The sequence below is a fragment of the Arvicola amphibius genome, chromosome 2 (assembly GCF_903992535.2).
Source record: "Arvicola amphibius chromosome 2, mArvAmp1.2, whole genome shotgun sequence".
Lineage (NCBI taxonomy): Eukaryota > Metazoa > Chordata > Mammalia > Rodentia > Cricetidae > Arvicola > Arvicola amphibius.
In genome coordinates this window covers 164,986,783-165,058,871 of record NC_052048.2, presented here as the reverse complement: position 1 = coordinate 165,058,871, position 72,089 = coordinate 164,986,783, and the positions used below count along the sequence as shown (strand labels likewise).

The window sequence follows — 72,089 nt, the reverse complement described above, 5'->3', positions numbered from 1 at the left end:
AGTGTCCAGACTGGAACCCAAACCACAGTCAAAAAAAAAAAAAAAAAAAACATGTTCTACTCATTAGGTCTGCACTGCCACGGTGAAATGCCTGGCACATGGTATGTAAGAGAAGCAAGTGTATTACTTAGCTCATAGTTTTGGAGGTTCAAAGTCCAAATGGTATGGGACAGGCTCTACAGCAGGGCCTTTGCTGAGTCATCTCATGGTTTGGTAAGCAAGTGTGGAAAAAGTGTAGAGAATGAACAAATATTTCTGTGTTGAACTAGGAGCAGATGGTCCAGGAAAGGCCAGGCTTGATCCTTTCATCACAATGGCCTCATAAGAACTCAAGTCATCCGATGAGAATTACATTCTAGGTCCCTAATGACCTAAGGGTTTCCCACTAAGCCCTATAAACTTTGTTAGTGGAAGTTGTTTATGTATGTATATGCATATGTGTATATACAAGTATTTGTGCATGTTCATGAGTATGTGCATGTACATATGGAAGCCAGAGGTCAATTTTAGGTGTCATTCCTCAGGGGACATCAAGCTTGTATTTTTTGTTATTGTTTTCGTTTTGTTTGTTTGTTTTTGGACAGGGTCTCTCACTGGGACCTGGGTTCACTGATTAGGCTAGGGTGACTGGCCAGAAAGATCCGAGTATCTGCCTGTCTCTGCCTCTGAGCACTGGGATTGTGAGTCCATGCCCTCACTCCCAGCTTCTCACATGGGTGCCTCAAACTCGAGTCCTTGTGCTCCCACAGCAACCATGTCATTGAGCTGTCCAAGCCGTGCACACACGACCAAGCCATGTACACACGAAAATGGAAATAGTGAGGGACTGTCACTTTGAAGAGACGAGGTAAGAATTCTGATGGAGAGGTTTTTAACTTTTAGAAAACAGCAAAATAAAAAATGGAAAATAGAAGGGAGAGAGATTTTCTTATGCGTTATCAAGCACTGATGAAGAGGTCGAGCAGGAATCACGTGGTTTCGACTGTCAGCTTTTCCTTGACTACAGGATCATTTGTTCCTTTATCCTCTGAGCCCTTTCCAGGGAACTTGGAAGAAATTAAAATGCAGTCCATGGAAACATAACTGTAGATTCCCATTTAAACTTCTAAGTGTTAAAATAAGTTCATATTTCATGAAATTAAATGGGACTGCTTCCCGATTGAATATAGGGATGCTCCTAGAAATATTCATGCTTGCATATAATATATTATTACGTAATATTTATGTAATATTTATTCCAGGTGGCTGCCTAATGAAGTAGAAACCAGGGGGTTTCTCAACGTCTCTCCTCCATTTGCTTATATGGGGAAAAGGCAATACACAAAACAAAGTGTCTTGTTCAGGTCTGTGGTTGGATTTGTGGGATTACACATATAACCTGATACATAACAGTGCTTTGCATTTAGTTTTAAGTACACGTCACATGCAATCATTAGTGGCAGTGGTCTTGTCAATATCTTTTCGCAATGGCGCCATCTTACCCTGATAGCTCCTCACATCTTGTCTCTAAGCCTCCTCCAGCTAACGGAGGGCATCCAGACAACTCTCCTGTACAGTGTCCAAATGCACAAATAACCTCCCCCATCATCATTCCATTCTCCCCGACTTCTGCCTGTCATTTGCAACACACTCCGCCGAGCTTCTAGTTGCAATGTAAGACAGAAGCACTCGTACGAAAGCTTGAAGTACTCAGAAATACTTCTCTCTTTCAAAGAATATGTGTTAAATATAACTCAAATTTGGAAAAATCTGAAAGTATAGAGAAAGAATGAACTGTTTCTAGGAGCTGCTCAAGAAACAGGACAGACCAGAAAAACTGAATCAGAATTTTTTTTTTAGAAGTTGAAATACTCACACTGGGTCACTTCACAGCATCAGATCTTAGCCAGGAAGTTAACACTTCCGGGGACTCTTCAGTTCTAAAACTTAGAAAATAAAATGGAGTTTTGATGTGCCCTCATATATTTTTTTGTGTGTATGTGTGTGTGTGTTCTTACTCATGTGTGTGCATGGAATGAGGCTCGTGCACATGTGTGTGGAGGCCAATGCTAATGCTGGGTGTATTTGTCAATTCCTCACACCTTCTTCTTTGAGACAAGGTCTCTCACTGAAGCCCCACTATTTGACTGGCTATAAGTCCATATGGCTTCTCTTTGGTAGCTATTTTGCCTATCCAGAAATTCTCCTGTGTGGGCTTTGTGCAGCTTCCCAAGTAGGATCATGAGAAATTGAGCATCTCTGCCCATTTCTGAGGAAGCACAGCTCTAGAGACAGAAAGCAACAGCTTTGGCAATTGGGAATCTCCAAGAGATGTCAGATGGTTGAGCTCCAGAGGCTATGCCAGGGTCCTGCTCTGATGCTCTGAAGGTCCTTCTTACCCGATTAAGGTGACAGGAAAACTCTCCCTCATAGTTGGAGGAGGGGAGGGGAGAGCTACAGGTATAGGCCAGAGTCTGAAGGGCAAACACTGAGGTTTCCAGGTTTCTGTACCCAGGAATAGGGAATTGGACTGGGGACATAAGAATAGCGATAGACACAGATGCTTTTATTAAGAGAAGAAACACTCTAGTGTAGAAGCAGGAGCTGGGGAAGGCTAGAAGTTCTAATGATCACCAGCCACAGCCAGGAGAGTGATAAACCTTTGTGGGTCAAATACATAGCACCTTCATTCTCTCCTGTTAGAATATCACAGAGTTTTGGTTTCTTTCCTTCTGTTTTTTCCCATTCTCTGACACTCCCTTGATGCACAATGGCCAGAGTTGCTCACGTTAATCTTGATATCCCCCCTCCCCCCGCCATGCTCCTGGCCTCCTCTCCTGACACGGAAATGGTGATACACACTGATTTAACAAGGTCTGCAGCCTCTTCATCCACCAGACTCATGGGCATTTATGTGGAGATGAGGAAATACAAAGCCACTTCCCTTTGAAATTCCCCCACAAGCTTGCTTTCTCATCCCTGATGTTGTGGCAGCAGCAGGGAGAAACACTTACCTTTTGCAAGGCCGGAGGCTGATAGTAGACATTGGCAGTCCTGGTAAGAACCCAAAATAACAAATGCAAAATTAAGACCAAACACAAATATATAATAAGAAAATAAAGAGGAAATAGGGACTAGCTGCATCTCCTTCCATCACCTGGGCTCTGTGGAACAGAAAACAACGCACATCCAACCCAAGGTGTCTGGCTTTTCCTCGATGAGAGATCTCACCACCTGATACTTTATTGCAAATCTTTACAAATAAATCGAAAACTATTTCATATATATATACTTCAAACTCTGCAACGGGTTAGAGCTAGACAAGGAACAACGCAGCTGCGCGAGACGCAGCCCGGCAGAGGGAGCTGTGGAGCACCACCGGGCAGGTTCACAAAGCCAAGGCTCCAGAAAACTGCAGCTGTGTGACTCTGAGCAGCGCTGTCACAGCCCACAGTGACAAAGCCCGGAAGGTGACTGGGAGAGAGGCCCTTCCTGAGAGCCAGCAAAGTGGGAGTACAGTGGAAATCAAAGTCACTGTCCCCTGGGTGGAGTAGGAAGAGAGGGCAGGAACCTGTGTGAATCGCTTCAGTTTCTCCTAACTCCTAACTTAAAGTGAAAGAGGAAGAAGAAATTCCCCAGCAGTAACATAACAAGAGGAGGGTACCACTGTTCATCAAGCTGAAAAGAGATAATGTAAGAGGCAATAAACCTCAGGATAAAGCCTTAGAAAACAAACATCACTCCTGTCTGCTGATATGACCTCAGATGGTTTCTCACATTCCCCCAAAGTCAAAGCTCAAGGCCTTAAACACGCGTGCCTGGGTCTCTGTGTCCTAGCTTGTCTGCCTCTGCCTTCTGCCCTCTACTCTTCTTACCTACTCCTCACTAGTCACCTTGGCCTGTGCACTCTGAACTCTCACACTCTGGGTCTTTTGTTTGCTCTGTTTACCATTCACTGCTGCATTGTTTCCCTAGAAGCTGATACGCATTGGTACCATCTTGTCTATGCTGTTACCTGCTCTAAACTGAACAGAATGGACTCTAAAATACACAATGAGTGAGTGGATGGATTCTGTTCTGGCACTGAGTTATAGGTCTAACCTCACCCTTCAGAAACAACGCTTAGTGAATATAGTGGGTCTACAAATGATGAGAATCTCCACTAATATTTCCCAGGGAGGGATGTGGACTAGCAAGGTACCCCAGGAGGGTTTGCTAGAACTTCACGCCAACACATGCAAACCTGGAGAAGCTTGCAAGAGTTGAATGTACAACAAATTCATCACGCTGAAGAGCCCTTTAGATGAGGGCCATGGCAAACACAAAGCGAATTGAAGAACTCAGTCTGGAAGAAGATAATTTCAGGAGAGTGGTTTAAATTTTATTTTTTGTAAAATATTATTTCAAAAAAGAATATGGCATACAATAATAGAATAGCGTTAAGAGGAAAATTACAAAGTCAAAGAAGCAAAGTTTTAAGCTTTTATTGCATAAAAAAAGTGAGAAAAGCAAAAATCAAGAATGTATATAGTACAAAAACTCAGTTCTGATTCACTGGAACAATTTTGGATAATCAGAATGCCCATGGGCTTGGAGATGATCGTAGGTATGGATGATGCATGGATATTGTAACAATTTGAAATCTGATCTCTTTCTGTCTCTGTCTCTGTTGCTCTCCTTTGTCTACCACTGAGCTACATCCTTGGCACTGAGTTTAATTTTATTGAGTCTCTGACATGCTTCTTTTTGAGAGTCAACAAATATTTTGAGAAATTCCCTGCAACCCACTGAAGTGACTGTTGGTTGTCTATTGTTCCTTCCTCTGAGGTCTATGAGCCAGCACTCAATCATTGGTTCCTTGTCTCTATTATCTAACTTTCCTAAACAAGCCCTAGAGTTTTTTTTTATCGCATGTAAGATATAGCTGGATGTAGAATCTAGGTATACATATTTTTATTTGCTTCAGAGAGATCACATTGGTCATTTAAGAGGGTAGTCTTCCAAGTTTGTATTGAGATGGACTTACATTGGACTTCTGATATCAGCTTCTTCTTAGTTGATCCAGAGATTCTGTTAAAATTGTTCAGAAGAGGCCATTCTGGGAAATTACACTTCCTCAAAGCTTTGTTGCAAAGCACATATACACTGAACATTTTTAACACATCGTACAGAGTCAAATTTTCTGTTGTATGAATTTAATTTGGATTTGGTGGTGGTGTGTACGAATCTGCAAACTATGCTGTATCCATATATAACATGAGCATCCTTGACCTCAGCTAACCCTTTCACAGAACCAGGAGGGGAGGATTTTTCCAGAGAAAGACCTGTGGTCATAAATTAATAAAAATGGTTGCAAAGAAAATACTAAAATATGCAGGTTAATATTTTAAAATTAGGCAATGAGCAGCTCTTTGAAGAGCTCTTGGACTACAGTGATGGCTGGCGTATATGCTCCAGTGGTCTTGAAACAGATCAGGGAGATGTGAAAGGAAGATTTGTTTGGGCCAGAGCACAGCAATGTTAAGCAGGTCAAAAGTAGTATTCCATACTCACCTCTGGATACTGCAGCTTGACAGAAGAACTGGCTATGGTCACAACAGGAGCCCAGAGGCTATCTGACATGTGACCAGTATTGGTAGAAGAATGCCCTCTAAGAAACTTGGTCAATGTCATGGGTGGGAAGTTCCAGGACTGACCCTACAGGTATCAGTAACATCTTACTGGTCCCCAGGCCCTAAGAGGAAGATGGTACTGTTTGCCTAGGTAGCTGGGGTTAGTTTTCCTCTTCATGATGCACATGCCCCAACATGTGACCAAACTCAAGATGTTTTCATTGCTCCATTTTATAGATAGACAAGCAAGGCTGAAAAAAAGAATAGGACCTCGTCCAAAATCATTTCCAAAGAAGCAGTCATAATCAAACCCAGGGAGCACAGCCAAATACTCATCTTGATATAATTTGATCAGCATCTAAATTCAGTAAAGATAGCAGAGGAACTGCTCTGCTTTATTCCAACAATTGCTCCAAGAAGTAGAAATAAATTGTGCATGAGATGTTTATATGCTAGCGTGAGTCACAGATGGGCGGTAAGGTATCGCGGGCATTTTGCAACAAATGATTCATGCAAGAATATCCACCATTTGACCTTGAAAAAGTGGAAGCTGCCTATGAACACAAGATTGAGATCATATTTATTTCAGCAAGACCCTTCGAGTCTGTTCAGTTTTATACCCAGAAGTTTGGAGAACCCGACATTTGCTTAGCCTAGCTAGTGCACTCTATTTTGTCATTAATGTTCTCCCCGTTCTAATGAAATTAGTTTTAGGTAAAAGGGCAGTCTGTATTAAATTGAGTGTTTTCACTGCAGTGTTATTTGTCCTCATCAAAACTGTATCCAAACTGGATCCTGGAAACAAGTCCTTGTAGACCATGAAGGTTTAAGAAAGTTAAAAGAATGAGGGTGATTTTTCTCAAGGAATTTTAAATCCTAACCTGATATGTCATCATTTTCAATTAATGTTGAAATCATATACCAACTTCCCTTCATTCCCATTCATGTCTAGAACAGCAAACTGTAGTTATTGGACTCTAATAATCATTGCGTCGAGAATAAGTTACTTTCTATATCTGAATATTTTATACAAACAAGAAGTGCCTTTTGTGCCAGTTTTCAGGAGAGGCTAGCTCATTTTTAAAAAAGTATAATAATACCATATGTTTCGTGAAACCTCAACTAAGGCTGAAAGTTCATTGTGGAAAGCAGTTTGAATGAAGAGATGTTATCTAATTAGGACCATTAGCAAGGAGAGAGTATCAGTGTAAAGATATCTCCCCAAATTTCAGACTTCAATGCCCGTTCTTTCATGAACTCTGGACACCCTCACTTTCCTGGCATGCCTTCCTCAGTATGACATGGCCTTCTGAAGAAACACATTCCAGACATAGCTAACTTTTCTCCCTCAGGCTGGTATCTCCAGCTCTGTGCACTTCATTTCTGAGCTCAGCACTGCAGGTGGAAGTGGCAGAATCACCACGTTTTGTGCCTGATGATTTTGATTCGAGCTAGCGAGATGGATCTGCTGTTAAGAAAGCTGACCATCTGGTGAAGGATCAGTTCCCAGAACCCATAGCAGGCAGCTGGCTCATGCCATGAGTAACTCACCATATCTAGAGGATCTGATGCCTTTTGGCTTCCACAGACACTTGCATACATGTAGTACACATCTCATGCAGGCGCAAATGCATAAACACATAGAATAAATGTTAAAAAACAGATAAATACCAGGTGACAATGGGCTGATAAATATTTTTAAGGCTCTTTTTAAAAGAAATTCCAAATGTGTAGAAAAATTATAAAAAAAAGACTACTAAAATTTTTCATACAATCTCCAGCAAAAATTCTCTCTTCCTTCCTTCCTTCCTTCCTTCCTTCCTTCCTTCCTTCCTTCATTCCTTCCTTCCTTTCTTTGAGACAGGGTTTCACATGTGGCCCTGACTGGCCTGGAACTTTCTATGTACATCAGGCTGGTCCTGAACACAGAGATCTGTGATGATGCAATATTATGAGAATATCTCTTATTCTAAGAAACTGGACCTTTTGCTGGATCTCACAGCCATCGTTAATAATACAACTTGAGGTCTCTTTAAGATGTAACACTGCTATCCTCCTATGCATACAACTGGCATGTTTAATCTGGTTCTAAGAGAACAATGTAGCAACCCACCTCAGTTGCCTTGTATTTCCCATGCCATCAACTTTTATAACTGAAGTTAATTCATAGCAGATATAAACTTAAGTTACATACTCTTCCATGCCCTGACCCAGTATAACACACGTGTATCAGTTGCTAAAAGCAGCAAATGCAAAAGTGGAAAGCAATCTTTTAAAATGAAGGTCCACCATAAATGTTGAACATAACCTTTAGATACTGGTTGATAACTGCTTGTTATCTGGGTCAGTTGGAGGCAGTGACTTAATCTCTTGTAAAACTCGGGTAAACATTTACGTAAAGTACTCCCTTCTTTTTTCATGGGATGCTTTTTATACTGTTCAATAAAGACCTTTGTTAGGAATGGACACACAGAGACACATAGAGACAAACACAGACACAGAGACAGACACAAGGACAACAGACTCACGAGACAGCCTTTTTCAGGCAGGCACGTATTCAGACTCATGTATCAGAAAAAGAACAGACGACACAGGGACATGAAGTAGAGAATTCAAATATGGACTTTCTCTTAATTAAATAATTCCAAGAGAAAGTTCTTTTCCTTAATGTGACATTGACGTATTGTTGGTGACTGAGAGTTAATCCCAATGTGTTTGATCCTTTCACCTCTGTCTCCTGAGTGCTGGAATGAAAAGCATGGCTATAAAGCCTGGTCTTAACTAGATCTTAACATTGCATATTTTTAACATACCATGTTTGCCTTATCTTTCTCTCTTCCTTGAAATTTGCCACATGAAATATGTAGTATATATTTATATGTGTATATATTGCATTTCTCTATTCTGCTTGAGAGAAGTTACAGGCTTTGTGCTCCACTTATTGCTTAAACGTCTTGCTGCTACTTTCCAAGAAAAAGAATATTCTCTAAAATTGATACAATATAATGATCATAATATAAAAAGTCAAAACTGACACAGGATTATCAAACTCATGGGACCTATTTTAAAATACGCCAATCTTCTTCAATGTCTGCTGCAGCACGCGTTTTGCAGGTGTATGATGCCGTGAAGAGTCATGCCGGGATTTAGCTTTCCCATTTCTTTTGTCTCATACTTCTTGAACCTTCCTTAACCTTTACTACATCTATATTTCTTAAGAACATAACCCATTGAATTTTTTCCAGAATGTTTTCCAGGTAAATGTCAGCTTCCACCCCACACTGTGTGTAGTGGCACCACATCGGTCCCTTTACCTTCCGCTCCTCTCAGTAGCTCAGTGATGCTATTTTTGACATCTTCGTTACTTTATCATTTGCACCCCCATTCAACTCTTCACTCTCCTTTAACCATTTAGTTCGGTGACTTGTAGAAATGTATCGAATTCAGACTTCCTGGGCCATTCACACGGACTTTCCTAGACTTTCACTTCTCATTTCAGTTGTCCAAGTTCCCTTTTAGCTTTGCCAAAATGGAGTTTCTGAAATTCAAAGTTTTCGAAGATGCCCCTAACCCTTTAGGGATTCTGAGCTTCAGTTCCCTTCGGTTGTTTACAGCACCACACATGCTACACTCACGCTTCACGACAGCCTGTGCAGCAAGGTCAGTTAAGCGTGGGGATTTGCCATTATTACAATACCTCACACACTAGATATTAGCGTATTAGACACAGCAATGATATGGATAATCAGTTCAGAATTTCTTAAATGTGCTTGAAAAAAAAGCCCTTTATCTTGTCAGTTCACTGCAGGTAACTTAAGAAAAAGGCAATCAGCGAAGCCCCCATTCTGTACAACACGACTTTGCAGGGGCACTGCTGAGGACGTCTTGCTCAGGGTTTCTCTTTTCCACCAGTTGGAAGGCGGCTTCTCTCCCCCACTGCTCCTTCTCTTCTGCCAGTCAAATTACTCCTCCTCCTGCAATGCGCATTCATACTGTCCACACAATGCGTCCATTTGCTCAACTGTGATGCCACCATATCTACTGTACTGCCTCTTTCTGTTCACGGATCCAGTTCCAATGTTGTTTTTTGCTCAATGTCTGCCTCTGTCCCTCCCTCCCTCCCTCCGTCCCTCTCCCTCTCCCTCTCCCTCTCCCCACCCCCTTTCTCTCTCTCTCTCTCTCTCTCTCTCTCTCTCTCTCTCTCTCTCTCTCTCTCTCTCTCTCTCTCTCTCTCTCTCTCTCTCTCTCTCCTTTTTGTCTGAGGCTTCATGTGTTGTCTTAGTCTATTGGGACTACAATAACAAAATGTCATAGACCAGAGGACTTATAAAACGTGGAAATTTGGTTCTTACAGTCCTGGAGTTGAAAAGCTCAAAATCAAGGTGTCAGAAGACTCCAGGGTTGATAAGGGTCCACTTCTTCATTGACAGTCAACTCTCCCACTCAGTGACAAATGACCTTTGACCTTTTAGGCCTCCTTCGTAAGAATATGAAGACTTCACCCCCCCTAACCTCTTACTCCTCTGGAAGAGACAATGTCAGCACAAGAATTGGGGAGGATAATGTTTCATGTTCTGACAATGTTCCATGATGATTTATTGATCGCGTATCTGCTTCTTTCTCCACATGCTAAGTGTCTGGAGCTTATGAACTTGTACATCTTATAAATGGTATCACAGTTCTTAGAACTCTGTGAGCCCTGATGGTTAAGGAAAAGAATAAGCACAGACCTAGTATTTTCTCCCTGCCTTTAGACCGCTGTCAGATGAGACCGTTGACGTTGGATACACCTGGTGGTGACGCCATGTTATTGACTCTGATGGGAATTTTTACTAAAGTCAACATTACAATGACCTGAAAATAGATTGCTTCTCATGTCTCTTTTCACGTACCACTTGGATATTTTGAAATATTTGTTATAAGTGAGAAGAGGGAAAGAACTTGATTTTTCTTTTGAATAATAACCCAAACCAGTAAGCATCATGTGCATTTCCTTCTCAAAAACCTTATAGGATTCACAAATTGAGAGAGTGTGTTTACTGGGTGTGGAGTGAAGCACACCTTTAATCCCAATACTTAGGAGGCAGAGACAGATGGGTCACTATGAATTCAAGGCCAGCCTGATCTAGCAAGTTCCAGAACAACCAGGGCTACACAGAGAAATCCTGTCTTGAAAAACAAACAAACAAACAAACAAACAAACAAAAAACCCCAACATCCCCCCAAAAAAGAACAAAACAAAAATACATGTTCATATCATTGCTTGGCAATGAGGGAACAATTTGAGGCCTATGTAGTGATTTTCTATAATTTGGTAGAATATGTGACTTTGTTGCATTTATCTTTTATAGAAACATTTGTGGCTATAGCCACAAATTTTCTGCTTTCTTGTTCATTCAAAATGCCTTCATTATATGTTTTAAAATTTTCAGATATGTTAGTATTCATGAAATTAAAAAGAGAAAATGACAACATCTGAAAAGCACAATGTGTTTGTTTCCTCTGAAATAAAGTTTCAAATGCGACGGCTAGTCATAAGTGACTTTGCTATGTAAGTGCATGCTGTTGATCAGCAAACCCATATTTTCATCTTTGGATAAATACGCAAAGAACATGGCAGTGAGTAGCGTTGTCACATCTGTCTGTGACTTTCATAAACAGCCCTTATCACATAAGGGTCTTAGCCTTCTGCAGTTGAAGTTGTGATTCATTTGACCTTTAGGTTTGTTTAGGAGAATTAGCCAGAAGTTTTGCCTGTGGTACCTGTGTGTTCTCATGGCAGGTCTTTCCACTTTAACTCACCCCTGAACCATTTCTGTTGCCTCTGTCTGAAAGCTCGGTCATTTAAAGGGGTCAAAATTTGGCTCTTTCCTAATCAATAACGTCAGAACATTAACCTTGCAGCTCAGTTCCTGTCTCCATCTCCAGACAGTGTTTGAGGAATGACCTTATTCTCGAAAGTGTCTTTGAGACCCACTGTTGATCTAAACTTTAGATTTTTCTTCTATTTAAATGCATCCCATATAGATTATGGTGCAGGACTAGCGGCTATCATTCAAACGCCTCATCAACTGTGATTCATAAGAAAACTCCTTTTATTGGCTGCCAACAATTCAAGAGCTTGACATACCAAGGTCTGAGGGATTACAGTAGAGTGAGCTTGGACCTAGCAAGAATATAGTGTGCATTCCAGATTGGCTGAAGAAGAAGAAGAAGGAGAAGGAGAAAAGGAGAAGGAGAAGGAGAAGGAGAAAAGGAGAAGGAGGAGGAGGAGGAGGAGGAGGAGGAGAAGGAGGAGAAGGAGAAGGAGAAGAAGGAAGAGAAGGAGAAGAAGAAGAAGAAGGAGAAGAAGGAGAAGAAGGAAGAAGAAGAAGAAGAAGAAGAAGAAGAAGAAGAAGAAGAGTTTAAAAGAGCAGCTGTTGTTACCAAAGAACAATTTGGGGCTTGATAAATGTGTGATCAAAGCATCCCTAAATGCAACACTCCACCATGTGGGTGTGTGTGCATGCGTCTGTCTGTCTGTCTCTTTGCTTCCCATCCCCTTTCTTTCATTTTCTCTCTTTCTCTTTCTCCAAAATTTGAGGCATTGCCACTGTTCTGAAACCTCTTACCTACTGTCAAATGGCAAACCACTTACATTCTCTGTGGACCCCTAGTACTGATCCAGCACTCCAATCACAGCTGGATTTAGGAATGCCAAAGTATGTGGTGGCTTGAATCAGCATTATCATACAAGGCCGCTTTGAACTCCTCGTGGTAACCTTTTATTACTGTTTCTAAGTCTCCAAGCACTGCCAAACATCTTGAACTTTGTGGAATGAGTATAAACTTTATGAAGATAAACCTTTGATTCCACTTCAAAATTCTGCTACAGGATGCCAAAATTATAATAAAATTGCATATATTTCAAAATCAAAGACCTATAAAACCATTTGGATCATTGAGTCCTAGAAAAACACGGTGGTGTCACTGGGCAATTGATAACCAGACAGTGCTGCCACAGTTGTGCTGGCTTTCAGAGAAAAAAAATGGAAACCCTCAGAAACTGCTTGGGCTGTAGAGCTAGCCTGCAGTCTCTAGACTGGCTGCTTGCAGATTCCTCGGATAGTTAGAAAACTTCCCATTTGCAATCTCAAACATTTGTTAGAAACACTTCATAATGCAAGTGTTTTCCTTGGCACCTCAGCAGAGAGCTTCTTGCTTTCAGCCCACAATCAGAGGGGTTTTGCTAGGAATGCAAAGAGTTTTCTGTCTGTAGCAAGCTGCACTGCTGCTGCTGGCCTCTCCAGAGGAATGAATCCACAGTGCATCAAGTCTTTAAAGATGTGTGCGCCCTTCCCTGTGAGGGATGGTTAGAAGTTCTTGGTAGAGGATGTTGGTGAGAGGGCAAATAAGCAGAACCCATCACTTTTATGTGGTGTTGACGCGATGATCTGCTGCGGTGTCTATGAAAGGGAAGAAGGTAGCTATGGACGCTCAGCAGGCCATTGTGGCAGGGTGAAGAGGGTCCAGACTTGGGGCCTGAATCCTTGCTAGGATCCCAATTCTAGCCATTTAGTTTGCAGGGCTGTGGCCAAATGCTATCATCCCTTCACGGCCAGTTACTTTTTTGTTAAAGGATGTGAGAAGAGGACTTCTTGTGAGAATTACGTGATCACCTCAAAGAATAGAACTTCTACTCAAAAGAACATTAAGACAGTTTCAGAAAGGAAAGAAAGACTTAAAGTGAGCTTTGTTTATGAAAAGTTTCAGTCAAATTTGCTTTCACGGGATATATCATGCTCCAAATCTCACACACACACACTTGTTTACACACTAACACAAGCACATATGCAAATACATGCCCCCAGGCACATGTACACACACATGTGCATACAGACAGGCATACGCATGTATGAATATACCACACACATGCATAGATGCATACACACAAGCACAGACACATACAATTACCTGTACCCACGTACACACACGGAAAAACATGCACCCAAGCACATACAAAAGTCATTCCAATGCTATTCACTCACCTTTTGTTAAAATCTGTAAGTCTTTTGTGCACTTTGGCAGCACATATACTAAGATTGGAATGCCACAAGGAAGATTAGCACAGCCCCTGGGCAAGGATGACACACAAATTCATAAAGCATTTCATATTTTTAAACTCTAAAAGAAATGGACAAATTTCTCAATAGATACCACTTACCAAAGTTAAATCAAGACCAGAGAGATAATTTTAATAGACCTATAACCCTCAAGGAAATATAAGCAGTCATTAAAAAATCTCCCAACAACAACAACAACAAAAGCCTGGGTACAGATGGTTTTAGTTCAGAATTCTACCAGAATTTCACAGAAGAGCTAATACCAGTACTCCTCAAATTATTCCACAAAATAGAAACAGAAGAAACATTGTTAAATTCTTTTTATGAGGTCACAATTAACCCTGATACCCAAACTACACAAAGACACAATGAATACAACAAAGAAAAAGAATTACAGGCCAATTTCCCTCATCAACATTGATGCAAAAATAGTCAATAAAATACTGGTAAACCAAATCTAAAAACAAATAAAAAAATAATCATCCACCATGCTCAAGTGGGCTTCATCCCAGAGATGCAGGGATGACTCAGTTTGAAAGAATATGTTAATGTAATCCACCTTATAAACTGAAAGATTTTTTAAAAAAAAGATCATCTCTTTAGACGCTGAGAAAGCCTTTAACAAAATCCAGCACCACTTCAAGATAAAAGTCTTGCAGAGATCTGGATACAAGGGACATACCAAACATAATAAAAAGCAATTTACAGCAAGCTAACAGCTAGCATCAAATTAAATGGAGAGAAACATAAAGCAAGTTCATGAAAATCAGAAACAAGACAAGACTGTCCTCTTTCTCTGTATCTATTCAATATAGTTTAGCACTCAATGTTTTAGCTAGAACAGTAAGACAGTTAAAGAATCCTAGGGGATATGAATTGGAAAGGAGGAAGTCAAAGTATTGATATTTGCAGATGATATGATAACATATATGTGACCCCAGAAGTTCTACCAGAGAACTCCTATAGTTGATAGACACCTTCAGCAAAGTAGCTGGGTACAAAATTAACTTTAGAAAACCAGTAACCCTTTGATATACAAATGATAAAGAGACTGAAAAAGATATCAGGGAATCAAACAACACACAATATAAAATGTCTCCCTGTAACCCTAACCAAGCAAGTGAAAGGCCTGCATAACAAGAACTTCAAGTCTTTGAAGAAAGAAATTGGAAAAAATATCAAAAGATGGAAAGATCTCCCATTCTTATGGATAGGTAGCATTAATATAGTAAAAATGGCAATCTTACCAAAAGCAATCTACAGATTCAATGCTGTTGTTCACTTTTTTTTTCTTTTACTCTTATACTCTTTGGGGATGGGCATCTCCACCCAGCTCCCAAATAATCACATAGAGGTTTATTCTTACTTATGAATTCCTGGCCTTAGCCTGTCTTATTTCTAGCCAGTTTTTCCTAACTTAAGTTATCCTATCTGCCTTTTATTTTGGGGGTTTTATCATTATCTATTATACATGCTTGTCTTTACTTCTTACTGTGTAGCTGGGTGACTGACCCTTGAAGTCCTTCTCTCCTTCTCCTTTGCTCCATGAACTTCTCTTCCCTGATTTTTCCTCCTATTTATTCTCTCTGCCTGACAGCCACATCTATCTTTTCTCCTGCCTACCTATTGGCTGTTCTGTTCTTTATTAGACCAATCAGGTGTTTTCAACAGGCAAAGTAACACAGCTTCACAGAGTTAAACAAGTGCAACATTAAAGACTGCAACACCTCTTTGCATCATTAAACAAATTTTCCACAGCATATCTTCAACTAATATTCCACAACACAATACAATTTCCATCAAAATTTCATCACAAATCTTTAAAGAATTTGAAAAAACAATATTCTACTTCACATGAAAAAAAAAAAGCAAAAACCAAATACAGTCCTGTACAATAAAAGAACTGGAGGCTTCACCATCCTCGATTTCCTCCCCAAAACATGATCAGATCTGTCACAGCAATACCCCACTATACTGTTAACAATTTCTATCTTAGTTAGGGTTTTTGTTACTGTGAAGAGACACATGACCACAGCAACTCTAATAAAGGAAAACAATTAATTGGGGTGGCTTACTTAAAGTTCAAAGGTTCAGTCCATTATCACCATGGTGGGACATGGCAGCATGTAGGCAGACATGATGCTGGAGAAGGAACTGAGAGTCCTACATCTTTCAGGCAACAGGAAGTGATCTGAGAGACTCAGTGTGGCTAGAGCACGCATGAGACTTCAAAGCCTGCCTCTACCATGACACATTTCCCCAATAAGGCCACACCCACTCCAACAAAGCTACACCTCCTGATAGTGCCACTCCTTTGGGAGCCATTTTCTTCTAACCTACCACATTCCAATCTCTGGTCCCCAAAGACCTGTAACCATATCATAATGCAAAAACTCATTCAATCCAACTTCAAATGTCCCCATAGGCAATCACAGTCTCATCAAATTTTAAGAATCCAAAGCTCAAGGTCTCTTCTAAGATTCATGTAATCTTTTAACTTTAATAACCTCTAAAATCAAAATCAAAAAGCTCATCACATACTTCCAACATACAATAACACGGGATAGTCTTACCATTCTAAAATCAAGGAAAAGGAGCATAGCAAGGGAATACTGAGTGACCAAAGTAAGACTGAAAATCAGCTGGGCAAACTCCAAACTCTACTTCTCTGTGTCTGATGTAAAAATGATCTTCAGATCGCCAACTCCTTTCAGCTTTGTTGACTGCCGCATACTTCTTTATCTTGGGCTGGTTCCACTCCTTGTTATCATCTTTCTTTAGCAGATATCCCATGATTCTGGCGTCTTGGGGTTTCCAAGGCAATCCAGGCAAGCTTCACCTTCATAGCTTCACTTCACACAATGTCCTCTCTAGGCCCATTCAGGGACGTCCCTGACACTTTCCTGGCCTCAGAGACTTTCCTTAATTACAAGGGCAAATTTCATAATCACTTTCTTCTTCCTTTACTCTAAAGCCAGAACCACATGGCAAAAACTGTCAAGTTCTGCTGCTTGCTGGGGCTAGAACATGCCCCACTAGTTCAATTACATCTTCACCGGCTTTCTGTTTTCCACCTTCACTGCTTAAGTTTGGCTGCTCTGAAATTGGATCTGTAGACCAGGCTAGCCTCAAACTCAGAGATCTAGCAGCCTCTGCCTTCCCAGTGCTGGGATTAAAGGCATGCACCACCACCACAACAGGCTCTAAGCTTTCCAGTAGTTCATTTTCACTAATTGGAAACTTTGCTGGGTGGGATCTTGCCCTGAGGTCACCGCTCCCTTTATTCCTTTCTTACTCTGTTTATTTCCTTGAACACAGGACTTGGCTCCATTCCATTCCCTGGAGCTCGCTTTGTCCTCAAATACATTTTTTGCTCAGCTTGCTCCTTTTCATTGTGTCTTCATTAGAGTTAACACTAGTAACCGCACAGTCTGTAGTAGGCTGCTTTGAGATTTCCTTTGCCAAGAGAATTAATCCAAAACTCTTCACCTTAGCCACAGGCACACTTTTCAGACAAGGGTAAAAAGCAGTCATATTCTTCGCCAAAATATCACAAGTATGATTTCTATGCAACATGCTAGAATTATTCTTCTCTGAAGCCTCTTGAGCTACACCCCCCAGCCAGTTCAAATCACTCTCAGCATCACTGCCTTCTATGACCTCACTGACAGGCTAGTTAAGCAGGGTTTAAAGCATCCCACTACTTTCCTAACCCAAACTCCCCAAATTCAAATTCCTCCAAACAAAACCACGGTTAGGTCTGTCTCAGTAATACCCAACTTCTGGCACCAATTAGTCTTAGGATTTCAGTTGCTGTAACAAAACACCATGACCAAAAGGCAAGTTGGGTAGAAAAGGATTTATTTGGCTTATACTTCCACACTGTTGTTCACCAGTGAAGGAAGTCAAGAACAGGAGACACTCAAACAGGGCAGGAACCTGGAGCAAAGAGGTGATGCAGAGGCCATGCTTACTGACTTGCTTCCAATGCATTGCCCAATCGACTTTCTTATAAAACCTAGGATCACCATTCCAGGGATGGCACTACCTACCATAAGCTGGATCCTCCCCCATTGATCACTAATTGAGAAAATACCTAAGAGTTGGATCTCATAGAGTCTTTTTCTCAACCAAGGCTCCCTCCTCTCTGATGACTCTAGTTTGCATCATGTTGACATACAAAACCCCATGTATATCTGTGATAGCCAGAACCTGGGACAACATAGATATCCCTCAAGTGAAGAATGGATAAAAATGTAATATATTCACACAATTGAGTATTACTCAGCCGTTAAAAACAATGACATCGTGAAATTTTCTGGGAAATGGATGCAACCAGAACAGATCACCCCGAGTGAGGTAACCCAGATCCAGAAAGACAACATGGTATGTACTCACTCCTAAGTAGATATTAGCTGTAAATTAACGGAGAGCCATGCTACATTCCACAGACCCAGAGAAGCTAAGTAACACGGATGACTCAAGCAGGGGACACCTGAATCTCACTGTGAAGGGAAATAAAATGGACATTGCCAGTGTATGGGGGGGTGAGTAAAGGTCTGGAATGTGATGGGGTAGGAATGGGATCAGGAGATATTAGCTGTGGGGAGAATGGAGGGAAAAAGTACTAGGAGAGACAACTGGAATCTGGGGGAATCTCTGGAAGTATGGCTCACCTATAAGATGTGCTGGGGTAAAAATAGTACACAAATTGTAGGAGTGACTAAATAATGACTGGCATAGCTGGAGACCCTTACCCTGAAAGGGAGTTCCACCCTGAGGGCTAGGACCCAGAGGTGGGACACCCCAGAGAGCTAAAATAAAACCAACAAGGAAAAAAAGATCAATAAAATGACTCCCAATGATATTGTACTATACTTATAGATTAGTGCCTAGTCTAATTTTCATCAGAAAGACTTCTTCCACTAACCGATGGAAACAGATGCAGACCCACAGACAAACATTAGTCGGAGCTCAGGAAATACTTCCAAATAAAGGAAGGAAGGATTGTAGGAGCCAAAGGGTTCAAGAACACTATAAGAAAACCAAAAGAATCAACTAACCTAGGCTCATAGGGGCTCACAGAGACTGAACTGACAACCAGGGAGCCTGCATGGGACTGACCTAGATTTTCTGCACATATGTTACAGTTGCATAGCTTGATCTTCTTGTGAGACTCCTAAGAGTGGGACCAGGGGATGTCTCTGAATCTGTTGCCTGCTTTTGAAAATCTTTCCTCTGATTGGATTGTCTCATCCAGCCTCAGTAGAAGAGGAGGTGCTTAGTCTCACTGCAACTTGATATGCCATGGGGGGCTGATATCCGTGGGAGGCCTGTCTATCTGAGGAGAAACAGAGGAGGAGTAGTAGATGGGACTGGGGACAGGAAGTGGGGGGGATCTGAGAAAAGAGGAGGGAGGGGAAACTTAGATGGGATGCAAAAATAAAAAAAAATAACAACAAATCTATAAGTCTTTTAAGAAGTCTGGTAGGGCTGTCAAAAAAATCATTTGAATGCCTAAGGGGTAGTTGTATTTATAAGAAACAAGGGTTGTCTTCACCTTGTTGCAGGGAATGGTTGCTTGTTCATCCAGAACTGAAATAATCACACAGAAACTGTATTCATTAAATCACTGCTTGGCCCACTAGCTCTAGCTTCATATTGTCTAACTCTTACATCTTAATTTAACCCATTTCTATTAATCTGTATATTGCCATGTGGCAGTGGCTTACCAGCAAAGACCCGTCATATCTGACTCTGGTGGCTCCATGGTGTCTCTCTAGCTCTGCTTTTTTTCTCCTAGCATTCAGTTTTGTCTTCCCTGCCTACCTAAGTTCTGTCCTATCAACGGGCCAAGGCAGTTTCTTTATTCATTAATGGTAATGACAGCACACAGAGGGGATTTCTATATCATCACCTCCCACGAAAACCCTAAATCTTACCCTCCTGGGATGCACATCTTGCCAAGAAGCAGCTTCCATGACAGCCTTGCTTCTGCCTTGTCCTCCCATTGTGATGGGTTCTGATTAATTTATTTGGAGCAGTGATGATACTTCTTTGTAACTAACTCAGAAATTAAATTATGTCACTTGTGGAAAAACAGGTAGGACTAGAGATTATCATGTTAAGTAAATACAGATTCAGGAAGAGAAAAGTCACAGTTCTTATATGTAAAATATATACACACATGTTTGTGTGTGTATGTGTGTGTGAGAGAGAGAGAGAAAGAGAGAGAAAGAAAGAAAGAGAGAGAGAGGTGGAATAGAAAGAAAATGACAGGGAGGAGGAAAGGACCTAAGGGGAGGGAGAATAAAACAAAAGAGGAAAATGGGGCAAGAATGACAAAATAGCTCATGTTTCATGTTTTCTAGCATATGGAAAATCTACATTTAGTAACATGCACATGTAGACTATATACATACACACGCACACACATATGTATGACATGAAGGAGAAGAGAGAAGAAGGGGACTAGTGAGAGCAGAGAGTACTGAAGGGAGAAGGTAAAAATGGGGTAAAAATAATCAAAGAACAATAGTATGTTATCATAATAACAAGAAATGAAGACACTATGAGAAGTTGTGAAGGGTGTTTGGTGATGACAGCCAATGCTGGGTGCAGGGCCCTTTAGTGAACACAGAACCACATCCAGAATGCAGTCCCAGATTCTGTAGCAGTCCTGTGCTCTCTGCCGGCTTCTAGCTTCCTTCTTCTCTGAAAAGAGGTGTGTGTGTGTGTGTGTGAAACTGTGCTGTATGCATTTGGTACACATAGTTTCCAGTACTTACTAACTTTCTTAGGGTAAAGATTTTGAAAGTCTCATCCTTGGAGTTTATCACTTACAATTGAATGGAAGTAGTTCTTCTTAATATTTGACTTAGAAACTCTAACAAAAAATGTAAAATGCCGATTATGACTACCATCATATGCCAAGAATTGATAAACATTGAGGTCAATCACTACACCTTTTCCTCTGCTGAGGATTACAATCAATTGTTAGGGTATTTGAATACCTGATTTATATCTCTGTCCTTAAGTGGGGTCATGACATAAAAAAATTCTCTTGGTGTAGGACAAGATATGTGTGAGCATATAATAGCAGTCCCAAACTTGGTGGGTAAAAAAGGGTCATGAATTAACTTTACAAAAGTGCCAAGTTTTTACAAAGTCATGGAGGTAGGAGGGGTGTAAGCATTTAGGAATGTAGATGACAAGGTGTACATATGGAGGGGTTGGAAGAGGCTGGCTTACATCTTGATGCTCTAAGTAGGGGTGCAGAAATGCTGTCTTCTTCTTGTGCTTTGGCCAAATAACAAAGATCAGAACAAGAGCTTCTAAACTGTGAATTCATATCATCTACACCAGTCCCCCAGAAACTTGTTAGGATATGAACCCTTGGGCCATATGCAAGATTTACTAAATCAGAAAGTCTGAGAAATGGGATCTAGTTGTTCATATTTAGGAATCCTCCAGGAGTCCAGGAGGTCTGATGCATACTCCAGTCAGAGAACCATTGAATTAGATTAAGAGTAAGAGTGGGCACAGGAAGCCCAGACAAGAATTCAGAGTGAGCCCCATGAGAGCCGCTGGTTCGGAAATGAAGTGCTGGCTACAGTGATGGAGACCTTAGGCACAGTCAAATGCAAACAACGATTTCATATAGCAAGACAGTCTGCATGTTAAGAATGCCTAGGAATAGGATGCACTGTTTTGTGGGTGGCAGGGTATGATAAAATAGCAACGGCCTGTGAGTTAGAAAAGGATTAAGAAGACAGAATAAGATTGTGGGAAGAGCAAGGAAGAGACCAATAACTAACCTCCTTGAAGATGTCTCGGTCTCTAAGTCTGAAGTCATATACCTGTTGTCCATTTAAGGGAATTCTTGCCTAAGAATTGTGTTCCCAAGTGATGTTGTTGCATCATCCTGTGACGTAACACAATCTCAAACTTAGAAACATGCGAGCAAGCACACTTTCTAGTTGAAGATTGAATCTAAATAATTACCGTAGCCATCTCTGTGGATTGAAAATGCAACCATCAGGTCCTACCCCTTGAGATGTGGCCCTGCCCCTGGCCTGCTGCTGCACAGTTGGAGGGAAGGCCCAGCTGAGACTGAACTGACCAGCTTCCCTAATACCCAGGCCCAGTTCCAGGATCTCAAGTTGGCATACCCCAACACCTACCCCATCTAAGAGCTCTGGAGCACTGTGAAGAGGCCAGTCCTGTGGAACCGTAGCCACAGGATCTCCATGACTCACGACAAGAGAAAGATATTCAAGAGGAGTCTTGATGGGGTCTAGTATAGATGGTGTATCAAAAGCCAGAGGCTTTGAACCAGACCAATGACTCATTGCAATGAAAGCTGTTGGTCCATAGGGTATACTGCATGATCATAGACCCATACCACAGCACCCAGTACCACTAAGACAGACGAATAAGTGATGGAGAGGTCGGAAAGATGGTGGAGCTGAGTGGTACAAGGACAGCAGGTTGATACCCAAGAGGTGCTGGCAAAATGTACTTTTTTTCAGTCTTAAATTTTATTATTTATTTATTTATTTATTTATTTTTTTATTTATGTTTTCTTTTGGGGGAGAGGTTACAAAGGTGAAGGCTGGGATATGGAAAGACTAGAAAATGGGTGGGATTGGGGTGCATAATGTGAAATTCCCAAAGAATAAATAAAATAAAGAAAGAAAATAAAGAAAAAACTTTAAAAAAATCTGACAGCCTTTTCTCCTTCTCCTGGTGATGTGGGATGTCCTTCTGTATATCTGTTGCTTTTATTAGTTAATGAATAAAGCTATTTCGGCCAATGGCTTAGCAGAGTAAAGTCAGGAGGACAATCTGAACAAAGATAGATAGATAGATAGATAGATAGATAGATAGATAGATAGATAGATAGTAGTACTAGGAGGAGGAGGAGTCTAAGAGATGCCATGTAGCTGCCAAAGGAGAACACCAGAACTTTACTGGTAGGTCAGAGCCTCATGGTGATGCACAGATTATTAGAAATGGGTTTATTAAGATTTAAGAGCTAGCTAGGAATACACCTAAACTATTGGCCAATCAGTGCTGTAATTAATATAGTTTCTGTGTCATTCTTTGGGTCTGGGCAGCTGGAAAATGAACCTACAGTCTCCATTTTCTGGTTCAGAAAACTCCTTTTGTTTTGGTTAACTATAGACCTAGCTCTTCAGGGATAAATCAGGACAGGGTAAGTTAGTCATAGATGTTCTATTTATTTTTACCTTTTATGGGATAAACACATGAGTTATTTGTGACCAGTGAAACCGAAAGGTAGGCAAGCCTGCTGGGAAATGTGGAAACAACTTTCCCTCCTGTCTGAGTGTAAACACAGTTTCTTCTTTTCTCCCTTATTCCTTATGCTGGTGTCAGGGGAGTGGCACAAAAACGCAGCAAATCCCAGGGCTGAAGGCACCGTAGGTGCCCTCAGAGTGGACAGATTAACACACACTTGTTTGAGCCAAATCTGCTTAGCTGACAGTCTCCAGGACAGTGACTCAGTTGTTTTCAGTCATTGCCCAAGGCATTCCTGATGACTCACCTTTCTCTAGGAAGCCTCTTGGGAGAACTTCCGCAGGCCTCTAGCCATCTCTACCTCAGGCACCCAGAGCTTTCAGGTTCCTTTGGAAAGCAGACACCCAGGCTGCTCTCCTCCTCTGACCCTCCCTTCTCCTGAACTGGTTCCTCTTGATATTCTGAAATCTAACTGTTGGGAACTGAAGATTCCCTTCTACTGAAAACCTCTTCAGCCTTGTGGCTGAAATGGTCTCTGTGCACTTAAATTTTACTTTTATTAATAGTTCTTTCAAGTAGACACTTTCTTCCCCTGTGCAGGCAGGTTGGCTGCAGCACCTGTGAGATAGGTAGGTAGCTGTCTTCCTCATACATATACTCTTTTCTGTACTAATTCCTTTTGGTTTCTGACAGTCCCAGTCTTGGAAAGTGTGATACGGAGCCTTGGACTTTAACACCCATTTCTTTTCCAGCCATTCAATTCCACTTTGTTTTGAAGGCTTAAAAAGTAATTACTGTTGCCTGATGGTCATGGTGCAGGCCTTTAATTGCTGTCCGAGGGAGGCGGAGACAGGTGGATCTCTGTGAGTCTAAGCCAGCTTAGTCTTCAGAGTGAGTTCCAGGACACCTAGGGTTACACAGAGAAACTCTGCCTCGGGAAAAATAATTATTGTGTTACATAGGAGGCTCAATGAGCTGCTCCCAGCGAAAGGGCAAGCTCATTAGACGAAGCTGTTTAAGCATTTTATAAGTATATGAGAGAGAAAAATCCTCTTCATCAAGCTAGAATGTTTGTTAATGTTGTTTGGTAAAAGCCCCCACATAATAGAGAGAAGTGGTTCTTGGCATATATGTGTTCCTATTTTCTATCAAATCTCAGAACATTCCTTCATATTCTTTAATAACATTAGTGTCTGGCTCGTTCTTTCTTGCATTTCTGTTGTTGCTGTCACTGTGTGAGGACCTCAACATACTCATGGATGTTCAAGCAGCACTTGTGCCTGATTTTTCTGTCTTCCTAAAATCCGGTACTCCTGCCCTCCACCTGTAACTGGAGAGGAGACTCAGTGGGTTTTTGCCAGGAGTTTGTTTCACCTCCTCAACCCAGAATTTCTGAGCTCTATCATGGCCTTCCGGTTCTCAGTCAGACAGTATTTACAGAGAACTGAGTCCAACATGTCTCCATGCAATAGTGGCTGACACTGGCTACCAATGGCAACTGGGTAGAAGGTGCTTTTGTTATTGGGTGAAGGTCAAGATATCCTAAGGAAATGCAGCATTGAGGAAAAATCAATAGCAGCCTTTATAAATGTCATTTAAAATGCCATTCAAAACAAGGATAAAGGTTAATGGTATTTTGTTTTGAGTGTTTCAAAATATATTAGCAGATTAAATAGGAGCTACAATGACATGCTCCCCATGAAAGGACAGAATAATTAGCCACAGGTATTTAAACATCTGGTAAATATGTGAAGAAAAACAATTCTATTAGTAAAATCAGAATGCCAGTCAGGTTGTGTGCTAAAACCCGTATCTATATAGCTCAGGGAAAGAGGCCTTTTTCATATATGTGAGAATTCAGCAAAGACAAGAGTTAACTGAGCACTTGGATCAGCAGTGGTCAGGACAGGCAGTGTGACAGATGAGAAATGCTCCCAAGTGACTGTTTTATGGCACAGGGCAGTCATACGTTTCTAAGAAGTTGAGGACAAACTCAGAAGACAAGTTGAGATACGCCAGGGCATTTTGAAACAAGGGCTTAAAACTGTTCTCGGGTGGTGGTGTCTCTTGTAACCACGGTGAAGCTGGGAGAACTCAAACACTACGTGTGTTGCAAATTGCTAAAGAATGACTCAGTGCTGAATCTCTTGCCTTTGGTGAAATTCATCTGAAACACTTGAGTCAATTTGGAAATATATGCTTAAAGACTTCAGCCACTGTGGCTCGGTTAGAACGTATTAAAGAAAAGACAATCTGTTGTCCTTTGTTAAAAAAAAAGAAAGATTAAAAAATAAAAATGAAGTGTCACAAATGTGAGGGCCAACACGCTACTAGAGCAACTTGGATGTCCTAAGTGAAACTGAATAACAAAATCCCACCAATTTTCCAAAAATTATAATTGTATCTACAGTTATGTGTATGTGTGCACTCCAGGAAGGAGTTCACGATCAACCACTTTTGGGTGGCCTGAGATTCTTCTGAAATGGATGCTGGTGCTGTTCCAGCATCTTTTGAACTTTCTGGACCTCAAGAAGTTTCCCCTTCTCTTTCCTCATTGAACTCTCTGCTCTTGAGTTACCACTGCTGTTTAGGGGACAAGAAAGCAAAGGTCACCGTCACATCTTTTAATAATGAAGCTAGTGGCTTCTGTGGAGAGTGAGGACATCTTCTTTGGCCTTGCCCTCAGTACCAGCAATGGCTCTCAGCTCTCTTCTAGTGAGGATTTTGCTGCTAACTGCAACAATGTGGTTGTCACATTTATGCCATATCAGAAATTAAAAAAAAAAAAAAAACCAAAAAACTAAATTCTGGGCTGGAGAGATGGCTCAGTGGTTAAGAGCATTGCCTGCTCTTCCAAAGGTCCTGAGTTCAATTCCCAGCAACCACATGGTGGCTCACAACCATCTGTAATGAGATCTGGTGCCCTCTTCTGGCCTTCAGTCATACACACAGACAGAACATTGTATACATAATAAATAAATATAAAAAACCAAAAAAACCCTAAATTCTGCACCTGAGAAATGAACTCACATGAGGGTCTAATAAGAATTTTTTTTTATTATTTTACCAATAAACAGGCAATAAATTAATAAAACTATTCTGTTATTCATATTTAGAAAAAGAAATGCACAAATCCTTTTTTGAGCTTCCAGGGAAGGGTTTAGTGTTGGCATTTGCAGCAAGAGAACTGTTAGTTATGCTCTTTTGCTCAATGGTGGTCTTAGATGACCCCTGTGAAAGGGGTTGAAGGCCTCCAGCAGGCCGAAGCAGGACAAACCCGGCACTGCCAGGCCTTGTCCTCCTCCTCCATTCCCTCTTCCTTGTTAAAAACAAAACAAAACAAAACAAAACAACAACAACAATAACAAAAAGCCCATTATATTACATTCCTAAAGCTAGCCACTAAGTTCTAGTTCCTTATTTGGCTGTTTCCTCCCCTGAGGCTATCAAAGTATTGAAGTTCAACAATCAGAAGTCCCTTTGTGGTTATCCTAATTAACACGCCCAATCAAAACATACCAACTCATCCTAACACGGGGTTTCCCCTTTCACTTTATTAACTGCCCTTTGCCTATGGGCCATGTGTGTCTACACACACATACACACACACACCACACTCCTCTCTCCAGAGGCAGTCCTTTGTCCCACCAGGGCCAGTATCCAATCCTTATTTACCTTGTTCTCTTTGCCTTCTCCCTCATCTTCTATCTCCTAAATGTGTCCCCGATTCCCTTTGTCCCTCCAGGGAAATCAATCTCCTTTGTGCTGAGAACTTGGTCTTCGGGTGTCTTGTGCCGATTCTGGTCCTTTCGGGGGTTATGACCCATAGGATGAGAACAACTGTTCTACAACCTCGGGAGAGGCACCGATAAATCTTGTTTCAGCTTCCTCAGACTTGTGAAATTTGCTTACTTCTTGAGTAATAAGGGTCTTTCCCCCATCCTTAAGGGAATGAAGGAATTCAGAGGAAATGGCTATGCAACAGGAAGGGAACTATATCCTCAGGAGTAGAAGAAAATAATAGCATAGTATTAGTATCTTACTCTGATAGAATAAAGAAATTTGAACAGGAGAGATCATGGCTCAGCAGTTAAGAGCACTTCCTACTCTTCCAAGGATCCAAAGTTCAATTCCCAGCAACGACATGGTGGCTCACAACCATCTGTAATGAGATCTGGTGCCCTCTTGAGAAAGAGACCTGGTTAGTTGTCCTCATCAACTTAGACCATGAAACCCAATATGGACAAGTTCAACAGAACCACCATATATGGGCTGCCCAAGCTTGCTTCAATTTTTTTTTTTTAAATTATACTTACCTAGGAAGAAGGAACAATTGAAAAGTTGCCTTCATAGAATTGGTCGGTGGACATGTTTCTGAGGTTTTTTTTAAAATCATTCTTATTTTTTCTGTTTTGTGCATAAGACATTTTCTTAATTGCTAATTGATGTAGTGGGGCCCAGTCCACGGTGGGCAGTGGCATTCCTGGGCAAGTGTGCCTAAACTGTGTACCAAAGCTAACTGAGCAAGCTGAAGGGAACCAACCAGTAGGAAGCATTCCTCAATTTCAGTTTCTGACTCTAGGTTCCTGCCTTTGTTTCCCTCAATAAGGGATTGTATCCTATAAACCAAATGCCCCACAGAAGATGCTTTTGACAATGGTGTTCCATAGCGACAGAGGTAAATTAGGGTACCAACTAACAAGAATGTCCAAGTACCTTGATCACCTTTTAGCCACAGAGTTCATGACCCTGTATTGCAAGAACAAACTACAAGTATTCAGGGGAGAGCCCAGGGGATCTATGCCACCCCCACTCTTCATTTGTTCCATGACAGATACAGGTAATCATTCTCTTAGTGAATGGCATGTCTAGTGCCAGCCTTATTCCATCTTAGCTGGAGGCACGGGGGCAGCGGGCCAGACTTGGGAAGAGTACGCTATGATAGTATGAAGGGGGTTCCATTCAGCTTTATTCTCACTCTGCCGATGTCTGGGTAAAGTATTTAAACGTTACAGACAAAATGGACTGGAACATATCTGTTACTATTTGGGACAAACCAAGCTGAAGATAAGGGTAAAGTGGTGGTTACAGGATATTAATATGTGTAGGATTGGATTACTCCTTTCAACATTGTTCTGTGTTCCAACTTCAAAAGGTACTTTTCATTGCTGGGGCTGGCACAATTCAGAGGGAATACAATGTGCTTGCTAAGAACTTGTGTACATACTTTCTGTGTGTGTTTGTGTGTGCGCGTATGCAATACATAAATCAGTGGCATGCAAGAGAAAAACAGCAACTGAAAACAAAACAAAGTAAAACAGAAATCAACAAACACATAAAAACCCAAACCAACAGTTCTGAGTATGAGTCAGAAAAAATTAAAACTACTAAGTCAGAAATACTTCAGACTTGGGGAGGTGTATGCCCAGCATGCACGTAACTCCCGAGTTTGGTTAAGAGCACAGCAGAAACCAGGCTCAGGGTGCACAGCTATATAATCCTAGTACTTGGCACAAGAAGATCAAGGCCATCTTTGGCTACATAGTGATTTTGAGATCATCCTAAGATACAAGACCCTATCTTAAAACAGACAAAACCAAACCAGTTTCAGACTGAAGAAAAGCACACACACACACACACACACACACACACACACACAGAGAGAGAGAGAGAGAGAGAGAGAGAGAGAGAGCGCTCAAATGAGTATACTTGCGGACAGCTGTGAAAATTTATAAGATTGTATTTATAGCTAGGCACCATAGAGCACACTTGAAGTCTTAACACTTGGGAGACTAATGAGTCTGAGGCAGACTAGTGGGTCTACCTTTTGAGGCACCAACTTTATAAAAAAAATAATAAAAACAAAAGCAAGCAAGAAAGGAATAAAGAAAGAAAGAAAGAAAATGCTCTCTCAAAACAAGTAGAATGTAATACTTGGTTCTTTTTCTAAAGTTTAACAAAAGTAGTGACACCTTTAATAAAAACTTCTGCATGACCCAAGTATTACAATTACAAACAAGACCTGACTTAAGGCTTCCCGAAACTCCCTCTTTCTCTGCATGGAGACACTCTGTGTCCTGTCAGAAAAGGACTTTACTTTTGTCAGGGTATTTTTTACTCTTGGAGACATCGCCCCCTGCTGTACTAGACACTTAACTGCAAAACGGATGTGGAAAAAAGACAATAATTAAAAGTGAAAGAGACTTTATTTTGAATAGCATATATAACAGTCATTCCATTTAATATTTATAGTGCATAGTTATGTGTGAAAGCATACAAGGGGAAAACATTAAAAACACCCAAGAATGGGAGTGTGCAGGCAAGAAGACAGACCGTGTCTACAGCAAGCCCAGAGGTAGCGCAAGAGAGTTTCCATGGGGTAAGACCGAAAATCATGCAAAACTATTGCCATGGCAAGCAAATGACATCAGCACAAATTATAATTCCCTAGGTATGAAATTTATACATAATCTTTGGATTTTAAAAAAAAGTAAATGATTGGCCTGCTTTAATCATCTAGACAAAAAAGGAAAAAAACTAAAGAAAACAAAAAAGTCTAAGAGCAAAGTGCACATATTGTTCCGCCACATACATATAAAATACCCAAGGCCATAAGTGGAGGTCACTCGATGGCAAAAGAGAACACTGAGAGGTAAATACAAAGAAAGGCAACGAGAAAGAGTCCCCCTGCCTCCAGAAGGAGACGCTCACCCCGAGTGTCTGCAGAAGGAACTCACTGCGCGTCTCATAGTTCAAAGAGACAGGCTACGTACGAGTGTCGCATCAGGCAACATCTAATTCCTTGACATTTTCCATGTGAATCAAAGCATAGGAGTCAAAACGTTCATCTCTCCCAGGACACTAACTTTTAAGTGATATATATTATTTGGCACTAAGGGTATGCTGTTATAAAGATCAATTAAATTCAAGCTTCCAACTCAAAGATTTCATGTGTGGAAAAAAAGCGACAGTTCTTCATTGTTCTATATTTCTTTAAATCACATGCATAAAGCAGTAATTTGAAATTAAGACAGACAAAATTCCTAAGGTTAAAAAAAAAATACTGGACAAAATCTTCTGGTTTGCTATATAGTTTTTTTTTTCCTTTTATTAGTTTTTCCAATTGCATTGTATCATGAAATGCAGGCCATTGTGGAAAGCTATGGCTCAACACTGCTTGGTGTTCTCTTCCTAGGACATCAGCTTCTTGCACTCCACGGAGCAGAAAACCATCCCTTCTACAGGCATGAACTTCTGCCCGATAAGACACTTGCTGCAACAGGAGCAGAGGAAGCACTCTGTGGACGCGTGCCAGCTGAAGCTATTGTAGGTCACTCTCTGCACTTCCGGGTCAATGGCGTTGTGGCAGCCTTGACACACCTGTTTGAGGATAAAGTCAGCAGAAGACGGTTAGTGTCTGACCACGTCAGCCACACTGGCACCCGAGGGCAAACGGAACCTGAGTCTTCAGATGGTCAGTTTGAAAAGGATATGAAAAATAGGCAACTGACAGCAGCGGCATCTTCGGGGATCATTGAAGCCAGCAGGGATTGAAGCCGAGCAAGGTGAGAAATAGCAGGTAAAGGCAAACAGGTGGAAGACGCTCCTAAGATGCCCCTATGGTGTTATAAATAGGATGTTACTGCAACAAACAAAGAAGCACTGCATTTGGTTCCAGTTCATTAAAGCTTTGAAGTGGTAACATCATACCTATGGCACAGACATGTCATTCCTATGACATGGACATACGATTATTAATGCCACTAATCTCTAGGGAGTAGTAAATTAAAACCATTTTCAAAGTAATTAAGGATTCAATTAAAAATACTGACAGTACTGGAGAATAATGAGTTCACACTATAAATGTAGCCCTGATTAATTAGTTTCCATTCTGTCATAAGATCAGACATTATTTATCTGTCCTCTATGCCATGAACTTTAATACTTCCATCCCCTGTACCACTCAGCTTGTGTTTCACGGACAAGGTCTCAGGCTGGGCCCAAATTCTCCACCCTTCTTCCTCTGCCTCCTAAGTGCTGTGATAACGGTTGGGCGCCATCATGCCTGATTCATGTCTGCAGTGCTGAGGATCAAAGCCAGGGCTTCGCATACAATGCAAGTACTGCACGAGCTGAACTATAGTCTCAGGCCGCCCTTCAGTGCCCTGTGGGTTATACTCAAATATACAAATGATGCAGACACATTCATACATACACACACAGCATAATAGTCTTCGAAGCTGAACATACATATGAAGAGAGCAAACGATATTCTATATTAGTGCAGAAAACTTATTCAAGAATCTCAAAGCCACCTATGCACTCAGGGCCTTCAAGGGAACAGCATCCTTTACCACATTGTATCTGGCAGGATAGATCCTGTGTTCATAAACCTCACATAGCTCAGAGAGCTGCTTCCTCCCATCCTTCTTGCCTTTTCTATTTGAACATGAGATGTGAGGTAGCTAATTCTATTCGTTGTAAATGACTGTCTTGCAGGTGGACCCTGTGAGCCTCCCAGATGTGAATCCTGGGTGGCTATGGGATTCCGGAGCACATGGAGACAAACCAAACTAGGTATCTGGTCATTTCACATCTCCTTCTAGTTAATGTTTATCTCAGAAATCCTGTTTAGATTGGGGATATTTCTTCTGGTCTAAAAAATAATTGCTTTCTCTGTCACCTTTAAAAAAATATGAAAGTATCTCCTCAAATCAACCCTGTGAGGTCAATGATCTCCAAAGATTTACATCATGTAGCACGCTGCATGCACAAACATCTTTCCCCTTCAGGTGGGATAAAGATGTCTTGTTTTAATATTAGGTAAAGCCAATGGTTCACGTTACTGAAAAAGTAACTTTTCTAAAAGAAGCAATGGCGTATTATAAAATTAAATTAGACATTCTTTTTTAAAGTGGATAGAAAACGCATGAGGCAATGAATCAAGACTGAAGATGGCAGACATCAAACTTCACCTTTTTGTCAAACCACCGTACTTTTAGAACTACATATAGGTACATATTTTTTCCTTTTCCAGGACTTTCCCCTATGTAATAGCTTAGGGGGACCATAAACTAAACTAAAAAAAAGGTAGGTGCCTATCGTTCTGATACTCCTGGTTCATGAGCCCGACTATATATGGTCATCTTTTCACGCTGTATCTGCATTGCCATCTCTTGGCCAGCATGCAGCAGCAGCTCTTGGGAACACAATGGATGCAATAAAAAATACACTTGCACATTAAGCACCTGAATGGTCCGCACAATAAATCTAAACAGAAAGGTCAATTTTTGTTGTACTACATCCATTCCACGAGGGTTTAAAAAACAGTCACTGCATCATTTCCAGGGAGTAAAACAAGGTCCTAGTGGGTGAGTTAGTAATATATACAGAAACCATTTTTAAATGTTTTTCAGTGTATTCATTTTAGGATTTTATGTGCATGAGTGCTTTGTCTGCAATATTCGTCTGTACATCATGTATGTGCCTAGTGCCTGAAGAGGACACCAGAAACCCTGGGCCTGGAGGTTCACATGATCGTGAGCTGCCGTGTGGGTGCTTAGAATTGAACTTGGGTCCTCTGGAAGAGCAACAAGCTCTCAAAACTGGTAAGCCCACTCTAAAGTCTGGAGAAGCCATTTTAAATGGAATCTGATCTGTAATAAGAATAAATCCATTCATAGTAAGAATTTATTTTTCCATTAGGAACTTATCAGCAAGCATCATATATAGTCTACATGGCAAATGCACAGGTAGAATGAGCCACCTTGAGGTCCCGGCTGTCAATGCATTTGCAGCTTCTGAACTACCTAGTTTTAAACAGCCTATAAAGGAACCACAAGCTTTCTTTATACAAGGTTGGCTCCTGGCTCCCTACTTTCAGGAGATCTGAGGAGAGGTGGACACTGAAGTCAGCAGACAGGCTTGGGCAAGTGTGTCCCCACGTCGCTTACCACAGCATGGTTCTTTATGTAGCAGGGCTTGCACACAGGTTTGTCGTTCACCATCACGTATATCTCCCCTGCCAGGATGTTGTCACAGTCAAAGCAGCAGAAGTGTTTCAGGTGCCAGCTCTGATTTTCTGCTTGGGTATATTCATTGCTGAATATCAGCTGGCCAGAGGAGAAAAGGAAAACCCATTAGTCATCTCTCTCCAGACCATAGTGACACACCCAGGTTCTCTAGACAGGCATTTAAATCAACAAGAGCGGATGCCTTCTTGGGGTTCGATATTTCAAAATGGTAGCATTATGTCTGAATTTATTATCAAGATCAATTGATCTTTTGCCTCTGATAGTCTTTCGTTAGTTTACTCAGGACTCACAGAGTGGAAAGTAACCAAGTTTCCTGCATGATTAGTGCTTGGTGAATTCCTGTTGGCTGCTGGCTGAGGGAGCCATGAGCAGCATCAGGGAGAGGCTGCAAGTGGGTGGCCCTGGAGAACACACCTCATCACAGCCGGCACAGCGGGGCTTCTCGCTGTCACAGTAATGGCGGCCACAGTACAGCTTCCCGTTCTTCCAGAAGTAAATCATGTCGACTAGGAGTTCGCCGCAGGTGCTGCAGGTGAAACAGGCCGGGTGCCAGAGTTTATCATAGCCAGCCCTTTCCGCGTAGATGGCTGGGTCTCCTTCCTTCATGGCCTGTTTGCAGTAGTAGCATGACTAGGGGAAGAGAACCCGAATGAGAATCGTCAGAGCACTGGTGTCCCAGACCCTGCTTCAGGGTATATCAAGCAACGGCTTCAAGAGAGGCCATTTTTAAAGACGTGGCAAGACAGAGTGGACACGCCCGTGAAATGGAATTGCTTAGCTTCTTCCTAATCCAACCGCTTCCTTTGCCCTGTGTACAACACAGCACTGTTTCTTGCGTGGAAGTCACTCAGGGAAAATAATTTCACCTCAATTTTATCAGTTCCCTCAAAAACTATTATCTAAAGCGGTTAGTAATTTTGAAGATGAAACGGTATGAACTGATTGCGGACTGTATCTATGAGAAATACATTACAGTCAGTTTAGGCCTGATGCTTTGTTTATCTGCATCATGATTCTCCTTCACGTTCAAGTCATTACAGAAAAAGAAAAAAAAAAAACCTCTCTGGAAGAGACTTCAAAACACTTGCCAATACAGCTGCATACATCAAGTCTGAATCTTAGATATGGTCTCACAAGCAAAACTAGATGAACTGAAGCATAATTCATTCTTATTTATGTCTAAAGATAAACTCTCTGATTGAATTTGAGGCCTGTTCCATAAGAGGGAATTCATACTTGTTACTGTAAACCCAGTCAGAACCCATGGCTGAGGTGGTGCTAGAGAGGAGCTCACTACTGTTTTCCAGCGGCACCGATCCAGCCATACACTGCCTTCCTTCTACAAGTTCCTGTTTATGATCATAAACAAAGGCTGCCCTCAGCCTTAGTCACCACGAATGAAGATTCAGACGGCTCAGGGAGCTGAGGCTAGCTGGTGGCGAATGCTCAGCTCTAAAGAGAATATTTAGAACACTCAGGGAGTATCTAGAAAGAAGGGACAGGAAGAGTCTAAGAACTGGAAAACAGGGAAGCGGGGGCTGTGAAATGTCTTCTGCACTTTTCCAATGCAGTCAGGATCGCGAAGCGGTAAAGGCTGTCTGCACTGGGCCTGCGCAAGATTGGGCCAGTCAAGAGTCAATCACACACGCCTAACAGGCAGCACGGCCTCCTTGCTGAACTGTGGGTTACTGATGGATTCTGGGTGATGGGCAGCCATTGTCTTCATCTGGGTACTCACTAGGCTCCAAAGCAGAGTTCCAAGCCACAGAGTCTTGGTGAAGCTCAGTAGATGGTAAAACGGAAAGATACGAGTATGAGAAAGGGACATGGGGGCTTAACGGGAGTGGGAGGAAGATAAGAGAGGGATGGGGCAATCAGGATGTAGTATGTACATGTGTGAAATTGTCAAAGTACAAGTTGACTCAAACTGGAGAAAGGAACAAACGTTTCATTAATACGGGCGTTAATAAAAAGTTAAGCAGGAGTTAACAGATGCTCCCTTACTTTGATCTGCATATATCATGGTAAGATACAGAGACTCAGTGTATTCTTTGAAGTCAGTTAAGGAAGATACTAGTAATGTCATCACCACTCAGTGTTATACTGATGATATCAGCCAATGCTAGCCAATGTAATAAACTGCAGAAACATTAGACATATAACAGATAACTGGCTAACATAAAGAGTATGTTTAGAAGAAGATGCTGGGGCTAGAGAGATGTCTCAGCAGTTAAGAGCACCAGGCTGGACCAGGCAGTAGTGGTGCACACCTTTAATCCTGCAATAGGGAGGCAGAGTCAGCTGGATCTCTGTGAGTTCGAGGCCAGCTTGGAATACAAGAGTTAGTTTCTGGAAAGCCAGAGCTATAAAGTGAAACCCTGTCTCAAACAAACAAACAAAAAACCAAAACAACAACAACAACAACAAAAGAGCACCAGGCTGCTCTTCCAGAGGACGTGGGTTCAATTCCCAACACCCACATGGTAACTCACTACTATCTATATCTCCAGCCCCTGGGCATCCAAAACCTCTTCTGGTCCATGGGCAGTATGGATATATAGTACACAGATATACAGCCAGGCAAAAATCACCCATACACACAAAAATAATAAATAAATAAAACATTTAAAATTTTTTGAAAGAAAAGATGTTTGATTGGTATGTTATATTCAAGTAAGAGGCCAAGGTAAAGCCAACTACTGTGAACACACAAACTCAAGATTATTCTTTAAAATAATCAGAAAATGTAGCTTCAGACAGACCTCCCAAACGTAACTCTCCCAGCTCAGTCCAAACTGAACTTTGACTCATTTTCTTTCCCTTGTTCATTCCTTTTAGATAAAAAGCGTTCTAAGAAAGGAAGCATCCATGAACGCAAGGCAACAGTCTGGCTACTCACATACTGGGTCTTCTTGGGCTCAGTGGACTTATCCTTGGGCAGCACGGCGGCTGGAGTGTTTCTATCCCCAGCAGGACTGTGCAGCTTGTCACCCTGGGCGTTCATCTCAGAGGGGAGCTTCACGTCACCCACCCCCAGAGCCTCGCTCTTGTACTTCTTCACAAACTGCTCCATCTCCTTCACTTCCTTGGGTGACAGCTCATGGCACTTAGACGGGTCCTGGTCATGGGCAGGGAGCTGCTTTGCCAGCTGCTTCTTCCGGTACTGTGCCCCCTCCGAGCCTGCCACTGGCTGCTTCTCCTTGGGCAGCATCTGCATGTACTGCCTGGCCTGGAGTGCAGGGAGGTGGGTGTTAAATGGGGTTAGTCAATCTTTCATAACACACCAGAAACAAGTTTACTCAGGCAGGGCGGTTCGTCCTTTACTATAAACAACTAGGGACAGTGAAACATAAAAGGCAGGTTTCTATGAACATAATAAACACATTTTTCTCCATGAGACCAGCCCCCTCCATCCAGTTTTCAGAACATTTGCATCGCGACTGTTTAGCTGTGCTGAATCTACAGACGCGTGGCTATGAGAAGATTTTGGGTAGATCACTGTGAGTGCGCGTGGATCAGTGGCTCTTTCTGCACATACAAACATCACTGCAAGATTTACTGTAATGGGGACCTAACTGACCTTGCAATACCTCATCCAGTTGTCATAATAATGGAAGAAGCTTGATGCAAAATCACATTTTTTTGCCTTTTATAGTAAAAGAAATATAATGTTGGAGCATTTTCTTCAGTTCTAAATAAAGTCAGAAGTGCTATTATTTATTCCTCCTCATCTTGGGAAAAGTTTTGTGAGTATACCAGAAAATTGGGCAGATTGATAGAAAAAACTCTCAATTATTTTAATCTGATTTTCACATAATTACTAAAATTGTTAGAAAGATTGCTTTAAAAATCAGGTAAAGTAGACATTCAAAAAAGTCTGAGTTATCTAGACTCATATTTTAAACTGTAATAATTGGAACCTAAAGCCTCTATAATGGGAACTCAAGGAAAACAGATGTGTAGCGGTTGACTCTATTACAGAAGGAAGTACCCTAGTACTTCCTAGTTCCTAAGTCTATTAACAACAACAAGAACAACAAAAGACTCTTCCCTCATCCTCCTCCCCCCACTACTTACCAGTGCCTGGTTCTGGACCGGGGGAGCCCACTCATAGGTAACAGTGTTGATGGAGACATTCTTCTTGGCAGCAACCGGATTGGTCAATATCATAACATTGCGTTTATACATGGGAATTCCATCTGACTTCAGCTTGGCAATCAGGGTGGTGTACTTGGTGTCTTCAAAGAGTCTCCCCACTTTCCGATCCTCCTCGGTGCTCAGGAGGACATCATGTTCTTCCTGTGCGCATTTGCAGTTACGGCATATTTTTCTATAATTTGGGGGAAAGCAGAAAATAACCAACTACACCTAATGGGTGACAACTACGTATGTGCAGTCCTTCATGGCTCATAAAATATCTTAGAAGGTATTAGATATGATAATATAAACAAGAAAGTACTTTTTTGCATGGGGAGGGATGAATATTCATAACTTAAGAAAGACATGTGAAAACACATCCTTGCTTTATTTGACTTCGACAAGCCAGGTTCTAACTAAAAAGTGCATATTTGAGAGGGCTGGTCTGAGGATGACCCATGTGGTAGCTTCAGACCTTACCCTCTAACCAAAATAAATAAACGCATAGAGCTGTCCAAACTCTCACAGCAAGAGAGGCTACATTCCATTCTTCTTCCTATAAGCCGCCCAAGGTGACCTGGGAAGATGGTTTGCTACTATACAAAGTCATGCAAATCAAGAGGTATGAATCTTTGCGTTTATTTTAAGAATTCCCGTTAGACTGCCCAGGCCATCAAGGGTACGCATATCTGAAAAGCCACCAAGTATCTGAAAGGTGCCGTCCAGAGCTACGTGTTGGGAGTCGGTAGGCGTACCCAGTCCAAACAGTGGGGCTGGACACGGGTCAGTGGTCAAGAAAGTGCTGAAAATTTGCTTCGTGTAGAGAGTGATGCCGAACGGAAGGGCTGAGAGGTAGGTTCTCTGGTCATTGAACACATCCACTGGAATGAGGTTTACAGAGCTCATGGCCAGCTTAACAAGAGCTTCCCCCGCCTCATCCAGATGACCCTCCCTGAAAAGGAACTAACTGTTCCAAAGTCAGAAGGGGAGGATGCACAGAAGAAAAAGATATCTCAGAAGAAACAAAAACTTATGGCATGGGAATAAACTCAGCATAAAATAAATGCAGATAAAATGTGTGTGTATGTGTGTGTGAGAGAGAGACAGAGACAGAGAGAGACAGAGAGACAGACAGAGAGAGAGACAGAGACAGAGATAGAGAGTAGGGGTGGGGAGGAAGGGAGATCTCACATTCTATTCATTACCTGTTAATATTCCATTGTCCTTCCCCAAGCTTTCATTATTTCCCCCGTGAAAGACCAAGATCCTACGTTTAAATCTATAGCCTTTCTCAATTTCCTTTCCTCTTCATTCCTCTCCCTTTCCTTTCCATTTTCATATTTTCTTTCTCCACTTCTTCCTTTTATATCTCATTTTTTCAAATACTTATCTACCAGCTGTCATGTATTTTATTATTTATAAGATGAAAATGGCCTGGTACTAGGTTCTGGCCAGCCAGGACTACATATAGACACTATGACTCCAAAATAAGACAAATGAATCAATGATCCTCTGGACTCATGATGTTTGTTGCAGTTTAAGAACAAAACCATGCTCCACCTATCTCTCTAGCATCAGGCATTCACTCATGCAACCTTCATGTGTGTCCATGTGTCAGGCAGCATGCTTGAGATCAGGGCCCAATGAAAACCACAGATTTAACCTTTGTTGTTGTTGTTGTTGTTGTGCTGTTTTTTAGTTTTTCAAGACAGGGTTTCTCTGTGTAACAACCCTGGCTGTGCTGGAACTCACTCTGTAGACCAAGCTGGCCTTGAACTCACAAGAGATTCACCAGCTTCTGCTTCCCCAGTGCTGGGATTAAGGGCATGCAACCACAACTGCCTGGCTTGACCATCTAAAATCTACTTCCTGGGGAGATGATTACACAGACACACACAGACATATTGTAATCGCATCTGTGTTAGGAATGGAAAAACAGACTTCCGTGACTGTAGAATTTTTACTTCAACCTGGTAAGGAAAGGGTTCGAAAAGAAAGTGGCATTTAAGTTTAGAGATGAAAGTTGCATAAACCCTAAGTAGGGGGTGTGCAAGTGTGTATCTGTGGATGGGGAAAGGACACGAAAAGGCTCCCAACACGTGAATAGAAAGAGGAGTATTTGTAGTGGCCCTATAGGAGGAAAGAGATATTCACATGGGTCCCATACCAGATGAGCCTAGCAGTGAATGAGTGAGAAGCTGATGAGACTGGAGATGGAGACAGGCACGAGACCCTTGCAGGTGCGTCGTGCAGAGTTTGACCTTCATTATAACAGCATTTACGAGTTATTGAGCCACAGAGAAGTAGTAACAGGATCAGACCTACAATTTCGAACACCACACAACCTACCATGCAGAGACTGGGCTAAAACATACTTGAAGACTATGTGTTAATCGTGCATTGAGTTAGCAGCGGTGTGGTTTTTAATGACAGCACCACCGTAGCTACTTTTAATGTAACTCACATGTTTGGTGGTCTGTGCTGCGCTGTGGGTAAGATATACTACAGCTCCCACAAGGGCATTGGAGAGTGGGATCAAAAAGAAGAGATTTCAGATCCTCTTACAAGCAAATATAACTAAACCCTGTCATTGATTTGGGCATAGTGGTATTCTCAAAAAAAAAAAAAAAAAAACCCAAACAAACAGATTTCGGTAATGAAAAAGATGGTAAGATGAATGTTGGAATCATCAAGATTAAATACAAAAAAATAGGTTTGAGGTAAGGAGTGGGAAAAGTTGAAAAGTTGAATATCTTCAAGACTAAACTGCTGTGGTATTTGGATTGCCTGTGATATGGGATAATGATATCAACTAGACTACAATAAACAACAATCTAGTGCTAACTATTCTGGTAAAACAAAACAACACCCTCAAATCTTGAGATTCAGGGAGCAATTTGAAAACTCTGTCAACCACCTTCACCTCCTGGGGAAAGCATGGCAGGAAAGGCTGAGGTCCAAATTGGAAAAGGTGACAGAGGAGGTAAAGGGACAGGGGATCTCTGTGGTATTAAAGTTTTAAGCTTGGATGGAAATATGGCGCAATGAAATTCTGCAACCTTAGATTACTCAGGAGGCCAACACAGATGCAAATTAGCATTAGATACTGTTAACCGTGTGCCAAATTACACAGATCGCTAGCAAAACGTTAGAGCTTAGCTGCTCATACCACAATGGAAGAAAGGACAACTACGGGGGAAGAATTCCACCCAGGAAAGTGTGGGGAAAGGTCAACTAACTCTAAACCATGAGGAATAAAGACAAGAATGACGGGGGAACTAATCATGTGAAGTCGGATATTGGAAGCTCCCGACATCTCTCTTGATCGCCATTGCTCTTTGTATCTCATCAGAAGACTGGAGCCGAGGCTGACCCCTTCCCTTCCCGATCTGATGTTTATGAGAGGAAGGGGGTGAACTGGGATGGGGAGTGTGCTGAAGGGATGCGAACCACAGCTGGTTCCATTCTCTTAACAATGCCTTTCTGCTGTTTCTGTTTTCTTAATAACTCATAGCATGACTGTCCAAAGAAATAAAAATCAGGAGGAAAAACACAAATACCCAATCCCAGTCCACCAAATACTGAGCACATTTGTAGTTTGTATATTAATTTTAAGATATGAAGCTAGAAACTAACCGTACTATCTACAATTCTATTCATACTTTCCTGTAGGTATTATTCAGAGCAGGAAGAAGAAAATCAATGAAACACAAGTAATCAGATTCATCAGGAAGGAAGGAAGGTAGGAAGGAAGGGAGGAAGGAAGAACGGACGGAAGGAAGGAAGAAAGAAAGAATAAATGAATTCTGGAGTTATACCCTGATGCTATGACTGGCCACATAAAGGGGTAAAGCATTAGCATGAAGAATATTTCAACTGGATTTCAGATTTAGAGTTGAAATTTTATGCCAGAACCAGGAAAAACGAAGCGCTAAGAGATAAATGGATGTCTTTGCCAAACAACAAATTCTTATATAATTATATGTTTTTGTGCCTCCAGTGTTCTTAAAATTCTTTCTAGTGCATGAGCTGGAAACACTAGGCATGCTGTGGAGAGAAGAAACAAGAGAGAAGGAGACAGGGAGGGAAGAGGGAGAGGCGAGAGACAAAGAGGGGGCAGTTATGGGGGTGAGCGGGCACATCACTTTTCTTGTACACGTCTTGGTCAGGAAACTTTATTTGGTAAAAAATATCTGTGGAGAATTAATGTATTTTATTATAGCTATAAAAGATTCTTTCTTCCCTCTGATTATCTCATACCCCATCTAGTGGAGTGGATCTGATCACCCATCTATGGTGTGCTCTTTACTCGCCTGCAGGTATCCAAGGGAATTATCTACAAAACTATCGCGTGGTGCTTAGATCAAGATTACTGCTACACCTTCTGGAGAGGGAATGAGGTAGAGGAGGAATTTAGTTCTCAAGACAGGTAATAAGCCAGGGCCTATGGGGTGCATCAGAGCAATCAGCAAAGTGACTGCTTATCGGAACAGGCATATAAGGGGACTCAGACTTTGGATTTGGTGACCTAAGTTTGCACCGGTAAATATGTGTACTATAAAACAGTTTTTTTTTTTTTAAAAAAAATGACCAATAAAAGACACACTGAGGGAAATGAAACTTGCTGGTTTGTAAACATGAGTTTTGGCAAACTGTGGGTACAGTTCCATTTACTGTGAAAGTTCTAAGTAACCAATGAAACAAGACCCACCTCTATAGCAGTTTTAGCATGTGCTTGGTCATCCTTTGGAGGATTTATTTTTTTAATGAAGCGTCTTTTTCCTACCAACCCCTTTACCTACCCACTATACCTTTGCCAAGCAAATCCTAGCAGGCTAAGCAACACGCCAACAGCTATGGTGAAGAAGACGAGAAATAAAGTGTTGTGTTATCCTCAGTTTTCCAAGTAGAGAAAACCTGGTACTGATTAATGAGGAGTTTTAGACTGGGACTGTTGGCTCTTCCGCATTCCCACTGCCATGGGGATCGTCTGGGGACTGAACACTTGGCAAGACATGACTCAGAAAGGGCCAGCTGAGCACCTTCTCTGCTGGACCGCATCACTGCACAGCTGGAGGGAGCGTACACTCCCAGTTCTTTCAACTGCAGCTCCGTGCCTACAGTGAAGAACCAGGGACAGGCCACCACAGCAGCAAGCCACCCTAGAACACGGGCAGGGGCCAGGAGCGGGACAAGGCTGAGATCTCTGCTGCACTAGTTAACAATTATTCTTCAATCATTTCATAACAGTTCTCAGAAGCTAGCCCACAGAGTCAGATGCATGGGGAAGTAGCTGGGGGGATTCAGAATTAAGATGGTTAAAATCTGCATCTACTTAAAAAAGAGAGAAAGAGAAGTAGAAGGTTATTTTTTTAAATTAGCTCCTAATACACACACACACACACACACACACACACACACACACACAGAGAGAGAGAGAGAGAGAGAGAGAGAGAGAGAGAGAGAGAGAGAGAGATTGTTATATAAAACAAACCCAAACTCCAGGTTTGATATTTTTATGAAATAACTTGAGAGTTCTTTACTTAAATACAAGAGAGAATGGAATTTCTAAAGCCTTAACAAAGAAAAACATAGAAATTTACGGTTTCAAGCTGAAAGCAGTCAAAAATTTCAATTCACCCTCTTGAGGAAGAAATTATTTTTGTACCACGCTTCATAAAAATGATTATTTTTCCATTGCAAGTGGTGGAACCTGGAGAGCTCTGGCGCACTGCCAGCTGTCCTGCTGATATAAGACGAGGCTATGCCACCACTACAAACCGTAATTTAAAAAGCCAAAAGCTGCCCTTTTGGAACAGGGATATACATGTATGGGCAGGAGTGTGGGCCTCTGTGACAGAATCCAACGGAATGGTTACTCCATTTATGGTAGGGAATCTTCAGCTTTCTACCAGCTTTAAATCAATCAGAAATTCTGCAGCATGTACGCGATGATGAAGGAATCTCACCTTTTGTAAAATGCGGCTCTTTTAACATAGGTAAGGCAAAAGTATAATTCCATTGCTTATATGATGCGTGAGTGATTATGGTTGTAGTGATCTTACTATATATTCAGTATGAAAAAAATGGCTATGAATGTTTTAAAATTTTGGAATTGTGCCAGACATTTCATAACTACTTATATCTGCATTTTGCTGAAAGTGTGTCCCATAAATAATTCTTGTTGGATAAAGAGCAACTTTCTTAGTCTCTAGTTTTCCTCTAGTCTTGGGCTCTCTAGCACCTTAAAGGAGGGGAAGAGCTCTCAGATAAAGGATGTCATTGTTCGCAAGGATGTCTGTGCCACCAAAATCACACTGCAGCGCAGATGGCCTGGTGAAGCTCAAAGTTGCCTGGTTGTGAGAGTGAACATGTGTTCCAGCTTCTAACGCGGCGTGAGGAGGACTGTGCCAAGCTTTGGGGTCAAGTTCAGTTCTGCCTCCATAAGCCATGGCATTGGTAAGGTATTTATTTACTCTCCTAAGTATGCTTTCTCCTAATGGGTGTTAGGAAGAATCTGGGGCATAAAATGCTGTGATAGGCAGGCTAAGGCCACCCTAAGATTTCACCCCTGGTTACTCAATCTGATCACTCAGCTCTTCAAAAGGAAAGGAAACAGAATCATTGAGACGAGGGACACAGAAAGGTCCTAAGTACTGTTGATTGGAAATGGATGTGACTGTAAGTCAAGGTATGTGTGTGGCTTCCAAAGGTGACAGCAACCTCATCTGAAAGGTAACGAGGAAATAGGGACCTCAGTTGCCCAACAACAGCAAAAATCAAATCCTACAAACAGCAGGACTGAGTAATTAGATATAAACAAAACAAAAGTCTTGGTGTATACCAAGACTTTGATAGTGCCATTCTGAGATGCCAAGAAACAGAATCAGCTACGCTGTCCCTTCCCCCTGTAAGTATAAGAACCGAGGCTCAGTTAATCCATAGGTGGTATTTTTGCATACTCAATTTGTGGTAAACATTTGTGGCGTATAGAAAGGGTTCGTAATTATATATATTAAAGACTCATTGGCACAAACACGTCATTATAACATTTTTTAAGTTTTGCTATTTAAATAGAGTTTGACAAACCTCTATAAGTACAAATATTTGCTTTTAGTTTGCTATAACTTTTGTGACACATTCTCAACTTCCATTCACCTCTCAGATCCATGCACCACCTGCGGCACTCTGTGTTGTGCCAAGAGGCTGACCATATAAGGGGGGCTCCCCGTCCTCAGCGATGAAACAATGTGAGGCACTAGCCAGAGGCTTATGAGTGAAGCAGAGTGAAGCCTGAATATGCCACAGTGTTCAGGAGAAATGATCTCTAACTTGGGAATGTGTGGAAACACAGGAGGGAGGGCCACAGATCACACTGCCCCCTCCAGTCCATATGCTGAACTCCCTAAGCCTGGTTAAAGTTAAAGCTTCCAGGGAGGGACTAGGGATCAATGAGGTCATACAGGAAGGGTCCTAACTGGATAGGACTGGAGGGCATACATAACACATGGATGACTCTGTCCCATGTATGTGTGTGCACATGTACACATGCACTGGCCATGAGAATGCATAGTGAGAAAGCGACTGCCTACAACACAGAAAGCAGACCCTTGACAGACTTCACAGCTTTTGCAATGGCTGGAGAAATACATTTGTACTTAATCCACCAAATCTGTGCTGTTTTGTTATAGCAGCTGGAGCTAGCTAATACAGTGGGCAACAGTAGTACGTGATCTAAGAATTTCTGTTTCTAGTGATGGGAAACAGTATCTCCCCAAGCACGGACATACACGGAAAGAAATTTATGGAACTTGGGGAAAAAACATGGAATAAGTAGTTGGGAGTACATGATGCTCAGAAGAAGGAGAATGACTGGATAATCAAGTAGGAGCCAGACACTGAAGTCTGCCAACAAAGGTTGAAGAAGGTGATGAAATGGATAGGTCCAGTGTGCACAAAAGATTCTTAAACAACAAAGACGTCCACAGCAGTACTACCAAACCATTGTCAGCATCCCATTCTGTGGCTACGAGGAGGCTGCACTGGTAAAGAGGTACAGACCTGAATCTTAGATGTCAGGACTGACAGTGACGATGAAGGTGATTCAGTGGTTGGGGACCCTGTGCCTCTGGTTTGCAGATAGCATCTTTGTTTGCACTTAGGACCCCTGGTCTGGACTATTTCACTACGACTGTACCAAACAGGGGCTAGAGAGATGGATCAGGGCTTAAAAGCAGTTGCTGTTCTTCCAGAGGACATAGGTTCAGTTCCCAGCATCCACATGGATGCTAACAATTGTCTGCAACCCCAGTTTCTGAGGATCATACAACCTCTTTTGGCTTTTGAGGGCACTAGCCACACATGTGGAGGACAGACATATGATGGGGAGCTAACCAATCCCCTTGTTTGAGGGGCGTGCCCCCTCCGGGGCCCCAAATACCTTTAAAACATCCGTTTGCATTTGTTTTCGTTCTCTTTATTTCCTGCACTTCCCTGGAACTCTGGCTCTGTAAGTCTCTCCCATTTTCTCCTTTTATTAAACCTGAGTAATTTACATTAAAGCTAGTTTGGTTAATTCCAATTGCCGACCGACCAAGCCCCTTCAGACATACATGCAGGCAAAATACTCATATACATTAAATAAATAAGTACTTTAAAATACGTTTAAAAAATACTGAAAACTAGATGCACCCAGACGTCAATGGCATCTGCCTCTGGTCTTCCAGTTATGGAAGCTGGGGCCTGATGAGAAATCATACCACAGAAGCATGTCTGGACCCCCGCCAGGAGAATGACAACATTACTAAGAAATATCATCTGGTGGACCATACAAGCGCCAGCTGGGTTGGAGGCCAACCTCTAATATTTATGATGCTTGGACTCCAAGTCTCTGGCCATTTTATCAAAGTGGCCTATGTAATAAAGGTAAAGAATCGATTTTCATGCCATGAAGGTCTGCTCTTGCCTGGCCAATGTTGGAAGAATTTGAAAATATCAAATGATAGCGACCTGCAGGATAGAAATGACCCAGACAAAAAAGTTACTCTAAACTAGTCTGGTTTACAGAGAAGGAAATCTCTCTTAGGAAGGAGCTTTACAAATCTCATGAGCAGTTTACAAAACTGCATAGCTGAAAGGATTATTTTAAGCTTGAAAACATGGTGTCCAGCAGGGGGCGATGTGTCCCTCCGTAAAATCAACAGTAGTCACAAAGGAAAGTGGTGCCGGCAGTAAGGTGAAATAGTCACCAACACAGGTATTTTTCAGGTTCCTCATTCATGGGTTCAATAAACAGAAAGAATAAAACAAACACACATGTGCTGTTCTTCCCCAAACAGTACAACAGAGCAATTAGTCACCGACAGAAATCGGAAGAAGTGTGTGGCTAGAACGCAAGCAAACACAAGATTTTCATGATGAGATCTGAGCATGTGTGCTTCTGACTTTTCAGGAGTACGAGGAGATAGCCTCTAATCCTGAGAAACTATTTCTGTTCAATGATACTATCTTTGTATGTCCCTACAGACACGAGAGCTATGTTAAGACTGGAATTTACAAACCCAATGGAAAATTCTAAGTAAACTCTTTGATAAAATAAACAACAAAAATAAAGAACAGAAGCATTACTCCTGGAAATGGTGAAGTTTCTGTTGCCATTGCTTTTTCAGACATTTTTGTCTATTTCCTAACGCTTATTAAATATGAAAGCTTTTAAAGGAGACAAATATGCCAGATTTTATTATGTTCCTCTCCCATCAGCCGTAATGGATGCTGACACCTTTTATTCTTGTGTTGCACGGTAACCCGGGGCATGGAGGTAGTCATTAAGGGAAGCCAGTTCAACATGGACTTGGCTTACAGTTCAGTGGGGGAATGTTTGCCTTGCGTACAAGAGGCTCTAGGTGCAATCCTCAGTACTTCAAAAGAAAACATTGCCACAGGGCAACCATTATCTACCGATAACTGATTTGTATTTTTCTTGACAATATTATGCGACCTCTAACTTCCATCAGGCATGTGGAAGAACTCTGATGTTCTTTGAAAGAGCACGCTTCCATTTTTAGATTTGCGTGCTACAAATAAGATCTATTCAAAGTATCAGTTTTGATCCTGTACTTCTGTCCTTTGGGGGTACATGAGCATCATTCAAAAATTAACAACTTCTTTTAAAAGGCTCAAGTTTCTGAAAGTTGCTCAGTAACAAATTGACCCGAGATATGAGCCCACAACTGATGCACACTGATCAGCCTGCAAAAACAGGTATGAGCCATGCGGAGCTGACTATTAGTACCAAGTTAATTAGCAGTCCTCAGAGGAATTACCACAAACTCCTCTGCCACTCAGAAAGGGCATATTCAGTGGGGGTGATGGGGATTAAGAAATCAAGCAACTCCTCCTACAATCATTATCGTCCAACCCACGCTGTCGTACTTCATGACACGAACGTAGAACAGTCTCACTTTTACTAACTTCTTAGAAAAGAGAAGCTCCGCAACTAAGCAGCTGGTCAAGAGCTTGTCAGAGTGCAGGCACGGTGTCCAAGGGGCACTGCCCGGCAGGAGAAAACGCTGACGTTGCTACGATAGGTTTCAAGAGCTCACCTCCAGAAGTGCAGTTCAAACCCTTCACAGTTCTCTTTGCATTTCAGACAGGGGGCTCCAAATCCTTGCTCATGACCTAAGCCCATCTGTTAAGGGGGAGAAGAAAAGGGAATCTATTATTATGAATTTGAAAAAATTTTAAAAATTCAATAAACCACACTTTTTAATTCCACTTAACACTCTTGTTGATGTAACTCTCAAACAAATCTTTTACGGGTTTCACGTTGTTCAGCCAACGAAGGCATCAGGTATGTAAATGGCGCCTGCAGCCCGTACACAGCATACTTTATGTTCCCATTGCTTTTGTCAGGGAAGGAGAAGAAGCGAATGCAACTTTAGAGACGACTACAGACAGCGAAAGGCCACAAAACTCATGAATTTACGTCTTTGCTCATTATGTGCCCAGAATGCCTCAAATACCGGGAGAGCTCAAAGGGCAGAGACTGGAAAGCGAATAAATATGTGAAAGAGTTTAGGAATTATAATTAAAATATTATTTTATATCATGAAAATACAATCAAAGCAACTACAAACATCTATTGAATACCTGAAACAGTATTCTTTATTTCTTACTATTGAATTAAAATCTTACAAAACCGCATAAAACACTTAGGAAGCAGGCAGCACTATTGCACTGTTCTTTCTCTTTCTTTTCTTTTTTGTGTTTTTTTTGTGTGTGTGTGTTTTTTTTACAAGAGTTTCTTTGTGTAGCCCTGGAGGTCCTGGAACTCACTCTGTAGACCAGGTTGGCCTCAAACTCACAGAGATCCCCTTGCCTCTGCCTCCGAGCGCTGGCATGAAAGGTATGCGCCACCGCCACTGCCCAGCTCTTTCTCTGTTCTTTAAAGATGATTTTACTGAAACCCAAAAAAGTTTTCGGAATTTGCTCAGGATCAAAAGGTCAGCCCATTCCAGAACTTACCTGGACACCTCCTCCCTAATGACTACCTCTCACAGTGCTCACAGGAGTTATGAAGGCTGTCAAGGGAGAAAAACAGTCAAAAGGCTTGGCCAACTGTAAATCTAGATTTGACAATGACTAGCCTGGTGAGACAGCTACAATGGCGCAACAGTGGTACTTTTATATGAGGGGTAAGAACAGCTGTCTATTTGGACTTGAGACCTGCCCTGTGATAGAGACTTAAGCCTGGCACTGTAATCCAAACAAGTATCGACAGCTAAGAGGTCATGGATGCTAGAGAAGAGTAGACTACTGCCACTTTCCTAAAGCGGTATAATACCGAACTGTAGTCTAAATGCATACATAACCTTGTACCCATAGATAAGGGTATCTCTCAGCCCTAATCAAAGAAGTGTGTTTTTGTACTAGATGGAAACTATCATGGAACAACTGACTTTGGGCTATGACACATCTAAAATATGGCTCAGGGAACATCGAGGGTGTGGTGAAGTACTGTATGAGCCAGAGGACCAGATTCTTGCAGCTGGATAGTAACATCTGGATATGAAAGGGAAGCTGCATCCATGAACTCCCAACAATATGGTTGCCTAAATAACATGTTAAATAGGAGATCCTTGAACTCATAAGAACACTAAGCTACATGCTCACATGTAGTAATGATGATGATGGAACTGAATTAGAGATTGACACACATACTTTCATCCTTTCTGAGTGCCAAGACTGAGTGGAGGCACCAAAAGTATCCTTGACAGAGGAATTAAGTAACTAAGGGTGGCGAGAGATCACACCAGTATATACCGTGTCCTTCTGTGACCCAAGGGAAGAAGTCCTAATTAGAAACAAAACAAAAATAAAGACACCTAGTTTTCAGAACCACTGCTATCAACTAAAGTCACGAGACTGAATTTTTAGCTGGCCATGAACTTTTATTGCCTATGACAGAAGTTATTTTACATTTCCAAAAGCTGGGTTACGGAACTTAAAGCTCACTGGCACCCAGCTGAAGATCTCTATCTTACATCACTGGGGAAGAATTTCTCTACTCCAACTCTCTTCTCCAAACTCAATTGTGATAAGCAAGCACAATAGCACTCTAAGAAAAGACAATAGTGATCCCCACTCTCATTCTGCGTTCAGCTGATGTACCCGCTGCCAGACTGAATTGCAATCTGGATGTAGTTCTAAAACCCAATACAACAACGTTGTCGGTAGCTCTACAAGCATGCGATGAACTTCTGATCTGCTTCTACCTGCGGCGTCTGGCAATCTGTCAGTCTCCTCTCGAGAGTCAAGGCTAACCTAGATGATGGAAACCATACTAATCCTACTTTATAGAGCCAGATACATCCACTCTGCCCCTGAGTTCATTAAGGTCCACTCCCATCTTCCCATCTAATGTACACTGTCAGAAGACCTGGGCTTCCCAGTTCCTTTGAATTTCAGTTCAAGATCCCTATTTTTTTTTAAATCCCCATCAATTTCTCTCTCTCTCCTTTACTTCATGGTCAGGATTCCCTGAAATCTAAGAACCAGAATCCTCACCACACTTCTTCCCTCCTCTTTGTCCCCAGCAAAAACCACTCGAACTGGGCAGAGTCCTGCTTTTCACAGAAAAGATGGTCGTTATTTTTAGACACCTAAGTCCTACAAGCTAGTTTCTGCCTGGCTCTCCGTTCTTGAGAACTGCTGGGGAGAAATTTTAACCAATGTGTTATCTAAGGATACTCAGGATGCAGTCTGTGTGAATGTGTTATCTATGATACTCAGGATGCAGGTCTGTGTGACTGTGTTATCTAAGGATACTCAGGATGCAGTCAGTGTAACTGTGTTATCTAAGGATACTCAGAATGCAGTCAGTGTGACTGTATTATCTAAGGACACTCAGGATGCAGTCTGTGTGAATGTGTTATCTATGATACTCAGGATGCAGTCTGTGTGAATGTGTTATCTATGATACTCAGGATGCAGTCTGTGTGAATGTCTTATCTATGATACTCAGGATGCAGTCTGTGTGAATGTCTTATCTAATGGTACTCAGGATGCAGTCTGTGTGAATGTCTTATCTAATGGTACTCAGGATGCAGGTCTGCGTAAGATGGGATGGAAGAGTAAAGTGGGGAGGCCTAGGTGTTAGCTCCTTCTCAGCCAAGGCAAACTGGCCACATAAGACAATGAAAGCCAGATCCTTCGACTCATATGAATACAAAGATTTGTGTGATTACATGTAATAGTGATATAAGAGTTAGCTTCACCAGTTAATAAGAAAATGATGTAATTGTATTGTATGAATGTGAATTAACAGAAAACAGTGAAGAAGAAGAAGAAGAAGAAGAAGAAGAAGAAGAAGAAGAAGAAGAAGAAGAAGAAGAAGAAGAAGAAGAAAAGAAGAAGAAAAGATCATCCAAGAAGAGTCAAAGAAAGTGTGATTTAGTTCCACAGTGTCACCAGCCACATTTAAAGGTTTTTAAAATCATTTTTCTCCTCTTGGTTTTGTCTAGATAAGGAAAGGATTTAATCAGACTGACTCCAGCCTTTTTATTTTAAATTTTAAAATTAGGGTTGTATATCAACATGTTGGGTAACTTTATCTTCTGTTAGGCACTTGTCAACCTATCAAAGCTAAATTATTAAATATAAAATGATCATTTGAGAAAGGCAGTGTATTATCAGCTCATACAAACCACAATGATTTGGACCTCAGTCTGAAAAGTACGCATTGGATACAAGCAACCCCAGTTGTGAATGGCTCTGTTAGGTTCTATTGTGCACCGCCATTTCACCAGCTATGTGCGGCCGAATTCCCTGCAGAATCAACAGCTGGTGCCTAAAAACACATGGTTCTCATAAGCACACAAGTTCTGAAGCTGTTTACTTCATATAATTTTAGCAACACATTCTGGCCATTGTCAATAGAAGGATATGACAGATTAATTCTTCTTTTTCATTGCCCAAGCAAACAGGTCCTCTGGATTGACTATATTCGGAGAAATCATAGCTGGGCTTCGAGAATTCCATCAAGGTCCTCTAAAAGAACAACAGTCACTCCGTGGCAGCTATCTTGAAATACTAGGCACAGGTAAGGCTTTTTTAAGTAGCCATAACTGTAGTCTTCAGAAACGCAGCTTACATTTCCATGACCTGAGTCTCCAAGCCCCTGCTTCCCTCTGTTTATCTTAGAGTTAGAAATGGAAATGGCATCAATTTCTCCCTAATCATAATGTCAAGAAACCAGATATGTTGGCAACATTTCAAGTGACCCTCTTGATCCAGAGCAGAGGGATCGCATGTCAGACACTTGAAAGAGGAAGGGGGATGGGGAAAATGAAGGGTATGAAACATCTGGTCTTTCAAACAGGGTCTGGGTTGATTTGGAGACAATTTGGATCTGGAAGATATTATACAGTGTTCAGGGTGAGGTCATGTGAGCTGCGCTGCCTCATAACCAGCTTTGCCTCTGGAGCAAGTGTTACTAAGATTGTTTAATCACCGCACAATGAGGCTTTCTGAGGAAAATGATATGGATATGAAATGCACATAGTCTATGTTCTCTTCTATGTGTGTACTGTTTACTCACATATAGGAAACACAGGCACACATACATCCAAGTGTATACACAGACACACATCTATGTATGTGTATGTATTTATATTATAGTCACGAACAAATGAATGACATTTCTAAACAATGCTTCTCATAGAAACAGAGTAGTTTCTGTGAAGCTCCACCTCCACTTTCCAATCAATAAGTCTTGATTCTTCTCTGATGCAAAGTCTCAAACTGCTGGGATTGTTCCCAATCTCTACCATGATACATATACATCTTCCAACGGTAAGAAAACAGATAAATTATCCATAGTAAAACCTTGAGGTTTACCTTTTTTTTTTATAAATTTAGAAGATCAAAGCTTCCTATTTTCACCCATTTCAAAATATGAGAGAAATGCTAAAGCAAGGGTTGTGACCAGTTGCCTCATCACCTCACTGAGAGCCCAAAGTCTTCTCAGTCCTTTGCAGGTATGCTTATTGTGGGCCAAGCCCTAAACACGCCAGGTTGCTCTCTCATCCGTAGCCAATATCCATGATCAGACTCTCTGCATGGCCACGTAGTGCCACACTCTGACAGAGCCCTCCTCCTGCATGTCATCCAGCTGCTTCAACAATTAACTCACCACACAATGCTCCTCTTACCAGATTCTTTTAATGTATAATGAATTCCTCTTTTCTCCAATGTCAGAGGAGATACTTTCAAACTCACCCTGTCTCATTTCTTCCATGTCCCCCCTTGCAGCAGACGATAATTAAATATCTATCTGTGGAGCTGCTAAGCCGAGAGAAAAACCATCAGTATCTTACCCAACCAAATCCCATCATTTTCACAAGAATGTCCCTGGAAAGGATTATGACAGTCACAGAAACAGGCCATACTTACTGGGCGCTCCTGCTGCCAGGCATGGTCCCGTCTCCCATGAATCAACAACTCATGGGACCCCTCTAATAGGCTTAGAGAGCACGTCAGGTACTATAGATGCCCATATTTCCATCCAAATGACAAAGTGGCTTGTGACGAAGGAGGCACACTATGAATATGGGTACAAGGAGTGATTGCTGGCACCTTGTTTCATTTTTATTAATTTTTGTTTGGTATCAAATCTCTTTAGCCAAATGGCCACATTAAAACAGAATTTTGCTTCTTCCTTACAAATAATTCCTTCTCAATATGTTGGTTGTTCACTCTGTCAGGACCAGGAAAATCTTCCCAAAGTCGGGATAGAGGATAACTTTCTTTTAAATCCTCCAAACCCCATCCTCCTTCTCAGACATATGCAAGCATACACAACCATACATATACATACACCGTTATAAATGCTTATAAAATACTATATACAATACCAGGATTAATTGGTTGGAAATTATAGTGATATATTTATGAGAAAATCTCCACAATTCTATAACATTTAAGAACACAAAGAAAAAGTAGTAAAGGTTTTACATAAGGGTCTATATAAGATTTCTCTTACAGAAATCCACCTGGAAAAAAGAAGACACAGGACCTTGGTCTGAGGATGTTGCTAGGGAGTACTTATGGCCAACCATCCTTATATGTATAGTGTTAAGTGAGCATTCAAAAGCCAATGGAGTTGGGAGGACCTTGGACTTAACATAGTGAATGGAACCCGGATGGCTCTTTGGCTTGGAGAGGGAGGGAATGGGGGTATGGGTGGAAGGGAGAGGAGGGAAGGGGGAGGAGGAGGGGAGGAGATGGAAATTTTTAATAAAAAAATGAGAAAAAAAGCCAATTTGGCTACAGAATAGTATTAGGGACAATGTAATTTAGGGTTCATATATTTTGGGTGAACAATTAATAGAAAAATTGTCATATATCTCCTTAGTTTAAGCAGGTTCCTTAGAAACACTTTCAGTGAATACTTTCAAATTATATTTGCCATGGACCTTTAATAGATCTCCTCTTGCATAAGCTTTGCTAGGAAAAGGCCTCCCCGTGAATCTATTACTTTGAGAAAACCCAATGCAAGCTATAAAGATGCCACAATTAATAGCGCTATCATTGTTGCTGAAATCACTTAATTAAGATTGGTTCCACTGAAGGACTCTGCAGTGGGAAGTGCTTCAGAAACATGTCCTGAAAACCTTCTCTTTATTAGCTATAAAAGGGACTTTCAGAACCTGCATCTTGGGAGTTCCTCAGAAGAAGGTGGATTGCAGCAAACATTCCTAAGTTGGTCTTTTTTTTTTTGTCGATTTTGTCGATCACTACCTCCACAGCTGGCTCCAAAGAGGGACCACTCAGACAGAAGTACACTAAGAGGCGTTATGAAGACAGTGTACCCAAGAATTTGAATAGCGCCACGATTCTTGACATGTGTGAGGCCTGTAGCGTAACTGCTTCAGGAATACTCCATTGTAACATGTTAGGAGGAACAGGGGAAGGTGACCACACAGTCAAATGACTTACGGACTCTTGCTCCCCACCTATCTCTTTGGAGTGTATGTAGGAACAAGGGAAGTACAGGCATGTTTTCACCAGAAAAAGGAAAGGCTTGCTGTAATGGCTGACAAGGCTGTAGAGGGGGCTGCTGAAGGAAGCTGGGAAATGCACGATAACGTGGGAGTAAGACCCAAAGGAGAAGGCATAGGGAATCAGGGGAAGAATGACATGAATAAGAAAAATACATTTCACAGACCAGACAGGGAACTCAGATACCAGGAGAGGAGAGAACTGAAGAAGGTTCCTACTGGTGGTCCTTGGGCTTAGTATCCAGACTTTCCACACCATCCCTTACTCTGGAAAACAAATCAAAACAGAATGCATGTATGTGGTGTGCCATAATTAATTTAGACCTGTCATCTAACTTGAGGGATTAGAGAAGTGGTTTGAGACTAGGCTCAGTGGGGTGGAGGAGCCAAGTTCTGAGTTTCTCCCTAATGGGAGAGGAAAAAGAGTTGAGCAAATGTCCCTGTGGTATGCGTGTGCATCCTTTAGCTATATGTTCAAGAGTGGTATTGCTGGGTTTTGAGGTAGATTCATTTCCAATTTTCAGAGAAACCGCCATACTGATTTCCAAAGTGGTTGTACAAGTTTGCATTCCCACCAGCAATGGATGAGTGTTCTCCTTACTCCACAGATCTTAGCCATTCTGACAGGTGTAACATAGTATCTCAGGGTCACTTTGATTTGTATTTCCTTGATGGCTAAGGATGCTGAGCAATTCCTTAGCATTTTTGGCCATTAGAAATTCTTCTCTTGAGAATTCTCTGTTTAGATCTGTACCCCATTTTTTAATTGAATTATTTGGTATTTTGATGTCTAGTTTCTTGAGTACTTTATATATTTTGGAGATCAATCCTCTGCCCAATGTGGGGTTGGTGAAGATCTTTTCCCATTCAGTTGGCTTGATGACTACCTTGTTTGTCATCATAGAAACTGCATCCAGAAACTGATAGAAATAGATGCAGAGATCCACAGCTAGCAGTGGGCTGAGCTCCCAGAGTTCAGTTGAAGAGAGGAGGAAGCAATAATATGAGCAAAGAGGTCAAGACCATGATAGGGATCCCCACAGAAACAGCTGACCTGAGCTAGGGGGAGCTCACTGACTCTGAATGGACAGTGGGGAAACTTGCATAGGTCCAAATTAGGCCCTCTGAATGTGGGTGACAGTTTTGTGACTGGAGCAGTCTCTGGAACCCCTGGCAGTGGGACCAGGATTTATCCCTAGTACATGAACTGGCTTTCTGGAGCCCATTCTCTTTGGCGGGATACCTTGCTCAGCCTAGATATGGTGGGGAGGGCCTTGATCTTGCCTCAAAGTGATGTGCCAGACTTTGTTGACTCCCGTGGGAAGCCTTACACTCTCTGAGGAGTGGATGTGAGGGTGGGGTGTGTGGAAGGTGTGGGTAACTGGAGAAAAGAGAGAGGGAACTAAAATTGGCATATAAAATGAGAAAGATTGTTTTTTAAAAATAATAAAAGTTTTTTTTTAAAAAAAAGAGGAAAAAGAATAGGACAGAAGCTTTGGTTCTTCATAAACTGTGTTCATTGTTTACTGACTATTGTGGGAGGACCTCCCCACTGAAGAAAACACATGGGCAGCATTGACATTTGCTTACTGGAGAAAATTAGGACATTTTCTAAGCATGCATATACTTCCTGTTTATAACTGCAATCAGATTTCAATCACATGCTAACTCAATTTCACTTTATCTTGGCAGAACAAGGAAAATAACTAAGGTGAAGTGATTAGCAGGCCCATTCCCAAGTCACCTATGATGTTACTTTGACTGTCTCCTATGCACAGAATACTATGGACAGCAAAGGTTATTTAGAATGAGGAAGGCCACCAGCAGACTCTTCCGGTACCTCTCAATACAGGGCGGTGATCAGACTCCATCCCAGCAAGAGACAGTTGCCATATTTTGGTGCCTAAAATCCTAAAAATCACTCATTCTGTAAAGACAGTTATTTATTCTGTCCTGTCTGACCATAATAGTCTGTTCATGCTTCCATATTTGTGTGAGCTGGGCTCAGCAGCCACACACCAATAGCCACATATGCTTTGTGCAACTCAGGACAAGTAGTTCAGGACAGTGTCTGTTGAAATTGCTCACCTGTTTCTCATGGTCTCTCATTTTCCTCCAGACTGGCCTGGGCTACTTCCCAGATAGGGCTCCAAGGCAGCAGGGAGCGGCAAACAACGTCTCTTAAAGCCCAAGCCTGGAACTGACACTAGCACACCCAATACAACCTACTGGGCCAAGTAAGTCCCATCACAGTACAGACTGAAGGGCAGGATGGGCAGATTGCAATCTCATTGGAGGAGCAGCAAAGACCTAAGGAATTCTTGCAAGTAACCAAAGAAATTTAAGATTCTGATTTAAAAGACATGCCAGTTCCCTATCCTGACACTTGACACTGTGCAATCATTAAGAGAACTTAACACAGCTGTGAAAAGGAAGACAATTAAATCCAGAGATTTAACATACCCCAGGTTACCAAGTTTTAATGGAATCTTTCTTTGTGTTCAGGAAAGTGCCAACTTGCAAAAATTTGCTGACAGCATGTCATCACCAAATTCGTGATGATTCCTTCAGGTGTTTATTAAATGGCATGATGATCTCTGCATGGTTTTCTTCCCTCTAGATTGGAACTGTTGATGGTGGTGATGATATATTTGATATATATGTGTAGTCTCCAGACATAGTACTTTAAATCTTAGTGTCACTTATGCTGGCACTCGTAGTGACCTAGATAGTTGAGGATGAGGATAGCGTAGGGTTTAGAGGGTTAAGTAACTTGGTCAGCTGTATACAGAGAGGTAATTAACACCAGGAAGAGACTCCAGGGTACACTACAAACACTGATACCATCCAGGCTCTACAGACCTTTACTTATCAGCGCTAAGCATCCCTATCAGAGAATTTAAAACATTATTGAGCACTATTAGCAGTTCACAGAGCAATCAAAACATAACGAGAAAAAAGGGAAGAAAAAGAAGAGGAAGAGGAAGAGGAGGAGAAGGAGGAAGAAGAAAAGGAAGAGGAGGAGAAGGAGGAGGAGGAGGAGGAAGAAGAAGAGGAAGAGGAGGAGAGGAAGAGGGAAAAGAAGGAGAAGGAGAAGAAGGAGAAGGAGGAGGAGGAGAAGGAGAAGGAGAAGGAGGAGAAGAAGAGAAGAAGAAGAAGAAGAGGAAGAAGAAGAAGAAGAAGAAGAAGAAGAAGAAGAAGAAGAAGAAGAAGAAGAAGAAGAAGAGGAAGAAGAAGAGGAGGAAGAGGAGGAGGAGGAGGGGGGGGAGGAGGAGGGGGAGGAAGAGGAGGGGAAGGAAGAAGAGGGGGGAAGGAGGAAGAGGAGGGGGAAGAGAGGGGGAGGAAAAAGAAGGAGAAGAAGGAGGAGAAGGAGAAGGAGAAGGAGAAGAAGGAAGGAAGGAAGGAAGGAAGGAAGGAAGGAAGGAAGAAGAAGAAGAAGAAGAAGAAGAAGAAGAAGAAGAAGAAGAAGAAGAAGAAGAAGAAGAAGAAGAAGAAGGCCCAGTCCAGATTAAGAGGCAAGTATCAAAACTGGGATTCAAACATACAAGTGGGAACACTAAGCTCTGCGGGGCTCCCTTTAAATCCCCTATGTTACAGAGAAGAGTCTGGAAGTGGTCAGTATCCTCTGATTGAATTCATCTGGTCAGCAGAAGGTATAAGGCTTTGTCTGTGGTGTCTTGAAGAATGTGAAGTTGGGGTAAATATGTCTTGCCTTCCATCCTTCCCCTTACAGTGGGTCTTTTCCCTTTGGACAACTTTGTATCCAATTAGGACTGACAAATTCTAACACTCACACCATAGCATGGACATTTCTGTAGCATATTTTGGAATTTTTATAGTGTTTAAAAGGTCAGACTTTGTAACCTCTCTTAAAAACCTCAGGCAATTTGGCATCTTCCACAGAAATAAATTCTACATTTCCTCAAGCAACGTGCAAGAAACACAACCCAGTGGAGAGGAATTCGGAGAGATCTGTGTCTTAAAGCTAGCGGGAAAAGTGGCCAGATTAAAAACAGGCCCGCTGAAAATCAAGTGAGTCACACTAAAAAGATCTTAGTTTTCTTTCTTTTAGAAGGCCCAAAGACTACCTGCCCTCTACTGTTCCAACCCTTTGCTTCAAGTGCCCCGTGACTTAAGTGAGACAGATCAGAAGGTGCCAAACTTCTTTAAGAATATTTAGCCGGAAGCTAAAGATTGTTAGATAAAAGTCACTGAAAATGATTCAGTTTCTATAAGACCTTTGTCATATATATTCCCTCATGTCCTTCCTCATTATGAGTAAGGCTGTTGGGCAGTTCCGTTGCTTGATGGCCACTTGACTGACAGCTGTCAGGTACTTTCCATACTTCTAGCCTCAGTGGTCCTGGGTAGAGAATGGAAAGAGCAATCTAGAGGGGAACAGAGGTGACCACTGGCTACAGAGCTGTGGCTGTTCTGTCCATTGTTCCAGAGCCTCCTGGATTGTGGATGCGCTTGCAGGTGTTCCAGGAGATCCACAGGAGCAGGGCAGCCACAGCTTCAGCCCCGCCATGTTCAGGGGACACCGGAGTTATACAACTCCCATTCAGACCCAAGGGAAGTTCCTTGAACTCCTGTCATGACCGGTGAGGCTGTTTTAAAAGCTTGGCATGGCACGGTGGAGGACATCTGTGACTCTTCATACATAGAAAGTAGAAAGTTGTTGACATTTATATTACCGCAATGCTCGTCAACATGTGGCAGTTGGCAAACCATAACTCACCAGTGCGTTCTGGGACAATAAGGAAGTGACCACAAGGTCATCATTGGTAACATAGAAAGTTCAAAGGTCATCTTGGGCTACATAAGACTCTATCTAAAAAAAAAAATAAAATAAAATTAAGCATAGTGGTTCATATCTGTAATCCTAGAACTTGGAAGGCTAAAGTAGGTGGACCACCTGGAAATTCAAGGTTAGTTTGGGCTAGTTGGGGCTACAGTGAGACCCTATCTCATAAAAACTAGACACATATGCAAACACACACCCTCATGGCTTCTCACGAAGACTGAACTGATAACAGAGAAATGGAACCTATCAAGGCAAACACACATGCTGTTCCACATACACGGAACACTGCAATTGCTGTGGTTGCCTCTCCAGCTGCACCTTCGCTTCAGGAGACTGATTATGTCATTCAAGCTTTAGGTGACCCTGCTAAGAACCCTGCAGTATGTCCCTTAAGTTCTCACTGTGACTAGGAAGAGAACCTAGCCCATCCATGACAGTGCCCAGGCAGGATTTGCTCACTGCTCTTCCTTCCCTGGCAGCAGTCCAGAGCAGTCCAGGAGAACCCTTGGACATTTCCCACTGATGCTGTAGGCCTGACTCCAATAAGGCCACATTAAGAGGGTTTGGCAGCCCCTTGTAGTCTTTACTACAGGTAGAATGAACTATGCTGCCGACTCAACAAGCTTTCGGACCCAGGCATACCCAGCAACAATCTGAAAGCAGCTCAAGAATGACAGACAAACAGAGAGGTAAGAAGAGCCACAGAGAGCCGTGGCTGTGAAGTGGGGGTTATAAAGAGGCAAAGCTCTTCAAGAGTTGCAGGTCCTGGCCACCGGGAGAGTTCCAGAAAGCCCTTGGCTGAGGAGTGGTGAGGCCCCTGACTAGCTGCTCACTGTCATTGCTGGACCCCTGGCAGAGTGCTCACACCATAGAGTAGGGTTGAGGACCCTAAGAACCCAGGGCCACAGCTGCGGACCCTGGGTCTCACTTGGCCTATTTATCCTTGCAGAACAAAGAAACCCTTAGTTTATAGGAGGTATAACGAAGACAAAAGCATGGTTGTGGGGTGATGGCAACCCCCAGCTGTAAGCCGAGTCCAGCCAACACCAACTAGCCCAAAACGTGGAATGCCCTCCTTTTACAGGCAGATTGAAGCCACTTATCAAATACAAAAGCAAAGGGGCAGAGATCCAGAGCAGTGGGCTAAGCTGCCTCAGCAGCTTGGCTTCACATTTCCTCAATTCAAACTGGACCTTGGGAAAAATGCAAATTGCTGGAGCTCGCATGCCCTTGGCTTAGGTTATAAGGGTCAAAGAGCAGCTGTTGGCGGTGAGGACTCCAAGAATCACCTGCTGACATTCCACTAACCAGCACCTTTGCTTCCCGCTGCTCGGTCTGCCTGTGAACCGCCTTCTTTGCCTAATGAAATTCTCTTTATTGTCTAGGAATTGCTTCCTCAAAGGAGTACTCCCAGTCTCCCCAATTAAAGGCAATTACTTTTGCCCAGGGACTCAACAACGGTTGTTTGCATTCCTAGTATTTCTGTGCTTTTCAAAAATGTGGCAGTTGGCAAACCATGACTCACCAGGGCAGTCCGAGACATATAAAGAAGTGAGTGTGAGCAACAGGAGCCAGCAAGCCTTTGACAATTATTTTTAAAAAAAAAAGAAAGAAAAAGAAAAACAAAACAAAACACTAACAACAACAACAACAACCACAAAACAGCTCAGTGTTTTTATTTTAGTAAACTCATTTTCACTCTTTTTAGATAATTATCCTGTGATAAATTTTTCAAAGTTGTTCCTTACCAGAAGAAACAATATTATTACATTTATTCCAGCCTAGCCAGCACTGCGGCAAATTTACATTTCTCTTGCCTCCCTCTCATTCCAGGTCCCCCGTTTTTCTTACCAGTGCTGGCACCCTAGTGTTCTAAACTACTTAAGTTCAAGAGACATGGGCAGGAATCCCGTTTAGAGTCTACCATCTTAAATGTAAACAAAGCATAATTTTTTGCGGAGTCCTGGCTACTTTTATTGCAGGCCAGAGCCTCATAAAAGACAAAACCAGACATTCTACCATTGTGACTCATCCTATCTGGCTGGCATGAAGATGTGTCCATATAAAACCAAAAGTCTACCTTAACATCTGCGTGACCTTATCGCAATGGAACATAATATCACTTTCGCATCAGACACAGCAAGACGTTCTTGCAGCTGCAGCATACAGCATCCCAGACCAGTGTTCTGTGCTCCGCTGGCCACTGTTCAGATAAGAAGCTCCGCAATAAACTCCCTGAAACTCCTTTACATAGTTTTGTTTAAGGTAGTCAGAGTGTTACTATGATAAACACAAGCTCAGACTCTCCTGGTTTGAGTCAGAGCTTCAGTGACAAAGTATGCTTCCAGTAGTAGCCTTAGGTCACTGAGCAGACATCTCTGCATGCCCCCACAGGCTGGCTTCAGGCCAAACGCACTCCACCCTTAAGCCTTGGACAAACTCAGCCAAACCCCATTCTCAGCAGACTGTCTTTTAAAAAACGGCAGTAGATGCAAACCAAACTGTCTGAGCACAGCAAAACAGGAACCCAAGGCTGACTCTCGCAGGGCATTTGTAATCAAGAAGAGCAAATGTGGCTACCAGAGAGGTGCAAGGCTACAATTACATTGTCCCACTTTATTACGGTTGATCTACATTTCAATATATAAAATCGCTTTACCTTTTTCTCCCCCAGTGGCCATTAAGATAAAGGAAATGAGAATTTCAAAGTTTGCAAGATTAGTGACCCTTAAGACTCACCCCCGAACTTCCCCGTGTTAGAAATCCAGCGCATCCTAACCTGTATAGGCTCCTCCGGAGGCTGCAATGTTGGCCCTGCTCCATCGGTCATTTGCTTGTATTTATTTGTTTTTGCTCTATCGCTCTTTATATGAGCGTAAACCTACGTCTTTTCTGTTTATTGCTATACAATAAACATCCTGCACCAGCCCTAGCCGATATTATTTTTAAAGACAGCTTTTAAGAGACAAGTCTTGCATGAGGGACATGATTATTAAAAACACCAAGTATTCCTTTCCTTTTTATTTCTCCATACACTAAGGAATGTAACACTTCTTATGTGAGCTCATCTGCCCCATGGAAGAGCTTCTTCTGGAACCCACAGATGTACGAAACAGTTACACTGTGTACATGTGCATACGTGTTCACAGGCACACTTGTGGCCTTCATGGTTTTTAAAGCAGCATGGAACTTGGTAGACTGTCAACATAACTTTTCATATCCAGGGACTTAGAACCTTAGAAATAATTTCTGTCAACAACCAAGCTTTCCCACACATGGAAATTGAGAACCAAGGTGGTCACCATAACAAAAAAATAGTAGACCTACTATAACCTAGTATGATTTGAAAGGATGCTGATTAAGAAACGAGAGAAAGTCTGCGTATACGGGTACTCTCTCCAGACATAGACAAACCTGGGCATTACTGACCTTTCCTAATTTCTAAGTACACTGTGTGGTTCAGTTTGTACAAAGAACTTGTATTCAAATTATCAGGTAGCCAAGTGCTCTTCGATTTCTCAGAGATCGAACGTAAAATGTAGCACTAAGAAAGCCCTACTAAGCACGCTTTTCCACACAGTGCCGGCCCCTAATGTTAATTCCATTCTCCATATTTCCCTAGCAAGTTCGAGAGACAGCTCACCATTTTGATGTTTCTCACTGCCTTTTTAAACTAAAGTTTTTTGTAAGCAGGAGGGAAATTAATAACTTCCTCAGCATAAGAAGCATCCTGATATTTTCATTTGTTCTGGCTGGCCTACTATAACTACGGCTGTGAAACCTGGAGCATCTGCCATTGCAAAATACATTTCCTACCCACAGAGTGTAGAGATTTCTACCACATGTGAAGTTCAGAAGGTAGAGCCCTTCCAACGCTCGCCAGGACCTCTGTTAGATCCCGATGCTATGTCTGACTTCCCAAGGCAGAGAGCCTCACATGGACCGCCTACTACTCAGGATCTCACTAAATAAGAACAAAAGAGCATGACTCCCAGGTCACAATACAAACTGAGAAGTTGGAAGAATTCTAGGAGATATGAGGAGGAATGCTATTCAAGTTTCTTTGCCTGTAAAAGTCTCCCAGAAATTCCTTTTCATGAGCCTTTTACATTTTGTAGACTTCTATCTGTCAGCTAACACTAATGGGTATACATCAAACACTGACTTAAACCCACACCCTGAAAACCAGTAGGATCGTTGGTAATTTTATTAGTATAGAAATCACTTCTTCAAACATAATTTCTTTTTTTTCCTTGACTGTTTTTTGTATTTGTTTTTCTTGCCAAGACACAGGGTTTCTTTGTGTAGCCCTTGCTGTCCTGGCTCTGTAGACCAGGCTGGCTTCAAACTCACAGAAATCATCCTGCCTCCGCCTCCCTTGGGAGATGGACATCTTAGTATGCCAGTAGGTGATAGGTGATATTTCCCTATGTGTGTATCTTAGATGTATAAATGGAAAAGAAGAGCTGAGGAGCAAAGTGTATTCATGGCTCTCTGTTTCCTGACCGTGGATTTGCTCTGACCAACTCCGTCATGCTCCAAACACCTTGATTTCCCACCAGGATGCACCGTACTCTTGACCTATGAGCCAGAATAAACCCTTTCTGCTATATTATTTTTGTGGGAGCATTTTACCACAGCAACAGAAAGAGAAACAAAAGCTTAGCTAGGGGCACTTTACTTTCTTCTGTGGTTTCTGAGTCAGAGCGTCTACCTTTAAAGACAATCTCCCTTTACTCCAATTCATGTTGATGACATTTGAAGAAAATGTGTTTCCAGTGCTCTGTGAACAAAAACTCCTGGAAACAAGCTGTATCTGCAGAACGTGATGGACTGATTAGAAGGTTGCACTATGGAAAGATTGGAATGCTGAAGCCCCCTCCCCCAACGTAAAGGCCCCCAAAGCCTTGCCTTATCTTGGGTGAGTTCTAGCCCTCTGGAACAGCCATTCCCAGCCCATCTGAATCTGAACTAACATCTAATAGACATCTTTTTGGAATCTGTTAACTTAGCAGATGACTAGTTTCTACCTACTCAACAAGCTAAGCATGCCACCAAACAGCATCTTACAATCTTGGCTCTACAGAAACCTCTCATCAGGTCATCAGACAGTATCCTGAATCTCCTCCAGCCTACAGAAACCTCCCAACATGATGTCATCTTGTATCTTTGGCCTACAGAAAACCTCCCTCATCTTGAGATGACTGCATCTTTGGCATATTTTAAACTTGCCTTGATTTATGACTGTCTCTGTACTGTAAAGTTATAAAATACCATGAAAGTATTTCCACATTGGAACATGGAATACAGGGTAACTTAAATCTGTATTCCTGGGCCATGTTCACTCAAAATAGTTCCAGAATACTTACTCTCTCTCTCTCTCTCTCTCTCTCTCTCTCTCTCTCTCTCTCTCTCTCTTTCTCTTCCATCCTTTCTTCCCTTCCTTTCTTTCTAGTGAGTGTTTTAAATTTTTTGTCATCATTTTCCCATACCAAGAAAGGCTTCATGCAGACAGAGAAGCTAACTAGATTTGAGGGACAAAAGATTCCAATATACTTGTTTTTCTCACTCAACTAAGGGGCCACCTATGAGGAAAGGCTCATTCTCATTTCCAACGCAATAATCTCTGCAGTTCTGAATCTTTTCCAACTCCAGTCACTTGGACTTACTATCCACTTCTGGATAATAATTAAAGTTTTTTAAACAAATCTGAATGCAGGGAGGGACTTTGTTGCTGTTGTTAGTGGCCTTCCATATATAAGATGCATCTCATTCTTTTTAAAGTAAAGGTAGTGAAACAAAGAATTTCAAGGAAAGCATGTAAGATGTTAGGATAGATTTTAAAAATGAGGTTTACAAAATACAGTAAAATCAAAGCCCGGCAGCAATTCTAGGCAGTATACTGGCAGTCCCTGGAGTTTTTTCTTTGGTATCTTTTTAAGAATAAAAGTTAATTTTCTTAGACAAAGCAGCACCAAGGGAAAACAGCTGGTGATGGGCCATGATTGAACATGAAAATGAGGCTGTTTCTTACCTCTCAAAGCCATTGTTTATTTTTGCAATCAGACACAAATTTTTACTTACACGCAGAAAAAGGGATACAAGAGGCAGGGACAGGGTCCAGCTGAGTGCTTCAGAGGACAGGGTGTAAACATAAAAGTCAAATTCTCATCTAAAATATTGTTAAACCAAAAGTCTGTGTAGACAAACCAGCTTCCACATCCTAGCAACAGCTCATTCGCTTTAAACAAAACAAAATATAGCAAAAGAGCAATCATGAAACCCAGAGGGCCCACGACAGTGGTGTGCAATTGCTAATCAACCCAAGGGCAGGGCGAGTATATGGAGAAATCTCTCCTTTCTTCAAACACACTCTTACAATAGAGTAACCCACCTAGGTCACCGAAAGGTAAAGACTGCCCTCTTTATTTCTTTTTACAGGAAATGCTAATGGGAAATAAATACCATTTTCCATCTGCCTGGGGAAAATTCCTTTTGGAGTCAACAATGAAATACAAGGGCCTTGAAAGGGAAAAAATACCACACTTCTTAAGCTACAAGTCAAGTTGACTTTTATTTAAATGCCTCTGTATTTCCATTTCCAAACTGCCTTTGTTTGGAAAGTACATCCAAATTATGGCTTTTCTTGTGCAACCTAAGAAGATCTGACAGTGAGGGGAGAAGTCTTGTGATCTTTCTTTCTTTCTGTAAGTGTGTTTGAAAACAACTTCTAAATAAAACAATTCTTTAACGTGTTTCTTTTGAGATTATGGCTTACAGGGTAAAATTGACTCCAAGAATCTTCAAAGGGTTTTGCATTGGGGAACCCTTTATCCAATCCACTGAAAAATAGCTTAGGAAAGTAGATCAAGGACATGGTTGGCAGTCAAATGGAACCCTTTTTGGGTGTCTTAGTCATCACTGAGAGATCACTGAGAGAGGACCCTCTGAGCATCACTGGGAGCAAGAGCTTCATAAAATAGGATTTACTGATGTTATTTCATTTTCTTTAAACTTTTGAAATTTTTGTTCTTCAGGTGGGATGGGAATGAGTAAGCTTACAGAGAGGGCTAAGGCACTTGGTTGAAAAGATATCCTTTTAAAGTAAAGGGTGAATGGAGTGGGATAGCTATGCCATATCTTAAAAGAATATTTATTATAACCCAGACTGCAGGAAAGTGCTTTTAAATATGTCCATTTTTAACCCCTTGCAAGTAGAAATAAGTCTTAGTTTTGGACTTTTCCTCTAAGAATTATTGTCTCAAAGATTGCCTTTAAAAAAAATAGAATACTTTTAAAAAAGTCTTTTGGTCCACAGCAAAGATGAGTGGAAGCTCAGTTCCCTACTGGTCTTTGTCTCCACATGTCCAGCCTGTCCCTCATTATCAACCTTGTGCTTCAGAGATCAGAATCCACATTGGAGTTACTTTCTGGTATTTTATATCCTGTGGGGTTTGACAAAATGTACCAGGACAGTAGTGCACACAACAGCGTCATTATCCTCCAATTTGCCTATTCATCCCTCCCTACCTTCAAGGAATTCACACTTTTACAGATTAGCTTTCAAATCAGTGTTTCTAAGCAAAAATACCCTCCCATTTGAGATACATGCCTGAAGCAGTTCTTCCATTAAAACTCAGTGAGTTCAGTATTCATAATAGGAGACTACACAGCTCATCAAATGTTTTCTACGAGGGAAGCATGGTTAACCAGAAAACATGTTAAGAGTATATATACCAAAACAGGAAGAGACAAGAGTGTATTTTATGTTTCCTGTTCTGAGTGCTGATTTTAATCAGACAGGACCAGGGAACTGTTTTCTAGGTTCAAATATCTGTTTTTCAACTGCTTCCTACCCTCATACTTTATATTTGCATACAATTCTAAAAATCCAATTTTGAAATGGGTACAAAATAGAAATTCCCTTTTAGAAGATGAACCGGCAGCTATAAGGTAGCAAGAGAAGAAAGTTTGATCAACTTTTCTTTTTACTCTTCACTACTTCCTTCCCTATTTGATAAAAGGTCACTAGCTTAAATTTACTTCAAAGTAAACAGGCACAATTCCCAGGAACAAGTTCTTTAAGGTCGAATGTTACAATAGAATGTGACGACAGTGTTCTTTTGAGTCATAGTCTGATCCCCACCCCTTTCTCCCAGGCGACCTGAGCGATTCCTTATAATCTCCGAGCTCCTCAGGTAGCTCTATTAGCCTGGACACCAGGAACAGTCATGAGGGTGTTCCCCAGCACCTGCAACAACCGCTGTTTGCAGCTGGCGGTCAAACATTTTTGAGAACGATTTCCTCAAGAAGGAGACAGTATTTTGGCATTCAGGCCATCAGTGAAACACACACACTTCCCCCAAAGTCATCACTTCACAAGTTATCAGCAGGCGCGGGTGTGAAGGAAGTGTCACTAGTCAGCAGACACTTTAGAGAGTCTGGCTGCAGGGAGGAGGTCGGGGCTGTCAAAGCCACATCACCGAACCACACTGGCTCTCCAGAGCTCAGCTTCCCCAGACAGGAAGCAGTGTCAGTCACGGTCGCCCAGACCTCACCCTGGGCTTTGGGGAAGGCGTGGCTGAAAGGTTTTCCGGAAAGTTTCAGGCGCGGTGACAACGGGTCGCAGGGTCCCGCCCCACGGCGACAGTCCCTCAAAGGTTCGGGGTCGGCGGAGTGGTCCTCTCCCCGCACCTACCGGGATCTGGACCGGGAACACCGGGCAGCTCCTGCTCTCAGGTGAGGCGACCTCGCCCACCGCCCGCGCAACTCACCTTCTTCATTTTGGTTTCAAGGTCCATGCTGGGCGTCGGAGGGGCTCGCTCCAGCGTCCGCGATCTCCGCTGCGGAGACTCGGGCGCCGACGCCGCAGCTATACACACCGCGCCCTCGAACTTCCGCAGCCCGATTCGGCTGCGGCTGGGACCTGGAACAAAGAGGCCCTGGCAGCCAATGGCAGCAGGGTAGCGCCAGGAAGCCGCCAATCAGCGCGCGCCGCACGCACCTTCGCGGCCGGAGCAAGGTGAGAGGCGGGGCAGCGAGGGGGCGGGGCCCTGAGGAGTTGCCCCGTGTAAGAGGACTCAGTTTCCCCAAGCCTAGCGCAAGGACGGGTGTAGCAGGCTTGCGTCCAGCCGAAGACCAGGCTCAGACCTTTCTATTTCGGTGGGTTGTACTTATATGTCGCCTGGACTTATGATTCAGACCAGGAGGAGTGATTCCCCCAATACCAACTTCTTGGTTGATTTTTAGGGCAAAGAGGAGCCAGGAGCTCCTTAGGCATACCAGGACATACCAGGAGCCTGATATTCAAGCCTTGATTTCACTACTGAATTGTGGAGATGTCCTTTTCTCAAATGTTTTTCTCCAGAGTCCTGAACACTGCCGAAGAATCCTCCGTGACACCCTACATGCCAATGAAGATTGCTATGTTGTGAGCAAGTGAAGCTCACACAAACTTCTGCAGAAGTGAGTGGTATATTTGTTTGGGAAACAGAAGCTGGCCTTTTGTGCCTACTAAGTGTCATAAGGCGAGGCTGCCCCGGCTTCTCGTGAAGTCCGGTTTCAAAAGCCAGTCTCGCAGAAGCCTGGACCACTGGAAGCCAGTCCATTTCATACTCTCATTCCAGAGCAATTGCAATGAAGACCCTCACCTTGGAGAGACTGGGGTGGGGTGTAGGGATTAATTCACTTCACACATTTTGCTGGGAACTGAAGGCCCCAAAGACATGTCAAATGTCTTGGCATGTTGGGGACAGAGCTCCGGCTTGAGTCACAGTGACTTCTCCAGATGTGGACCTGAGGGAAAGAAGCGTTTTGATTTAGGCAAATCAACGTTTTCTTTAATTTTTTTATTACGTGTCTATGAGTGAGCATGTGCTGTTGTGAGCACAGGCTCACTTAGAGTCCAGAAGGATCGCTGGGATGTTATGGAGTTGGAGTTACTGGCATCTGGGAGCCTCCTGAATTGGGCTCTGGGATCTGGAATCAGGTCCTCTGCAAGAGCAGCGGGAGCCCTTAATAACTGAACCAGCTCTCCAGCCCCGAGCAGTTTTCTTCAGTTCCTACTCAGAAAGTGTTAATGGCTAGGTATCGGATAGTGCCCTAATCTGGCATCTACATTCTGCGTGTATATGTGTCTCTCTAAATATACATTCAATATTAAATATAAAATCTCTATACAATGCTTGTACCTGAACCCTGGTGCCGTTTCATTTTACCTCTGGAAACTTGGCAACTAGACCACTTCAAAATTCACTTTAGCTAACATTTTCTACACTTTTACTTGATAACGTGTTAACAGTGCTTAGCAGAGCACTGAGTTATCAGAAGAATGTTTTCCATATCTGATTAATGAAATGACCAAAACAGATTGTGATCATTTTTTCCTTTTTATTCAACTGAAGTAAAGCATTCTAAGTCATTTTCCCAAACAATGGGGCAGATGTGGGCCGGCAAAGTCTGCCCCTTTACGTGCTGATGCACTCTGATGAGGTCTAGCAATGATAGTGTGTTTGCTTTCCCAGAAAGCCTAACCGATAGAAGATGTCCAGTAAATCAGCTTAGAATAAGGCATTAAGCAAATGTTGTGACAGAAACTGCGGGCCCTTTTTTGGGAAACAGCAGAGATGACACTAAGAAAAATAATATGGAGATGTTAGTTGTTTTGTTTTTTTAAAAAACCATCAAATTTTATCTTCCCCCTCTCCTTTGCAAGTCCTCGCAGTATCACATGATATGAGTAGTATTTAGCAAAGATGGCATTGGGATTCAATGGTTTCTAACTGGATTCACCATTGTGCCAACTCTGGATTCTTGCAAATCATTAGTACATAATTATAGAAAATAAAATGAGGTGAATCAATGTTAGGAGAGTTGAACTGAAGTCTGCAATCAGTTCTTTAAGTGCTCAACAGCAGAGATGCCAAGGAGCTAGAACCGGCATGGCTTGATGATAGGAAACAGGCGGTGGCAGAGGACAGAGGACAGGCCTTCCTAGCGTGATCAGCTCTGCGGAAGATCGAGGGGGAAGAGAAGAATACATAAGACAGGGAAGGGTTTTATGTACCTGTGCATTTGTTGCTGCAGAGATAGACAGGTAAAGGTATAGAAATCGGGATGTTGAAGTCAAGCACCAAAATATAAAGTTTAGGGTGAAACCCTCTGCTCAAATAGTAACGTAGGTAAGCTAGCATCCTTCCTGGGTTAATTAAAAGTCATGGGGACCACAACAGCTTGGGGGAATAGTAAAGTAAAAGCTATGGAAGACAACTAATAGGCTAGAGTGGACAGGACCAGCACAGAAAGGAGATGAGAAGCTAGGCAGAGAGTGCACAGAAGGTGAAGGAGTCAAAAATCCATACAACCAAGAAAGGCAATGCAGGGAGGGTTAGCTAACAACGTGAATTATAGGGGCCAAGTACGAAGTGCACTCCACAAAACTCGCTGATAATTTTTGGGAAGTGCACTGGGGAGTGCACTGGTGAATTGTCGGGAAGGTATTATTTAATTGTAGTTCCCTTTGTGCCTACTGAGGTACTGTGGTTAATGTTTGACTTGGCTCTACTACCGAACTCATGGAAAATCAGCCAAACACATGACCTTCTCAGGCAGAAAAGAAATCAATCAACTAGAGAAGTGAGTATACTGGGATTTGAAAGTCTATCCTTAGAAAAATAAGCAAATAGTCTAGATTTTGCACACACACACACAGACACACACACACACTAAAATGTTCTTTATGTAATCTAAATGTAGTATTTTTCCACTTCTATTTAGTGGGTTATCTCATTACAATCTCTGACGAGGGAAGTGGATAAGCCATTCTTGTAACCTTTGTGCTGCTGTGGGAGTGTTACACTGAGCAATTTAAGAATGCCTGAGATGTCTCCTTTGTCCTTAAGTTGTGTACAGATTAGCAATGTGTTTTACGGACAGAGAGGAGACTTGTAGGAGTAACAAAACTGTGCCGGTTGAGGGAGCACAACCAAGGTCAGGGGAAAGGGTGGTATGGATGTTTGCCAAACTTCCCAGAGGTGTATTCCTTGGCTGAAGATTAGTGTATTCTAAGAATGTTTTTATTAGTTCTTCGAGACTTTCATATAATGTATTGTGAACATACTCATGCCCCTTCTGTAAAAGGCCTTTCTTAGACCCCGGCTTTTTTTTTTTTAAATTATGGAAGCTTGGCTTAGTTTAGGCTTGTTCCCAACTGGCTCTTAATACTTAAATTAACTCGTTTATATTAATCTCTGTTCTGCCACATGGCTTGTTACCTCTCTGCAGTACCATACATCCAAGTTCCTCGGTTCAGCTGGCAAATCTCCCACCTTAGATTCTTTTCCAGAGTTCTTATCTCTGTACACGGAAGTTCTACCTACCCTCTCCAACCTATGACCATTCAGCTCTTTATTAAACCAATCAGAAGGTGCCTTAGAAAGGTGAGGTAAAACAGAGACATGTTTGCTCACAGTGTACAGAAAGACTATCCCAACATTCTTCCCCAATTCCTCTCACACTAACACTGGCTCCTCCTTCTCCATCTCTATTGAGATGTTTGTGTTTGCCAGCTAGACTTGGGGTTGGGGCCCTGGCATGTAGTA

General features: G+C 42.0%; 1 protein-coding gene and 1 non-coding gene across 2 annotated transcripts; one reads left to right on the top strand and one right to left on the bottom strand.

Annotated features, from left to right (window-relative positions):
- The first annotated feature begins 13,644 nt into the window (after positions 1 to 13,644).
- On the top strand, positions 13,645 to 13,749 carry LOC119808509. The gene has a single exon (XR_005284449.1). It is a non-coding gene; the product is annotated as a U6 spliceosomal RNA (small nuclear RNA).
- Positions 13,750 to 29,141: 15,392 nt separating this feature from the next.
- Tes (testin LIM domain protein) lies at positions 29,142 to 68,410 on the bottom strand. The gene is made up of 7 exons (XM_038320799.2): positions 68,265 to 68,410; positions 47,727 to 47,812; positions 37,066 to 37,318; positions 35,888 to 36,217; positions 33,403 to 33,618; positions 32,908 to 33,066; positions 29,142 to 30,334 (listed from the first exon to the last, which is right to left on the bottom strand). Exons 1-7 carry the CDS (start codon positions 68,289 to 68,291, stop codon positions 30,146 to 30,148), a joined length of 1,260 nt encoding a protein of 419 aa, XP_038176727.1. The 5' UTR covers positions 68,292 to 68,410; the 3' UTR covers positions 29,142 to 30,145.
- Positions 68,411 to 72,089: the final 3,679 nt, after the last annotated feature.

Coding starts and splice junctions, on each gene's coding strand:
- Tes (XM_038320799.2), bottom strand. CDS start 68,291: ATGGACCTTGAAACCAAAATGAAGAAG. Junction 47,813..68,264: donor TTGAAACCAAAATGAAGAAG/GTGAGTTGCGCG, acceptor CCCCCTTAACAG/ATGGGCTTAGGTCATGAGCA. Junction 33,067..33,402: donor GCTGTGCCGGCTGTGATGAG/GTGTGTTCTCCA, acceptor TCCTCTGGCCAG/CTGATATTCAGCAATGAATA.